Source organism: Ornithorhynchus anatinus, chromosome 20 (genome assembly GCF_004115215.2).
Source record: "Ornithorhynchus anatinus isolate Pmale09 chromosome 20, mOrnAna1.pri.v4, whole genome shotgun sequence".
NCBI classification, from domain to species: domain Eukaryota; kingdom Metazoa; phylum Chordata; class Mammalia; order Monotremata; family Ornithorhynchidae; genus Ornithorhynchus; species Ornithorhynchus anatinus.
Window position 1 is genome coordinate 736,551 of NC_041747.1, and position 70,729 is coordinate 807,279.

The following is a 70,729-nucleotide window of genomic DNA, read 5'->3' on the forward strand; positions in this document are numbered from 1 at the left end:
AAGACGGCGCATGCCTTCCTGAAGGCAGAATCCATAAATTCTGACGTAGCCCGGTGCAGCCTAAAACCCCCCCATAATAACGCCTGGCCGCCGGAGCTGCTATGGTCATTCCGGCCTCGAAGCAAATGGAGAAAGCACGGATTCCTGCCCTCGTTCCGGCCCGGTGGGCTGAAGAGCGACCAGACTGCTGAGCTCCGGGACCTATAGGAATACACACACACACACACACACACACACACACACACACACTCACACACACACACACACACACACAGTGCGTGTTTATAAATATGTCAGGGCGCGAGGCTAAAGTGGTGCTTTCGTAGACTCTCAGTGGTTTGACCTTGAACCCGCGCCAGGGAAAGCAGCCTATTACTTTTATTCGTGCGTTTAATGGATTGAAAGAAGGAGCCTTTTTTTTTTTTTTTTCTGGCGGGGAGGGAGCCAAGTTGGGCCGAGCCCGCCGAGGGAGCGCCCCTGCGGTGACACCGACCGACCCCCCCCCCACCCCCAACCCCCCACCCCCTTCACCATTGTTCGTCCCCGGTCTCGGCGAGCAGGGCCTCCCGATGGCTCCCCTCGGCGAAGTTGGAAACTATTTCGGGGTGCAGGACGCGGCTCCGTTCGGGAACGTGCCCGTCCTGCCGGCGGACAGCCCGGTGCTGCTGAGAGACCACCTGGGCCAGTCGGAGGCGGGGGCGCTGCCTCGGGGACCTGCCGTCACGGACCTGGATCACTTAAAGGGGATTCTCAGGCGGAGGCAGCTCTACTGCAGGACTGGCTTTCACTTAGAAATCTTCCCCAATGGCACAATCCAGGGCACCCGGCAAGACCACAGCCGATTCGGTAGGTGGACCATGCACCCTCCCGGGGCCAAGATGCGGGGAAGGGGGGGGGTGGACCATGCACCCCCTCGAGGCTGGGGGTGGGGGGGATCACCGCCCCCTCACCCCCAGGGTCCTTTTTGGGGGGCGGGTGGGGAGGGAGGGGAGGTTGGGTGGTGGGGTCTTTGGGGCTTCTTTTGCGCTTTTCAGCCGGCTAAGGACCTGCCTCCGGGTCGAACTGCAGGGCTGCGGGCCCGGTCCGAGCCCGAAGCGTTGGGGAGGGTGGGAGAAAAGAGGGCACGGAGTTAAAGCAGGGGCCGGGGTGCCCCCTCTCCTCGGGTCCGCCGGATGGATGGGAAGGTGGTGGTTAGCAAATCGCTGTCGTGAGCGGGCCGATTCCACGAGTTACAAGGTTTTAATCATTAACCGCTAAAAACTTAAAATACATCCCGCTTCCTGCAGGGAGTGGCTATCTTCCCGAACCCAAATTAAGAAACAGTTGTTGTTTTCTGGGGTTGCCCACACAAGTGAACTGGCGGGGTGGTAAACTGAGCGGATTGTCTTTTCCTAGTGTGTGTGTGTGCGGGGGGGGATGCCGAGAGTCGGGTTAGAGACGGGAGGGGCCGGGGGTAACTTCAGCAGGGGGAAAGCGGGCTAGGTAGGGATTTCCTCCCGCAGGTACCAGTCCGGTTAGGATCCGGACTCTTCCATTTCCATAGCAAGGAAGTGGAATACGGATTTCCTGGCGTTCTCTCTCTCTCTCTCTCTCTCTCTGTGTCCGTGTGTCCGTGTGTGTGTGTGTGAGGCTGGGAGCTAATTTTAAAGAGCATTCCGAAGATTTCATTTCCAGAGGACGCTATTTGTGAGTCAGCATCGAAGGCTGCAGACAGTAGGGCTCATGGCTTCAGCCTCCTTTAAGTGCCTGGACACATATACACAAATACACACACACGTGTCACATGGGCCTGGTGGCCGCTGCGGCCTTAAAGATCCAGCAGGACAAATGAAAGGAACCGAGGCCCTTTGGGGCAGGAAGAGGGAGGAGGGAGAGGGGACCATCAGCCTCCCCTCCCCCCCCCCACCCCTTTTTTTTCCCTCAGCGTTCGTTTGGGCCACTAGACTGTTGGAAGGAGTTAACTTCTGAGTGAACCCACCTGACAGCACTTAAACTAGGTCGTAAAAGCGAAGTCCTGTGGTGATTCTCTCCCGCATGCTTTAACGCCAGATGTTGAATAAGATCTAACCGCTGGGCTCTGGGGGTTGTCGATAATGCCGGCCCGGGGGACTGATCTCCCAGTAGGTGCGCGGTGCCCCGGTACACGCCTCTGTCCCTCCCACCCTTCTGCATCCTGGGCATCAGAGCTGACATCTCCCGGAGGGAGCGGGTACCGGGCCCAACCGGCCGAGGTCCGAACCTTCCGGGCAGGCCCCGTATCCCTACCCACAGGAGACACCCACGTCCAGCCCGCTGCACCAGCCTGCGCTTGGGTCGGCACGGGGTCTCCCTGGGAGGGGTGGGGCAGAAGGGGGAAGGGGCTGCTGTTTTATTCTCCTTTCCAGCAACCTTGCCCGGGATTGATGCTGGAAATGCAGGGGGGGGGGGAAGGGGCGCACGCCCTTGCGGGTGGAGGGTCGAAAGGCTGTGTCCGTCCTGCATCGGGGAGCGCTGCGGACCGAGATGGACCGGGCCGGACCGGACCGGACCGGGCCGGACAGCTCCCTTCGCCCTAGCAGGTGTCTTGGCCGCCTAGGGCGGGCGCGCAGCCGCCGTTCTCGGCCGCCCGGGCTCCGCAGGGTCCTAAGTGCCCCCGGCTACGGCGGCTCCTCCCTTCCTCCCTCCCTCCCTCTCCCGCCGGGCCCGCGGCGGCCACACGCTCGGACCGTCTATTTTTACAAGTGGGTTGCCAGCCGCATCCGAGAAAGCCGGCAGTTTTCCTCCTCGCCAAACTATATTCTTCAGCCCCCTCCCTTGATCTGCCTACGCGGGCTGCGCTGTTTTCCCCCCACCCACCTCCTTCCCTGGTTCATGGATGCGCGTGTCGGAGGAGGCAGCCGGCTGGTGCATCCCTGGATTTGAGAGCTCACCTTTTTGACAAGGGATCCACCTCGTAGCGGGACTCTGGAGAGGGAGACTAGATAGCCATATACATACAAACACACACACATATATGAGAGGGAAAGGAAGATGGGAGAGCGGCGGGGAGGGGGACTGTTGCCAAGCCACTTTCCAGGATTAAAACTCGCTTTTTTCTTTCCCAGTCGTCTGGGTGGAAAAGGTGCCCGCCCTCCAAGTCCGCCCGCATCTCCATCCCTCCCCTGGGAGGGAACGGGGCTTCTGGGGTCCGAGTTCGCAGTCTCTCCCCGCAGTCCTCGAGGGCTTTGCGGGTTTCCTTTCCTTTGCCAGTGACCGGAATAAAGCCCGGCGAGCCCCGGGCCGCACCCCGCCCCGCCCGGACACTTAGTTTGAGCCCGGCCATCACCACCCCCCCAGGGAGGACTTACTGGGAATCTTAGAAACTCTGTAACGGGGATGAGGGCGACGGTGTAGACCGGAGGAGGGGAGAGCTGGAAAGGTGGGCGGTGTAGACCGGAGTGGGGAGGGGGTCCGCGCCTTGCAGGGTACAAACCCGGGAAGCCGCAGGCAGCCTCTGCCGAGGAGGTCACCCCCCTTCATTCAATCGCATTTACTGAGCAAGCGCTCAGTACAGTGCTCTGCACAGAGTAGGCGCTCAACAAATATGAATGAATTGAGCCCTCGCGGTGGGCAGAGCCCTGCACTCAGCGCTTGTAAGTACAATTCAGCCGCAAAGAGAGACGATCCCTGCCCACCACGGGCTCACAATCTAGAAGCGGGGGGGGGGGGGGGGGCTGGGGGAAGACGGGCAGCCAAACAAGCAGAGAGGCATCTATAGCCTCGATTTAAATAAATAGAGATATGTGCACACCAGAACGAGTAAAACAGGCATTCAGAAAAATAAATAGAATGATAGATAGGTACACAAGTGCCGTGGGGAGGAGAGCAAAGGGGAGATATGGGGGGGGGGGGTCATTCCCGGTGGTGAGGAAGGGGCTCCCGTGGGAATGGGGTTGATCAGACCGGTCCGGCTGCGCTGGGAGGGGGCAGGTTGGCCGGTGCCGGGCCCGGCTGGCGGCCGTGGAGTGCGGGCGCTAGGACCCGGGGGGCGAGGCCGGGCGAGGGGCGCTTTGCTGCAGCCCGGCGCTCACACCTGGCCCCTCCTGGCACGCCCGTCCTCCCCATCGCCCCCCATCCCCGGGCCCCCCGGCCTCCCCGCCCTCCGAGCCCCCGCGGCCCAACGCGTGCTTGCAAAGAGGGCACCTGCGGGGCCAACACCCGCCCCTTCCTTCCCTCCCTCCCCCCCCCCCCCCCCCCCGCACCGTAGGTGATGCTGCAGGAAGCTGCCGGGGAGCCCGGAGGTGACCCCGCAGCAATGCAGAGAGCCGCAGCGATGCAGGGACCCGCCGGCCGGCTCGGAGACCGCGGCAATGCAGGGATCCGGAGGCCGCAGCCGCCCCGGCTGTCAAGCTCGGAGGTCTAGTCGGGGAGCAGCGGCGCAGGGGCCGGGAGCGAGGCCCCCGGGCCCCGGACCTTTCGGCCCCTGGCCGAAATTTGCTTTTCGAGGCGCTTTCTTTCAGCGCCTGCAGCCTGGAGGGTAGAGAGGAGGGTCTAGGGGGTCGCGGGAAGGGAGGAGGAGGAAGCTTAGTGCAAAGGAGAAGAAAGGGTCCCCATACCTGCAGGTCGCAGCCCGTCCCATCTCTGGCCTGGGGGACAGAGACAGGCCCCTCTAAGTGTCTCGGGGTAGGGGAGACCCAGCCAGGGTTGGGGAGTCTCAGGCCCAGAAAGAGAGGGAGACGTGGCCACGGCAGGAGTTGCCTCGTGCCCCTCTTCCCCCTCCTCCGCCGGCATCCGTGGTACCACCGTGTCACACAAAATAACACCATGTCACAATCAACGTTGTGCAGAAGAGCATTACCCAATGGCCACCCTCCCTCTCCGCCACCACTCCCCAGTGCCCCGGGCAGCTCGGCTCCAAGACTGGTGTCACGGATCACTGCTGCCATCTTCGAAGGGGGCATGACGGTCGCATCCTTAACAGAGTCCCCGTGACTCCCTCCTGCCGTAAAGCCCCCTGAGGTGACAGCTTGCCTCCCCTACTTTCGGAAACTGGCCCCGGTTGATAACGGGCTGGAATCGGTCCTGCTTGCCGGCCCATCTTTTAGCCCTCCTGCCAACCCACTTGCCCGTCTTCCCTCTCCGCTGCCCCCGTGGCTGCCTTCCTTTCCTCCCTCCAATCGGTAATCATCGTTCGGTGGCCCTGGCTCTTTCGCCACTCTCCCGCCCTGGGGGTGCCTGCGGGACTGAGGCCATGCCGAGGTAGCCGCTCCACTCTGGGGGCTCCAGGGGCTTTCCGCTCTAGGTTGGAGGTTCGTTCGATCCATCTTCCACACCCACAGATAGTTCCCAGGTTTCCAGGTGCCCCCCGCCTGGGGTTGGCACTGGGCGTGAGTTTGGGTTTCATCAATCAATCGTATTTGAGCGCTTACTGGGTGCACAGCACCGTCCCCAGCATTTAGGAGAGTACGATATGACCCTATAGTAGAAGTGGTAGACACATTCTCTGCCCGCAACAAGTTTACAGTCTGGAGGGGGAGATGGACATTAATATAAATAAATTCCAGATATGGACATCAAGTGCTGAGGGGTTGTTGGAGGGGTGACTAGAGGGAGCAAATCCGAGTGCAAGGGCAATGCAGAAAGGAGTGGAGAAGATGGGCTCAGTCTGTGTCCTAAAGTTTGCACACTCTGCCTGGACCTTGGAGGCGACAATCCCTGCTAACCATTTGAAGGGATTGTCCCTGCTGCTTCGCTTTCTGGGAGAGGTGGCTCAGTTCCCCCCTGGTCCGCGGGGGCTGGGACCTGCTGTCAGTCTGGCTGGTCAGCTCACGCCTCTGAAAGAGCAGCGGGGTCCAGGCCGGTCTTGGGCCCCCCCAGCTCCTACACCTCCGTGTCCTCTCCCACCTCTTCCGCTCAGTAATGGGGGCAGGGGCCATGGTTGTGAATGCAGCTGATGCGTTCACACCTGCATGGGTGTCTGCAGCTCACCTGCTGTTGCACAGAACCTGGAGTCCCTCATGTGGTTCTCAATCCACAGAACAAGTTCAGCACTACCCCTTGCCCCCCCAAACACTTAGTCCTGTGGGCCAGTGCTCGAAGAGGGGTGGTGCTGTGGATCAGCGCGGACCCCTGAGCGAGGATCAAATGAGAGTGGGTGTTTGGGAAACGGGTATGCGGGCAAATGGTCACTTGCAACATTTTCTGCCGTACCCCGTGCCCCGCCCTTCCTGAGCCCTTGGCAGCAGATGTAGCTTGTGAATCTATCAAAGTTTCCCAAGAGCTCAGCGCAATGTGTGACATCCCATGAACATTCAGTAAATGCCACTGCCATCACTAGGGAAACAGCACGACTTAGGGGAAGGAGCACAGGCTTTGGAGTCACAGGACCTGGGTTCTAATCTCAGATGAAACAGTTGCCTGCTTTTTGACCTTGGGCAAGTCGCTTGACATTCTCTGGGCCTCAGTTCCTTCATCTTCAAAATAGGGATTCCCTACCTGTTCTCTCCCGTATTTAGAATGTGAGCCCCATCTTCATTGATTCAGGTAATATTTACTGAGCGTTTACTATGTGCAGAGCACTGTACTGAACTCTTGGGAGAGTACAATGCAACAGAGCTCCTATACTTTCCCAAGCTTTTAGCACAGGGCTATGCACAGAGTGGGCCCCCAGAACATACTCTTTGTTGGTTGGATCCTTGATGTTTGGGGGCACCTCAACACCTCTGGAATGAGTTTTCATGTTATGTTGAGGCGAGAACCTTGTCGCAGAGGATTGTTGTCTCTGGACCCCCTTGGGCTCAGCTCTGAGACCTTGAATTTTTTTTTTCTACACATTTCTGGGTAAGGACCTTGGTGGACAGGATCCAGAAGTGGATTCTCTAATAATAATGATGGCATTCAAATAAATCAATGAGGTGACTACAAGATAATCAGATGGGAAATAATCCCCGTCCCACATGGGGCTCACCATCTAAGTGGGAGAGAAAATGGGTATTTTATTTCCATTTTGCAACTAAGGAAATTGAAGCCAGAGTGGTTAAACGAGTTGTCCAAGGTCACGCAGCCTTGGACACTGGACACTACACCTCCGTGTCCTCTCCCACCTCTTCCGCTCAGTAATGGGGGCAGGGGCCATGGTTGTGAATGCAGCTGATGCGTTCACACCTGCATGGGTGTCTGCAGCTCACCTGCTGTTGCACAGAACCTGGAGTCCCTCCACCCTTGGTCACGCACCACTGCAATGGGAGCAGTGGTGACTCCCATTCCAGTGCTCTGTCCTAAGGTCAGCAAGGGACAGAGTGGCAACTGAGCAGTGAGTTAGGCCCAAATGTTGGTAAAGGATGTGATGGGCAGAGTGAGGACTGTGTGTTGATGGAGAGCTAGAACATCAGGATTTTAAAAATAGTTATATCAGAAAACTCTAGAAAGCAGAGAAAGCAAGGGAAAAATATATTTAGAGCCACACAGCATCAACAGTGCACCTGCTGAGTGCATGGCACTGGACTGAGAATATGGGAAAGTTAAATGTTAAGTGACGCAATTCCGACTCAGGAGGTTATAATCTAGTAGGATTGGCAAACCCACATAAATCGCCAAATCCATTATAGAAAATAGAATAGGCACAAATGGCAACCTCCCCACCATCACCTCCCCCGCAGCCCTGCCGCCACAAGAAAGCATCTATATAGATGAATAGGTAAGGGCATGAGTTCTGGGTGACTGAGAAATGGTGTGACCATCAGCGAGGGGGATTAAGCAGAGGAAGCCTTTTGGAGGAGGTGGCTTTTTAGGACAGTGGTGAAAGAGAAAGTTGAGGTTTGGCTGAGCTGAGTGGAGGGGAGAGCAGGGGCCTGGGAAACCATGTTTGGGAGGCCCGAGATTGGAGAGTGAGAAAGTGAGCGTGGGAGGACCCAAGAGCGCAAGCGAGAGAGCCATGGGTGAAGAGAGCCGATGAAGAGGGAGGAAAGAGAGTGGTGGACAGCCTTAAAGCCAATCATCTGGAGCTTTGGTTTGATGCAGGGAGAAAAATGGGTCACACTGGACACTTTGAGAAAGGGAGCTGTAGAAGGATGCCACGTGTGGCTGTTGGGGGCAGAGGCCAGGGCCAGGGAGGCCGGTGAGGAGGTGGCTGTAGTAATGGAGCTGGGCTGGGATAAGGGGCTTGGACCAGGGTGGCAATAGTGAAGACAGAGAGGAAGGAGCGAAATCTGAAACACATCACAGTAGAGCCAATTGGAATTAAGGACAAAATGAACTTGGGAAGTAAAGCAGTTGTAGTCATGATATTTACTGAGGGCCACTGGGCACAGTGAACTGTACTAAATGCTTGGGAAAGTACTACAGACACATGACCTGCCCCCCAGCTCACAAGAACTCACACTACCAGGGGAGACAAACATGGAAATAGAATAGATGGAATAACCAGAATTCATGCACTCATTCTATCGTCAGCCGAGCAGTGAGTTGGGATAGGGTGTCCCTTGGTGTCAAGGGAGGTTTCTTTCTGGCACATGGGTGAGACAGAAATCACCATCTTTCAAATGACAAGCTAGAGAGGGAGTAAATATAGATGAAAATTAATTTAGAGGGGACAGAATGTCAGGGCAGTGGGTGTTGAAGGAACGAGTGGTTTAACTTCACACTATGCGTCTGCTGGTTTTTAATGAGTCTTCAAAGTTCCTGGGGCTAATGTCATGCAGTTCAGTTCTTTTTAAAAGCCCTGTTCAGTGAACCCCCACTCGCTAAACTCTTGGTGCTACCTCACCTAGAATTTTAATGTGTTCTATTCCCATAACTTAGATGTTATTTGTAGTCTTAAAGAAGAAAACAGTTGTTTGACATAGCCCCAAAATACTCTGGCTTACATCCAGAGACCTATAAAAGTCCCTCAGTAATAGTAACTGTGGTATTAAGTGCTTACTATACGCCAAGCACTGTATTAAGCCCTGGGATAAATAGAAAATAGAGAAGCAGCATGACCCAGGGCGAAGAGCAGAGGCCTGGGAGTCAGAGGACCTGGGTTTAAACCCCGGCTCCGTCACTTTTCTGCAGGGTGAACTTGGACAAGTCACTTAACGTCTCTGTGTCTCAGTTCTCTCCTCTGTAAAATGGGGATTAAGACTGCGAGCCATATGTGGGATAGGGATTGTGTCCAACCTGATTGTCCTGTACCTACCCCAGGGCTTTGTACAGTGCTTGGCACATTGTATGTGTTTAACAAATACCATTTAAAATAAAATGATTGGACACATTCCCTGTCTAAGGTGGAGGGAGAAGAGGTATTTAATCTCCATTTTACAGGTGAGGAAGCTGAGGCACAGTAACTTGCCCAAGGTCACACAGCAGCCAAGTGGCAGAGCTGGGATTGGAACCCAGGTCCTCTGACTTGCAGGCCTGTGCTCTTTCCACTAGGCCAAGATTCTTCCCAGTCCCCTGTTGCTTTGGCCAAGATGGGCATATTGGGGGGAACTGAGGGAATTGGGACAGGACTCTCTCTGGGCGTTGGGTCTCTCCAACCTCTCCCATCTCACTATCTTCTTGCTCTAGAGCCCTGAGACCCCAAGCCTCATTCCTATGGGAGTTAGAGGAAAGCTGTGGGAATCCCCTAGAGCATTCACATGCGCCACGAGACTTGTGTGGGCGTGAAGTGCTTCTGTGGGTGCTCTCTATGCTGTGATATTGCTGAGTGCTGCAGAATCCACTGCAGGGGTGATGAGGAGCCGGGTACCTCTGCACATAGTAAGTGCTTAACAAATATCAACATTATTATCATTATTATTATCATTACCACCAGCTCAGGGGCACTGTGCTATGGCTCGGAAGCAGGGACAGTTCAGATACCACCACTTCCCCGGGCCCTATGATTCTGTTGACAGGGAGGGGTGATATGGATCTGGATACCATGTCCATGGACACCTTCCAAGGAATGTGCTTGGGATCCCCTCAGGGTTCCTGGGGGTGGGGGCTGTCAGGGAGAGAGCTGGAGCAGTGGAGTCCATTCATTCATTTGTTTGTTCAGTAAGTCGGTCGTACCTGCCGTGCTGGGGACAGCTCGGGGTGACACTACCGTCTAATGATCTCGGCCCTAGAAGCTGACGCGGTCAGTGACTCCACCTCAAAACTTGGGCTTAGAGCTGTCCTTGTTTTTGTCTCTGGGGTTTGGAGGGGTGTGGCTCCCCAACAGCTGCCAGAGGGCCACAGGGCTACCGGAACCCTGGCCTCGTCCTGAGATGGGCGGGCAGAGGCCGTTCCCGGTTGGTTATGCTTCCCGCTGCCCCACCACCTCATGGGAGTGTGCACGTGGTTGAAGGGGACTCCTCGGTGTGCTCTTATCACAAGCTCAGGATGGCTTGTGTGTAGAGACCCCCAGGGGTCAGGATACAGACAGGCGCAGTAGGTCTGGGAGGAACGGGCTGATTTCTCACTCTAGGAGACTGATTTCCCCTGAGACTTCGGGCTTGGGGCATAGGAGATGAGGGGGCAGGCACCCTTTGACTTGACTCTCCCTGTCCCAATTCCTAATATCTGGATGCTTCCTGATACCGCTCGCTTGCCTGCCTGCATACACACACCCACGCTCTCACTCTCTTATTCCCGACTCGTTCCTTGCGGACTCGGATGAGGGAGAGGCCGTGACTGCCGGATGCGCAGTGATTAGGGTGGATTTGGCACTCAGACTTTAGCCAACAAGTCCGCACTTTTTTGGCAGTTCTCTAAGTGCCGTTTCTGAGTACCTGGCCCGTGTCCCAGAGGTGGAGGGAGAGAGGGGCTGGTTACTGACCCGGGGCCACACAGTTCCTCAAACCGCTGCCCCGCTGTGGCCAGCGGATTGGCTGGGCCCCCCCAAACAAGCCTGCCTCATTTTCAGGGGGTCCGGCTGACCCCTCAGCAGCATGATGAACTGCCCCTTTCTCTGGCCCCAGGTGAGAAGGGCCAGCTGTGACACCAAGCAGCTTTCTGTGCCTACCCCGGAGACCCCAGTCGTTAGAAGCTCTCTCAGTTAATCTCTGGGATGGGACATAGACGGGCAGAAAGGGATTGGGGCGGGGGTGGGGGTGGAGGGGGCAAGAGGGAGGGATTAGGCAGGGCAGGTTGAGGATGGGGAATGCTAGTTTTGGAGGGGACCTGCTGAGTTGGGGGAACAGGTGGGGTAGTTGGAGGGTAGGAGGGAAGGATGGGAGGCCCCCGCCTCCTGCGCCTCTAGGTTGATTGCCTAACCGATGGCAGCCCTTAATGGGGGAAGAATGAAATCTCCCCCGCCTCTAGACTGTAAACTTGTTGTGTCTACCAACTCTGTATTGTACTCTCCCAAGCGTTTGGTATAGTGCTCAGCACAGAGTAAGTGCTCAATAAGTGCAATTGATTGATTGGTGGCCTCATCCAGAAAACCAACCATCCCTCTGGGTTCACATTCTGCACTCATGGGTGCTGGCTGACGAGCTGCAAACCTTGGAGGGAAGAGGAGAAGGGGTACCCCGCTTTCTGCGGGGTAGGAGGACCCGTGGAGACACACCATTCATGTGAGAGGGACAATTCACCAGAGCTTTTAATGCACCAAAATCCAAAGCCTTGCTTTAGAAACAGGAACTCCTTGGGCAGAGATATCTCTTCCTTGGATGCATTCTTTTTTATCTTTTAAGTCCAGTTGACTCTATCCGAGCACCTACTGCATGCAGTGAACCATACTAAGCATCTGGGAGAGTACCCAGAAGCAAAAGACCTGGTTTCTCCCCTCAGTCTAACGGGAGAGACAGGCGCACACATTTTTACACATGGTGGAAGCTGGCATAAGACCAAGGTTCCACCTCGTGGTAGGAAGAGCCTGTAAGGATGAGCTCAATGACTGTGTGAAAAAATATGTACTGCAATAACCTAAATTGGTAGAGCACTTTTCTTTTTTTTTTTCCCAAAGCTGTCCAAATATCTGAGTTCTAGTCCCAGTTCTTCCACTGCCCTGCTGTGTGAGCTGGAGTAAGTCACTGGACCTCGCTGGGTTTCCGGTTCCTCGATGGACAATAGGGAGAAGATCCCAGGTCTCCCTCCTTCTTAGGTGGGGAGTCCATGTGGGACTGAGACTGCGTCCGATCTGATGATCGTGCATCTGCTTCAGTGGTTAGCGCCATTCGGGCTGACGTAGCTAACCATGGGGCACTCTGGGTGAGAAGAGCAAAGGTGATTCTCCTCCCCTACCTCTCACCTCCACTCTCACGTCAGGCTGCTGTGACGGGGCCAGCTGGACACCTGGACACTTCCCCCTCCTGCCGAGAGAAGAGGGACAGGGAGAAGAGGGAGGTGGTCTACGGTTGCCAGGCGGGCTCTTCTCCTAAGGACCTGCGCAGATCTCCTTCCAGGAGTTAGGTTTCACCTTTTCATCCCCTTGGGTACAAAGTTTTCTCTTGGGTTTCATCCTTTGCTTTATTAGATTGATGCGGTCCATGTCTGTTATCGATCGCTGAGCTGTCTGTTTTGTGAGAGATGTGAAATGAATTGCTGAAAAGTCCATGAGTGCTTTTTTATTAGTCACTCGGGACCTCCCGCCTGCAGGGCCGGCGTGCTGCTGCGCCGTTCGGGGCGAGTGCGGCCGTCAGCCCCCGCGGCGGCCCTCTCGACGTCTCTGGCCCAGAGCTACCGGTGCTCCGGCCTAGGTGCAACATGCTCTGTGGGCTCCGGGCAGGGGTTAGCTGAGCCAGGAGAGGCCGTGCCCGCTTCTGGTTCACCCGAACGGAAGCTGCCACCTGCTGCAGAGGGGTCTCTTCCACTTAGCGGCCGAGGGCCAAAGTAACGGTTTCTTCTAGGGCCAGCTGGGCCGGCGCCATCCCTACGGCTACTGTGCGGGGGGTGAGATGCCCACTGCCGAGGGCACTGTGAAACCAGCCCCCGATGGCCAAGAGTTGGAATTGTACATTCCAAGCGCTTAGTACAGTGCTCTGCACATAGTAAGCGCTCAATAAATCAATGAAAGAGGCCCGAGCCCCACTGTGGGCTGGTACGGGGATTGGGATCTTCTGTTGCTCAGGTTGGGATGACTCCAGTGGTCCCGGTGTGGTCGGGAGGGGTGGGAGCTATCCCCAGGCCTTTCCGCTGAGCATCCTGAATCCCAGAAGCTGGACTTGAGGAAGAGTTCCCCCTCTGAAGTGTTACTGTTCTCCAGTAAACCCCGTCCACGCAACCTCTGGCTCACAATCTATAGTAGTAATAGTAGTAGTGAAAGGGTCCACTGTGTGCAAAGCCCTGTGCTAAGGGCTCAGGAAAGAAAGTACAGCAGAAGCAAGATGTGCTCTGTCCCCCAAAGGACGTCACTGTCCAAGGGCAGATCTGGGCAATGCAAAGGGCCAAAGAAAATGGCTTTCAGCAGATATTAATTTGAGAATTTGTTCTACTGAAACTTGGACCTTCCTTTAGGATAATAGTAATAGTAGTATTATTAGTGTTTATTAAGCACTTACTGCGTACAGAGCACTGTACTAAGCACTGGAAATTAGACAAGGTCCCTGGGGAGGGGGTCTCACAATCTAAGCCCATAGATACAGCTTTAAAAAGTTTATTAAAAATTCAAGTTTGCTATTATGTTTGTGCCTTTTTTTCGATAAACTGGGTGTGGATGGAAGCAAATGCCTCCACCATTACAACTGGCCATTAAAGCCGATTTCATTAGAAATTTTACAGAAGGGGTAGAATCTCTGCCACAGACATGAAGTTGCTCCACGGGGGTGGAGCTGTATACACACACTTGTTGCTTGGAGGTAGATGTTTTCTCTGGCAGACAGGCAAGCCTGTTAGTTTACTTTTGCTTGACTGATTAGTGCATGCTTTTATGAGTTTATTTGACATGACACATTTCCCAGTACAATTAACATTCATAAAGAAGCCTCTACCTGCATAGTTAGCATTTTTATTCTTGGAATTTATGGTCTGTGGTGCAAATGAGAATAGTGTTAAGTGTTGTGTAACACTGTCAAGCAGCGAAGTTTTGTTTTTTCAAAGAGCTCTGGGGAGTGTTCAGAGCCATCTCCCGGTCGGGACTCCCCAGAGCCAGCTGCCGTGCGGGGCTCTGGGGCCGATCGATCGATTGATTGGCTTCTTCATCTGTGTACTTTATGGTCCTTTGGAAGATGCCTTTTAAAGTGGCAAAGCCCTTTGAAGGCATTGCCGGTGCTAGCCCGAACTGACCCCAAATGTTCACCTCTCTTTGCGAGCCAAGTCTACATTGTTCTGTTCTTTGTGCTGCATTTTGTAGGTATTCTGGAATTTATCAGTATAGCGGTAGGCCTGGTCAGCATACGTGGTGTGGACAGCGGACTCTACCTCGGCATGAATGAGAGAGGGGAGCTGTACGGATCGGTGAGTACCCTGAGACCCCCGGGACGCCCCCTGGGCCCGTAGGACACCTCTTGGACTCTCCCTCTCCTGCAATCTAGGTGAAGTCTCTTTTTCCCCCAAAGAGAGTTGCCGTGACTGCCGGAAAGCAGGGCCTCTTTCTCCAGAGAGGGGCCCAGACAGCCCCCTCCGGTCCGGAAAGCCCCTTGGTGGGTGTAGGCTGGGGAGCAGGGAGGAAGGGCTGAGGTTCCTGGCTATCACCCCCAAGCAGCTGCTTGGGACAAGACTCTTCCATCCACTTGCCTTTATCCAGTCGGGGATCCACTGGACCCCTTAGAGAACCTCTGCAGCTAGTCCTCTGCGGTATGTGTTCCCCCCGAGAGTCCCTGTGCCAAGCCTTGCGTTATGTGATGTGAGAACTCTGTCCCTGCCATGCCCTGGCATTGCCTCTTTGAGGTGGGTTTCCCTTCGGGCCTGGGCTGGACAAATAAAACTTTTTATTTGCAAATAATTAATAGTTTCTGGGCCAACCCGCCTTCTCGATTAAAGTGAGTTTCCTTCACATGTCTGAGGTCCACCATCCAATGTGCCAAGGGAAAGATATTTAGGAAGGCTTTGAAACTCTCTTCCAAAACTCTTAGGCAAAAGCGATGGCAGACCGGGCCGTGCATTTAAAAGTGGCCGTGACGCTTCGGTGCATAGCGGAGCGAGAGGGACTCCCGGGAGCTGAAAGACTCGAACCTTCAAATTTGTCTGGAAATATGTATTTGTCCTTTTTTGTTTTGTTTCTTAATGGTACTTGTTAAGTGCTTTCTATGTGTCAGACGCTGTTCCAAGATCTGGGATAGATATAAGTGAATTAGGTTGGACACAAGCCTTAACCAACCAAATGCTTTTTGTCCCACATATCAGGGGTCCGAATCCATGGTAAAACAGGATTTTCATAAATGGGCACCGATACAAAACTGCACGCTGGGTGGAACCCTGGGACAGTCTCAGAGAGATTAGGGGGGCATCACTAGGAGTCGAACTCTTTCCCTCCATCATGTCACAAGCACTGGCAGAAGTATTTGTTCCATTATGCCCACGTGCCCCCGTCCCCACAGCGTGGCTTCTGCTCCTGGCCGAAGGGAGCGAGAGCAGGACTGCTGTCCTTCCTGACGAGCTTCTTTGGCACAGAGCTGTCTTGTGCCTATCCATGGAGTCATTTAAAAGGTTGTCAGTTGTAGAAGCATCGTGTCCTGGTGCTTTTGCCTGTTATCGCGGTGCTGGTGGGGTGCTGGACTCCACAGTAAATGAGGGGAGTAACTTAGATGGCAAGGTGGAGAGCGGGGACTTTTTTTTAGGAATAAGGGCTTTAGAAAGAGAGGCAGCTTGGCTTAGTGGAAAGAGCCTGGGCCTGGGAGTTTGGGGACCTGGGTTCTAAACCTGACTCTGCCACATGTCTGCTGTGTGACCTTGGGCAAGGTCTCTGTTCCTCAGTTTCCTCCTCTCTAAAATGGAGATTCAGTATCTCTTCTCCCTCCTTCTTAGACTGTGGGTCAGGGACAGGTCGAACACGATCTATACTTTGGGGTGAGGAGATTCAGTGCAGGAGGACACGGTCATGCGGGTGACGGTCGTGGAGCGATGCTGCTTCACTTCCCGGACTCCGCCTCGTCCTGACTGCACAGTATCAAACAGGACTTTGGGTTTCTGTGTCATTCGGCAGCCTAATGCAGTGAAATAGCAATGAGTGCCAGGGGCATAAAGAAGGCGTTCTGTAGTGGTGGACACAAGCATTAATATAGGGATTTATATCAAAGGAGGTCAGTCATGGTGGGATATCGGAACCGTCCACCTCTGAACCCATTCTCTCTGAGTCAGCCGTTACTGGAATTGGATTTTTTTGTAACGTGATGCTCTTCAAGAATGCAGCCCTGATGTGGTTTTTTAAAATGGTATTTGTTTAGCACTTACTATGTGCTAGGCACTGTACTAAGGGCTGGGGTATTTACAAACTAATCAGGTTGGACACAGTCCACGTCCCACATGGGACTCACAGTCTTAATCCCCATTTTACAGATGAGGTAACTGAGGCACAGAGAGGTGAAGTGATTTGCCCAAAGTCCCACAGCAAAGTGGCAGAGCCGGAATTAGAACCCAGGTCCTTCTGACTCCCAGACCCATACTCTATCCATTAGGCCACATTCTAGAAGAACTGACCATTCAGAGACCTTTCCCAAGAAGGACATTGTGATAAAGGGCTGTAGGAAGATGGAGAGTGGCCCTCCCAGGAATCGACCTCAGGCTTCTCATGACCGTCCCCACGGTGCCACAGTCGGTGTGACTCGGGACAGGGAGAGAAGGGAGGCCCGGGACAGATTAGTAGAGGGGAAGTCGAGGGGCCAGAAGAACCTCTTCTCTGGGGATGGGTGTCTTGCCAATTTTCCAGCACCCTTTGGTGCCACTGTAGGAGACCGAATGTTGTCCAGAAGGGTCAGCGTCCTAGTTCTGAATGGCCTGGCCTGTGTTCTCAATTGGTGCTTGCAGCCCTGCTATGGGTGCGGGACAAAGAGGGCTGCTCTGAGAGTCCGGAAACCCGGCCCCAGGCCTAGCTCTGCCTGCTGGGATTGGGACCTCAAGGGCGGAGGTTTCTGACCAGAGAAGCATGATGACATTCCGTGAGGTGGACAGGTCCAGCAGGAAACCGGAAGAAAGCTGGCTAAAGCGGGTGGCAAAGATTGTGGTGACTAGCGTGAGGCAACGTCTCCTGGATCTTGGCACCCTTTGGCGGTTGTTTTGACCATCCGTGGGTCCTGCACATAAAACATCTTCACGTACCCTTCGCCTGTGCTGTGCCCTGCCCACCGACTCGCTCATTTGCACTCAGCCTGCAGAGGGAACATGACGATAGAGAGGAGAGAGGGTGCGAGTTGGTTTGGGCCAGCCTCTGGCACTAGCAGCGGTCCCTCTGGGCAGGCACTCGGCCACGAGCTCTCAGCATCGAGGCTCATCCGCTCTCCGCTCTCGATGGGAGATTCCATTGTCAGTTGTTCCTCCATCCTCCTGAGTTTCCGTCTTTGACCTTGAGTTCCCTGAAAGCGGGTAAGGAGGGACCTTCTCCAGGCTTTGCTCCTAGAGGGAGTCGGAAGTTTGCCTGAGATTGAGAGTGGATTGGAGAGAGATACGTGCCTGCTCTCCAACCTCCTGTGGTTAGTTCACTCTTCTCCACAGGCTAGTGCTCTCTCTTAATTGTAGTTGGGGCTCCTGGACCTCACTCCCTGGTTCATACGTACGCGCGCGCGCACACACACACACACACACACACACACACACACACACACTGCCTGTTGTTTCCCTGGGATGCAGCGATGGCTGGGGGGGCGGGAGGGGCTTGTCCAGAGCATGCTAGAGGGGCAGCTGCCTCAGTGGGGGTTGGGAAGGGGTGACTGCAGCTCTGAACGCGACCACCATGCTGCATTTGAAATTCGTGCGATTTGCTGACAGCTTAGGGCTGTGGCATCTCTGCGGCGCTGCTTTCCTAGCTGGCAAACAGCTGGACCCAGAATTCATTTCTCCTGGACTCTCGCTGGACCCAGCTGGGGGTGTATGTGTCCGGGGGGGGGGGGTTCCTGATTCTCTCTCAGTTCTTCTTCTTGTGAAATCTAATTATTCCCTCTCCCGTTTGGAGCACTGCTGAGCTTACCCTCAGACGACATGCAAGAGCACTGAAGGTGGTGGAAACACAGTCCTTGGGGGAACCGAGGCGAGTCGCCCTGCCCCTTGCACATGCTTAGCAACTTCCAGGCCTTGTCAGGCAGCGGGAATGGATTTTTCAGTTAAAATTCCCCTAGTGAGCTTGAAATTTAAATGGAAAATCAGATTCGGTTTCCTTCGCAGCTTCTGTGGCTTTGCCCTTATGTCCGGATTTTGATCAGAGGAGCTTTCTCGCCTGTTGCTTTCTTTCTTGGTTCTGGTTTCCCAGAGAGTAGTGGCTGGGTTCTATTTACATGCCAGTATCCATGTGGTCTCTCTCCTTGTCCTTGTTTCATTAGGGGCAACTCAGCAATGGTTTCCAGGAGTGACACCTTGTCCTGTTTCACTCTAGTTCCAAATATTTTATGTTCTCATTAAAGCGGAAGCTGCTTGAGGGCTGTGGCTGCGTCTCTTCTTTGCGTTCTACTTTCCCAAGCTGTGGCTGCGCCTCTTCTTCGTGTTCTACTTTCCCAAGCAATTAGAACAATTCTTTGCAACCAGTGGGCCCCGCTCAAGGACACAGAGTGATCCAGTGAGCACAGAACTGGGAGTCAGGAGACCCAAGTTCTAGTCCTAGCTCGGTCTTGGCCTGCTGTGTGACGTGGGCAAGTCACTTAACCTCTCTGTGTCTGTTTCCTCACCTGTAGAATGGAGATAAAATATCATTTGACTATGAGCCCCATGTGCGGATGGACTGGGTACAATATGATTATTTTGTGTCGACTGCAGTACTTAGCACAGGGCTTGGCACAAAATAAGTGCTTAATAAATACCATCATTATCATCCCGGAGAGACCAGCTACCAACTCCAGCTTTCCCTTCTAGAAATCTATTAGTAATCTCTAGGCCCTGAATAGGATGTGAACCCTTTTCAAATGAATGAATTTTTCCCCGTGCGTTCTTTCTGTTCCTTTCTTCCTGAAGACATGATTGAAAAAACAGATCACTGCTTCCCATCTACCAATCTGGGAGGAGGGGAGGTGGGATTTGTATTGCCCCTTGGAGCAAGTAGTCCCCGCCCTCGCCTCGCTCTCTCCCTCGCTCCCTCTTTTCCCCCACCCCTGCTCCACAATTTGGCAAGTGTTAATTTGGGCTGCATCTCTGCTACCTGCATAACTTCTCTGCAGTATCATCTGATGCAGCACAATTTGCTTTGGTGCCTTCCTCTCTCTCCTTCCCATTCCACTGCAGTCTCCTCTATTCTTTCCTTCAGAATCATTTTAAGGGCAGTTTCCTGTTTTTCCTCCATTGCCAAATCAGGTTTCCTTTCACTAAGGTCCTTTTTTTACGGTTTGTTTGTCCTGGTTCCCATTACACTTAAGCCAGTGTTTCAATTTTCACCAATTCCTTTCTTTAAAAATGAGCAGTTCTTGACCAGGCTGAATGCGAGTGGCTCACAATTCTTTGGCTGGATATTTAAATGACCAGTGTATTTGTGGGAATGGGAGGCTTCATTGTTCTTCAAGTGCTTGCTAGCAACGGGTGCCCCGGGGCAGCGGTCCCCTCAGTGGTGTAAGCCGGACTCCCAGGAAGCTCACTCGCCCCAGCTCTCAGACTAGGCCTGGGCGGTTCCAGTCAGGCCTGCAAAGACCCAAGATGGCAGCTAGAAAGCCTGTTGGCCCTTTGAAGCCTATTTCCCCCCAGTCCTCACCTCCATCTTATGTATACTCTGCCCCCACACTCACAATGCAACTTTGGCAGCCATGCCTGCTGGAACCCCAAGTTTACTGGACGATTCCATTGATTTGGATGTGCCAATGTTCTCAGCCTAGCAGGGGGTGGGGAGGGGACCCTCAGAAATCTCCTCTGAAAGTCTGTCCTTTAGCTTCCCAAAATTGAGAGCTAGCCTCTGGGACTGTCACCCGAATGAAAGAGAAAGGACAGAGTTCTGTGGAATGCCATTCTGTCCTGTGCACAGCACTAACTAGCTGGCTTTGAGACAGGGTTTAACCAGGCTAGGAACATCATCTCACCCTAAGCTTTGCCTGGTCTCTGGTATCCTTCCAGTCTGCTCCTCCCCCTCCCCCTGCCTCTCTTCCCCCTCCGCCCCATCACGTAATTAGTTCCTTCACCCGAGTTCTCGGTGACTGGACCCAAGCTCGTCTGATGCTCTCAGTGGGAAACTCTCACCTTCGCCATCTGGGAGGTGCCATCATCTCTTTATTCATATCAATGCCTGTCTCCTCCTCTAGACTGTAAGCTTGTTATGAACAGGGAGCGTGTCTGCTAATTCTGTTGTAATGTACTCTCCCAAGCGCTTAGTACAGTGCTCTGCACATAGTAAGCGCTCAATAGAAATGATTGACTCACTCTCCTCATCCTCTCATCCCTATGAGTCCACTCTGTCCTCAGTGAGGTTCCCCTCTAGGCAGGGGTGCTTAGGCGGTAAAGGGTGAAACCAACCCCTCGCGGGGCCAGGATTGTAATCCTGGGTCCCTGGGGACGTGAGGGAAGACCGAGGTCGAACCGCACACAGACCAGGAGACTCTCTGTTGTATCTGTTCTGCAGAGGAGCCTAGAACTACAAGGCAGATGCCATATTTCAGAGCTGTTTAACCTCCCGCTCATGATGTGAGGAAAAAATGGGTGAAAGCATGTTGGAGAAATGAGAGGGCTTGACAAATTCCAAGGCATTATAATAATAATAATGCCGGTATTTGTTAAGCGCTTACTATGTGCCGAGCACTGTTCTAAGCGCTGGGGTAGGCACAAGGGAAAATTATGAGCCCCATTATGAGCACCAATTTTTAAAAACCAGGAATGCAAATCGACCCCAATATCAAACTCAGAACGGTACCTATGTGAACTTCATATTTCTGAATTTCCTTGCATTTTAAGTTAGTTTCTTCACAGAAAAATGTCTTTTCCAGATAAAATTATCTGGGATGCCATAATCTTATAGTCTCATGTCTATTGTAATCTATTTAGCTCATGCTTGTTATTTTTAATGCATCTGTTGCGTGTTTTGGTATGTTAGTTTTTCTAATTCTAACAACTGCTTGAAGGGCAGAGATAAAATGGGATAAATATGTGTTAGACTGGGCTAAAATGGGTAGTAGTTTCCAAAATAGCTAACTTTCCCTAGGTTTTCTTCCAAAGCTCCCGAATTGAATCCACATTCTCCATCGAGGCATGGTGATATCATCAAATAGTTCAAAGTTAAGTATTCTCTAAACGGCCAGCATTAGGTCATCCAAAAAGGAAGGTGAAACATGGAAACCCAGTAAAATGAGTATCGATCCCTCTATAGTGGAATACTCAAAAAATGGCCTCCTTTGGAAAACCAGCTGTGTTCCAGTCTGTAAATCTGAGCCGTTTCCCCCTCCGTGGGCGTGTCTGAGTACGGCAGTCCCGCTTTTGCTCTTCTTTCACTCCAGGCTATTGTTTTTGCTTTATAAAATCACAGTTACGGATTCAGTGGAACAGGCTGAGACCACCCTGCCTCCCAGCTGAAAACTGGGAGTTGTTAGTAACTGTAGACAGATCGGTCCCTTAATTGGGAAAGGAACTTCCCTGTTGGAGCAGAAGCTTTGTAAAGACAGAGAGACAAGGAGAGAAAAGCAAAAACAGTGCCAGGAACTGCAGATCATTAAACCCAGAAGTACACTGCGGGGGCGGGGCCAGAGGGGGAGTGGAGGGTAAGGGGATGTGTGTGTGTGTGTGTGTGTGTGTGTGTGTGTAGACTGTGAGCTCGATGTGGGCAGGACATGTGTCTACCCACTCTTGTACTTTCTCAAGCGCTTAGTACAGTGCTCTGCACATAGTAAGCACCCAATAGATAGGATTGACTGATTGATACTCTGCTCCCCTAGCCTCAGTGCCCCACTGCTCTTGTGGATTTTATCATCATCTTTGTTTTATATCGTGTCTCCTTATGTGTCTTCTCCATCCCCATCCGCATCCCAACGGATATTCTTAGGCGGTCAGCCCTCTGGGGGTCAGGGACTAGGTCTCCGAATGGCCCAGCACGTCGATCCGCGCTGATCGGAGTAGCCGGTTAGTGGCTCGGCCTTCTCTGTGCACACCTGAGTGTCCCCGACTTTTGTCTTTGGCTGTTATCATCTCCCTTTCCTGCCTTGCCCATTTCCTCTAGCTGACATCTGCCCCCATTCCCAGCCAACGTCCACTCCTGGCCAAAGAGACGGAGCTTGGTTAACAGCCTACTCACTGACTTGCACTCCTTGGCCGTTGCCTAAGGGGTTGCTTAAGGAGTGCTGGGCCCCCTGCAAGGTTCAAGCTAATTCTTTTGCTCACCGTAGCACTGCAGAGAACACAGGGCCAATGGAGCCTCTGGAAAGAAGCGTCGGTCCCCTCCCTTGGCTACTTACAGTACTGATTGATCAGGTGGTTTTTTTTAATGATATTTAAGTGCTTTTTATGTGCCAGGCACTGTACTAAGTGCTAGGGTAGATACAAGCTAATCAGGTTTGGACACCGTCCGCGTCCCAGATGAGGCTCACAGTTTTAATCTCCGTTTTTCAGATAAGGTAACTGAGCCACAGAGAAGTTAAGTGACTCGTCCATGGTCGCAAGCAGATAAGTGGCAGACCGGGTTAGAACCCAGGGCCTTCCACAAGGCCACGGCATTTCTAGAGTATACAGTGGGAGAACAGTCCAGGGGACTCAATGTAGGGTGGGACTTTTGGTGATTTTTGTTTGTTTTTTGATATTTAAGCACTTACTTTGTGCCAGGCACTGTACTAAGCACTGAGGTAGATACAAACTAATCCGTGTCCCACATGGGGCTCCCAGCTTTAATCCCCATATTACAGATGAGGTAACTGAAGCACAGAGAACTTGTGACTTGCCCAAGGTCACACAACAGACAAGTGGCGGAGCCAGGTTTAGAACCCAGGTCCTGACCGCCGGCCCGTGCTTTATCCACTAGGTCACTAGAACTGCATCCCTGAGTTCAGGGTAAGATAATAATAATTAATGTTGGTATTTGTATAGCGCTTACTATGTGCAGAGCACTGTTCTAAGCGCTGGGGTAGATAACAGGGTAATCAGGTTGTCCCACGTGAGGCTCACAGTCTTCATCCCCATTTTACAGATGAGGGAACTGAGGCACAGAGAAGTGACTTGCCCACAGTCACACAGCTGACAAGTGGCAGAGCCGGGATTCAAACCCATGACCTCTGACTCCCAAGCCCGGGCCCTTTCTTGAGCCACGCTGCTTCCCTAAGAGACAACTGAACTTTGTACTCAGCAGTAAACCCATAACTAAGTGAATAAATTGGATTGCCCGCTAAAGAAGATTGTCAATGTCTGACACCCCATTAGGATTTTTACCCTCCTATGTCACAGTTTACTGAAAAACCTTTATAAGTCTGTTTTGATTTTTTTTCCCACTAAATTAACCAACAGTCATGGCATTAAGCACCTCTCAAGTCCTTAATATCAAGCTCAAAAATATGTTCCCTGACCACAAGGAGCTTAAACTCCAACTGCGGATAGAGAAAAGCAACAGCTTTTCATATCCAATATTTGCATACAAAGATGGAATACAAGAATTCAGGATTTCGTGATAGCAGATGAATTTAGATTCTTTCCCTGTATAGTCACTATTCTGGATGCGGGGGTAGAAATGAGAATGATTTGCGAATCACTACCCATTGGCTTTCAAAATGTTCTGACCTGCTTATCTCATTCGAGTAACTGATGGGAGTTGAACTGATTTGGAAGCTTAAAGGAATCATTGGTTTTATCAGCATCACCAGAAGCATTTACTGAGCGCCTACTATGTATAGAGCACTGTACTGAGCGCTTGGGACGTATATTAGATTTAGAAGACACAGGTCCCTGCTGTCACAGAGATGATTTTGGAAGACTATCCTTGGTTTTCCAAAAATAGTTCCCCATCTTTCTTGCATGTCGTGGTTGGCAAAGATAAGAGAGGAGTTGAAGATTTTTCTAGTTGACTTCAAACCTGCACAGAACGGGCGGATTGTTTTTCGGACCCTGCACAAGGCCACACTGGGTCACACCCATCTTTGAGGCTCCCATCTAGTACGTTGGACCCCCTCGGTCCCGAGACTTCAGGACCGAGAACCCAAACAGAGGAATTGATTTTTTTTTTAATGGTATTTGTTATGCGCTTACTATGTGCCAGGCACTGTGCCAGGATTAGAATTTAGGTCCTTCTGACTCCCAGGTCTGTGCTCTATCCATTAGGCCACATTGCTTCTAGTGCATAGAATGGGAGAACAGTCCAAGGGACTTATTGTGTGGTGTGGGGTTTTTTTTTAATGCTATTTGGTTAGCACTTACTATGTACCAGGCACTATACTAAGCCTTGGGGTAGATACAAGTTAATCAGCTTGGACACAGACTGTGTCCCACATGGGGCTCACAGTCATAATCCCCATTTTACAGATGAGGTAACTGAAGCAGAGAGAATTTAAGTGACTTGCTCATGGTCACACAGCAGGTAAGCGGCAAAGCTGGGATTAGAACTCAGGTCCTTCTGACTCCCAGGCCTGTGCTCTATCCATTCATTCAATAGTATTTATTGAGCGCTTACTCTGGGCAGAGCACTATACTAAGCGCTTGGAATGTACAATTCGGCAACAGATAGAGACAATCCCCGCCCAATGACGGGCTTACAGTCTAATCGGGGGAGACAGACGGACAAAAACAAGCCAACATAATCACGATAAATAGAATCAAGGGGATGGACACCTCATTAACAAAATAAATAGGGTAATAAAAATATATACAAATGAACGCAGTGCTGAGGGGAGGGGAAGGAAGAGGGGGACGAGCAGAGGGAAAGGGGGCTTAGCTGAGGGGAGGTGAAGGGGGCAAGGGGGAAGGAGCAGAGGGCGGAGGGGGAGCAGAGGGAGCAGAGGGAAAAGGGGACACTCACACTGCGCCATACTGTTCTGGCACCCTTCTCAACCTGTCGTCTCTGCCCTCCACGTTCCCGCAGTGGCGGCGAGCAAGTAGGTGGGCAGAAGAAGAGTAGTGGTCCATCGGTTCAGTTCTCCGTTGCTGACAGTGGCTGCAAAGTCACGGCGTATTTTCCCAAGTGCTCAGTACAGTGCCCTGCACCCAGTTGGGCACTCAGTAGATTCCATGATCGCTCCTTAAAGATGTGAAAGCCCTCACCCTCGGTCACACCCCTCACCTCCTCTCTGGTGACACTTGATGGTCATCATCATCGTCGTCCAGGGTATACGTCGAGCATTTTCTGTGTGCAGAGCACCGCACCTCTGCCCGCAACAAGTTAACAGTCTGGAGGGGGAAAGAGGCGTTAATATAAACGAATAATTTATAATATTTACAGATTGGTAATTACTGATAGTTATTAATATTGTATTGAGAGACCTGTTATTGATAGACCTGTCGCCCCGGCTCCGTTGGTACTTTCTGTCTTCAGAGAAGAAAGTGGCTCTTTTTTAGTGACAGTTCTTTTCTTTTTTGTCTTCGCAGGAAAAGTTAACCCAGGAATGTGTATTCAGAGAGCAGTTTGAAGAAAACTGGTATAACACTTACTCATCGAATCTCTATAAACACGTGGACACCGGGAGGCGATACTATGTTGCATTAAATAAAGACGGGACTCCAAGAGAAGGGACCAGGACTAAGCGGCATCAAAAATTTACACATTTTTTACCCCGGCCAGTGGACCCGGAGAAAGTACCTGAACTATATAAGGATATTTTAAGCCAAAGTTGACAAAGACAATTCCTTCACTTGAGCCTTTAAAAAGTAACCACTATAAAGGTTTCATGCGGTGGGTTCTTATCGATTAGCTGTGTCATCACATCAGCTCCACTGTTGCCAAACTTTGTCGCATGCATAATGTATGATGGAGGCTTGGATGGAACATGCTGATTTTTGTTCTGCACTTAGAGGTTGGTCCTCCTGGAGGAGGAGAACCTGCGCCCACTTGCTTGATTATTGTGAAAGAGAGGAGAGGGTGGGAGGAGAGGAAAGAGAGAGGGAGATGGGGAGGGAGAGAGAGAGAGAGAGAGAATGACGGCGTGAGTGAACGTGTGCGAGAGGGAGATTTGGAGAAACAGAAGCGAAGAGGAGAAAGGCCTGATGCATGCTGGGAAATAGGCCCGCTTTTCAATTTTTGATCAGTTGTACTTCATCATATATCAGCATAGCTGCCATACTTGGACTCATCAGGATTTTTGGCTGGTGGCATTTACAAAAGCGTGGAGAGTGCAGTCTCGTTAAACAAAAGACTTTTCAGTTAACGCTCGCCGGTGTCACCCCGGTGGGCCTAGAGCAAAGACCTCTTAGTAGAAATAAAAAGTTAAATTTATTTATAGAAATTCCAAAGGCAACATTTTATTTATTTTATATATTTATTTATTATATAGAGTTTATTTTTAATGAAACCTGTACAGGCCAGATAGGCATTTTGGAAGCGCCAGGCTCTGTCGACGTTCCGTGGCTGTCTTCTCCGACAGTGGGGTGAACTCATGCCAGGGAACCGGCCGGGGCGTGGATGGAGGCCAGGCGTTCTCGGGACCCCGGTGTCCTCCCGGCGACAATCTCTCTTGTGCCCACATAATTGTAAAAGTCCGCACATTACTCCTGACACTGAGTATTCACTCTTCTGACTGCTTGTTTCCTAGCTGATCCCCCTCCCTCCCTCCCTCCCACCCCCCCCGCAGAGGATTAAAGATCAAACTGGGTCTTGAACTTCTGTTCTGTGTCTGTAATGTTTCCTCTCTCAAGGGGTGTCCTATCCCCTCGTTGTGACTGCGCAGTCGTGGAAAATAGAAGGGTTGGTAGAGAGTGTCCTCGTTCAAGCTTATGGCAGAGGATACCAAAGCTAAACGAAAACTCTGTCTTATCCTAGCAGGGCTCCAGCCCGTAGGGCTAAAAATCTACCATTGTACTCACCGGAGACGGTGAGAAAGCAATAGAAAAAACCAACGCGAAAACAGCTTCCCTAGCCCTGAATTTGTCTTCGAGGGACAAGGATCAGGTTAACGTGTCCCTCTTCTAAACTTTTTATTTTTGTACCTGGCTGGTAACTAGGAAACGATACCAGTTCTGCGGGGGCTTCTGTAACATCTCTGATGGAAAATTGTTTTCCGTGTGAACTGTCAGAACGCCTGATGGAAGCTCCCTTCTTAGAGTAAAAGTGTGCAAAATGAAACGAATACATCTTTATCCTTACTGACAACGGGGGGTTGAGGGGGTGGCCCCGGGGGAGTATATTATAGCCGATTGGGTTTTGTTTCTCAAAATGGACTCCACAGCACTCTGGCTTTCTGATGAGGAAGGGTCTCTTTTACAAGGTTTTTATCACATTTGATTTATGGTATAAAGCATAGGAACACGTCTTTCTTTCAAGCAATAATTCTGGGCCTTGCCCCAGGCAAGAGAGAACCATTCTGACTCTGCGTGAAGAGCAGTAGAGCCAAATTCTTACAGCAATACTGAACGACGTGGAAAAGGGCACCCTTGGGCCTGCTCCTCACCCTTCCGGCCAGGGACTCGGAAATGCGGGCGTGTGGGGAGGCAGCCGTTGGGTTGGGATGCCCCACTGGCTTTCTGCCTGCGGGGGTGGGATTCCCGTTGGCTTCCTGCCGAGTGGGTGGTCTGGCTGGGTCTGGGGCCGCTCCTGCTCCCCACCGGTGAAAGTCCCGGGGCAGCCGTCGCACCCAGAGACCGTCAGCTGCCAGCCTGGGCACGGGCGGCCTCTCCGGCATTCGGGAAAGCTTCGATTGGTCACGGCGGCAGCGTGCCGATACGCATCGCGAGGAAATGGAAGCTAACCCGGTGGGATCAGGTAGCCACTGGGGCCCAGGGGGGTGGGAGCGGGAGCCAAAAGAACAGAAAGAAATGTCATAACAGGAAAAGTAGAGTCGTCCTCTCGTTGACTGGCCCAGGTTCGTCTGAACAGGCTGTGGAGAGCTGCATTTTAGCAGCGGAGCTCAGAGTGACTGCTTCTGCTACGTATGTGCGATCCCATTTCCGTTTCCCACAAAACTTTTGGGTGGAAAAAGAACCGTATCGGGCCCTACAGGAGAACCAAGCTTCTAGAGTGTCACCAAGTTCAACGTCCTGCTCTGAAGGGGGCAATTTCAAAAAAAAAAAATGCAAAAAGGATCATTAAAGTAGCATCGAACCAGCACTCCATCCAGAAGGGTAGAAAAGTTCATGGAAAAGGCCACGCATTTGGAGTTGGTACAAGAAATCTCCTTTAATGTAGTTTTGAGGGGGGCTTGGCAAGAGGAAGTTAATTTTGTTTTGGTATCTATTTAAAAAAGACGAAAAAGAAAAATAAATGTTATATGCTTTTGGCAACTGATACAATAAAGTGTAATGGATTGATTCCAATACCCTCAGCGGTGTGTAAATAAATACGTACTGACTTATGCGATTGGTGTAATCAGCCATTATTGGGAGACCAGGGGGCTCAGGGTTGCAGCATGGGTACAGCTGGGACATTCCACCGGCCGCCGGTAGGCCCCGGGTTCAAATCCGGCACCGGGCGGAGAGTGACCGGATTTGACTTGATGGTGTCTTCGGAGAGGCCGCACGGACAGTGGGTTCTTTGTGGTCTCGTGTGGATGCATCACCGGGTTGTAGCTGTGGTATGCAATTCACCAGACTAAGCTCTTGGGGAAGTTCATCAGAAGCACGGACATGTTCCTGCTCACAGGGAGATGCCATTCTGGTGGGTGAGGTGGACATCGATATACTTACCGGGAGGAGAATCAGAACAATTTCCCTGTTGGTGTCAGTTTGCTGCCCTGATCTCCCCTCTTTCCCTCAGACCTCCCCTGAAGGGAAGAAGGACTCGGGCGGGGTAGACCGGGAGGCTTGGTCCAGTTCTGTGGAGAGGTGTAAGTCTTCTGTTGTCTGTTGACTCGTCGATACCCAGGATCATCACGAAAATTTGACTTGACATGAATGCTATTTGCTTGATAACTTGCAATTTTATGTAAACACCCACAGAATGATGTAGTTTATGTAAATGCACAATTACAGAACTTTGGAGGTTGCTATTTTCTCCTCGTTGTGCATTTTGGAGCGGCTCCAGACAGTGGTGCCCACGTAACTAAAGGTGTTGGAAGACATGTTCTCCTTGCTCTTTCAGTCATGAGTCGATATGGAGGCACGGCAGGGGAGACAAATCCATCCAGGGGCCTTTTCTGTTCTGGTGGATAAAGGAGAAAGGAATTCCTGAGGATAGGAACCATGTCTTTTAATTCTGTCACACTCTTGCAAGTGCTCCATAGAGTGTTCTTCATTCAGTAGGCACTCAGTACATAGCGTTGAGTGGTTGCTTGGTTTTAGAATCTCTCTGGGACATGGCGTGGATGTGTATGGATGAGCGAATGGGGAATGAAAGACAGAGAGTTCTTTTTCCTGCACTATTCCACTTGGATCTTGTTCCCGAACCAAGGCTTGGTGTCGGTCATTTGGAAGGCCGGGTTAAGTCTGAGGCAGGCCTGGGTCAGGGGAACTCTGCAGACCCCAGGCTTGTATTTGTGACACCATCCTTCCTTCCTCCTTCAGGGAGTCCTGCTCCGGGGTCCTGCTTCCCACCCCCTGACACTCCTGGGCTAATTTAACCCACCAGTCGTGGGAGTGGACGGAGGATGGACAGGTGCTGTTGGGAAGCTGCAGGGCAGCTCATGGCTTGCCACAGAAGGGCCTCCTGAGGATGGTGGGTCTAAAGTCGCTGCTGGTTGGCCCCATGGTTCATGTCCAAAGACATACTGAGACCCCCCCAACCCATGGTGCTGGCAAGGTGAGAGCTATGAGGTCCAAGGAGTCGCTCTCCCAAGAAACTCACTGACCTCCAGATACACCCACACAGCCTGGCAGGGACCACTTGAGACTGCTGAACCCACCTGGGGCCAATGCTGACCAAATCCAGGTCACTTGGTTTGTTTGTTCGTTTTTCGGTATTTGTTAACGGCTAACTACACCTCAAGCACTGTTCTAAGCGCTTGGAGAGGCTGCATGCGGCCATCTCGAGTCAACCCAATCAGTCTTCTGGGTCTGAGGGATTTGCCACCCCTCTGGCACCAAGGGGTGGGACTACGGGAGCCTGAGGCCCAGGACCTAGGAGTTCGAAGAAAACGTTGTGTGACAGGAACAACATGTGAATGGAAAGCCCATTCTCTCTTGGCCCCCCCGAGGGGCTGGCCTGGAACATGAAGCCAATCCCAATCACATGACCCAGGTGCCCAGAACCTGCTTTATCTGGACTTTAGCCTTTGGCTGAGACCTGGCCTGGGGCTCTGTGGGCTCAACCTGCCCTCTTACACCTTTCTGTTTCTGGAGCTCTTCTGGAGCACCGGGAAGAAGCGGCTTTTCCTTCTCTTACCGGTAGTAGTAATGATATTTATTAAGAGCTTGTTCTGTGCAGAACACAGTGCTAAGTGCTGGGAGAGAATGGACAGGTGGAAAGTTAGGCATGGTCCCTGTCCCCTGGAGGGCTCACTCTCAGTTACGTGCACGGTCCATTCTTTTTTCTGGGGGCAGCATCCAGATGAAGCCGGCATTACGGCAAGTTTATGGAGAGCATCCACAATTCGCCCACTGCTCTTTGTTCCCAACCCCGTTGCATATTGTCTGACGATTGTCCCCTATTCTTGAGAGAGAACAACTATGAATCGATCGATGGTACTTACTGAGAGCTTATTGTGTGCAGATCGCTTGGGAAAGAACAATAGAACGGAGGTAGACACAATCTCTGCCCCTAAAGAAGACATACATTCCCTGCCCTCATGAGTTTAAGATCAAGTTGGGGAAGACAGACTAATGATTTGCAAATAGTGGGAGCTGGAGGACAATCGAAGACGTGGCAGGGAATAGCATGAGTAGGTTGGAATGGAACTGCTTAATGCACAGTTGAATGGACCCATAAACACACACCTGGGCGTATGCGCTCAAGTGAGGATATGTAATGTGGACGTGCCACCGAGCACCCTGCGTTCCCTGCAGCTAGCACAAGCATGGTTTCTTGGTCTAGGTGTAATTGGAAAAGCTGAAAGGCAGAAAAATAACAGGTCTGAGTTTCCCCAACTCCGTCTATCGAGCTTAGGGAGAATCCCCTGGCTGCTGTCAGCAACCTCTTGGGTAACCTGCTGTTTATTTCCAGCTCTCCAGATGGTGCTGGGATAAAGCTGTCTCGTTCGGCACTTGTCGCCCAGGGCGTTGGTGTCCTGCCTGTGGATCTCCGGTTTGGAATCTGGTGGCTCGTGGCTGGGGCTGACCGTGCCCGGGTGCGAGGATGAGTCTAAAACGGGCTCTGAGGGCCATCCAGAAAACCCAGGGCAGAAACGTGCAGTGGCGGGGACAGGGAGGCCAAAAGGACGAGGCTCCCTAGCTTCCTTCATGTTGGCCACAAACTCATGGATGTGTGGGAGAGAGGGATGAACACTTTGCCCATAAAGTCGTCAACATCCATGCTTTGGTAACACGCACCCACATGCACACACACACATTCGGTTGCCACAGCGTTTCCCTTCAAAATAGAAAATGAAAAGAAATATGTTTTTGTTTTTGTTTTGTTATGTAACGAGGTCTGGATTGCTAAAGCCTTGCCTGATGTCAAATCCCCAAGGGAAAAACTAAAGAGTGTCCAAGCAAAAGGATGCGAAGTGTCTCGGGATGGGTGGGAATGACCCTCTAGGCCCCCCAATTCCCTCAGATCAGTTTCCTTGCCTTCAGCCTGTGCAGTCTCCTCTCTGATTTCTCTGTCTCCAGTCTGTCCCCTCTTCAGTCTATACTTCTCTCAGCTGCCTGGATCATTTTTCTACCGTCATCCTGCGCACGTCTCCCAACCCATCAGAACCCCCCAATGGTTACCAATTCCTCTTCACATCAAGCAGAAACTCCCGACATCCCACTTAAGGCACACAATCAATTCTCTTCCCTCCTACTTATCCACTCTCTTCTCCCAGTACACCCCAGCTCGCACTCTTTGTTCCTTTCAAACCAACCTACTTACGGAGTTCTCTGTGCCGTCCCTGCCATTCCTGCTTGGGAGAGTGCGGCTCCCTCAGGAAAGTGGCAGATGCCAGTCTCCATGCCTAGCCAGCTGACACTCTATCGAGGCTGGTCTCACAGAGGCCCAGGCTAAACTGGCCGTTTCTATCCTTCTTTGTGATCCCATCTGGGTGGGGTTGATGCTCCTTCCTTGTGGAGCTTCGGTGAGGTGAGGCTCCAGAGAGTCGAGGGTAAGTTGACAACATTGCTTCTGTGTGGCCGCTGGGTCCCCCATGGCATAATCCGACAGGGTGGCCCGTGCCCAGCACAAAGGCCGTGCCGCCATATGGCATGTAATCCTGCATTGGACTTCTGCCCAGCCAAGCTCTCCTGACCACCACCGGGAGAGCAGGCTCCAGAGTAAGCCGTTCATGGGGGCACCTTCTCTGTCCCGCCATAGCCGGTCCAGGAGGAGCTCGGGCAATTCAGCTGGCGGGAGGACTCTGCCCAGCCCAGAGGGCAAGTGGCACATGCCTCGGGGAACTTCTGGGGGAGCTGAAGAAAGAGCCAGGGTTTGAAGGGAGAGAATGACATGGCTTTTCATCCCATGGGGCCTCTAAAGGGGAGTGAGGGGGTCTTCTTGAGCCTGGGGAAGCCCCTGCCACTGTACTGCCCGACCCAGCCAAGCTGCAGTGCATGCTGGGTCTATAGCCATCGATTGTAACGGGATTCCTGATTGACTGATCGACGATGCTCACATTTGGGTCCCGTGGGTAGTCATGATTTCTCCCTAATGAGGGGAGCCTGAAGAGCTGTACCCCATTGGAAGTTTTTTTAATCAAAAATAACTTGTTTTGGTTCTTGGTGGTTGACTCAATACATGAAAAACTCTTGGCTTAATCCCACAGGCTCCTCCAGGGCTCAAAATGTGCTTGAAAATCGCACCAATCAATCGATGGTAATTACTGGGTTCTTACTGTGTGCAGAGCACTGTACTAAGCACTTGGAAGAGTACAACACAACAAAATGGGTAAACACTTTTCCTGCCTACAAAGACTTTACAGTCTAGAGAGAAGTGAGGAAACCTAATGAAGAAACATCCCATTCTCACTCTGAATCATACAGTGGCTCGGCCTTTGGGAGGTCTGATTGCCAACATCCTGTTGACGCCCCCATGCTGGAGTTTGTGCTTTCCTCAGAGAGACAAAGAGAATTATGACCCTCCCAAACCAACCAAAAAAGGCAAATCTCACGGGACATCCATCTCAACTCCCTCTCCCCTCCCATGATGAAGCACGTTCCAGCCTTGGTTCTCGTGTTACTGAGGAGAAATAGAGGTATCAAGTGGGCATGTGGCTTATCCAAGGATGAGTGAGCAGGGGATCCAGGGAGGGGGTTTCTGACAGCTGGACTCCGTACAAGAGTTCCGCCCTGGTGCTACGTAAGTGCGGATAAAACTCTGAAACTAGACTGTAAGCTCCTCCAGGGCAGGGATCATGTCAATTAACCCTTTTGCACTCTCCCAACTGCTTAAGTATGGTGCTCTCCACACAGAGGGCATGATGGATTGACTGGAGCCTACCCTTCAAACGATCTCCCATTTCAATTAATTAGTGGTATTAACTGAGTCCCCTCTGGGGACTGAGCACTGATGCTTGGGTGAGTAGGTTAGGAGGGGAAAAGACCCTGTCCCTGCCCTCACAGCCGTTTACAATCTAATCAGATTTCCCAACCCGCTACTTTCCTTCCAGAATCTACAAGCTCCACTGTGACTGGCCGGACCAATCCCCATCTGAAACACCTTCAGACACTGAAACACTTTCAGACACTGGCAATTGCCCGGCGACAACATGCCCGTTTGAGTTCAGAAGCCGACTCTTGGTGGCAGTGGTAAACTGTGGGTGGAGATCTCATGAAGTTTGGAGTTGCTAAATTACCCCGGGGTCCTGCTGCTCAACCTCCCCCCTTATTTGGCATCTCCTAATTTATGCCGCTCTGCTAGGGGACGGGGCTGGATAGTACATCACTGCTGCTGCTGCTTCAGCCGCTTCCGTTGCTCCTGCTGATGTACTGGCGGCTGCCGGGCTGCTAAATGGAGCCAGAACCACCCAATCGCCAAGTGTCCGAGACTCATTTGCAATCCCTAACCCACTTTGATCCCAATCTGTCGAGCTCCGAGATAGCATTTTAAATCGGCTATTTTTGTCTGGAAAACATGTTCAAAGTTGTCAGAAATGCTTACGGCTGAATTATCCCACGCTCGTGCGAACGGCAGGAGAGGGAGTGAGCGGCGACGAGCCCGCCCAGCTAGGCCTGAGCTTCGTGACCTTGGCGGGCCAGTTTCCCCGTTTGCAACTGAAAACAAGGACAAGGAATTTTAATGAAACTGCAGTGAACAAGCGAGCAGACCGGCTTCTGCGTGGAGAGGTGTTAATCATGCAGCAGAGGGAGGTCACAGCGTTGGAGTGTGTGTGCGCTGTTCGACCGCGCGGAGAACACACCCCAGAGGCCCTCCAGAAGTTACCCACCGATTTCGAGTGACTTTCCCTGGACACTGTAAGGTCCCTGTGGACAGGGATTGTGTCCACCAACTCTACCGTATTGTACTCTGCACACAGTAAGCCCTCGATAAATTCTTTTGATTTCCCTAGTGGGTGAAGCTGAGAGGGTGCTCAGCACAGCCCCCCCACCCCTCAGGAGAGGACTGGGTTGGTGTAAGGGATGTTAAAGAACAGAGAATGAGGACATTGGCAATAGGGGCAGGCTTGCAGCTCATAGCCCCTGCCCAGAGCAGAGGGCATTATTTTATGGGCAAAAATCAAGGAGCGGCTTGTCCGGGCACTTTCTGGTTTCCTGATTCTGGGGTGAGCAGGAAAGTGAGTGAGGGAGTGAGAGAAATGATGCCAAGTGTTCATCAGTGGCTTTCCCCTGTCTTCCTCATCTACTCCTGGCTGCTGGTAGCCTGACAGCTATGTTCTAGTCCCCGAATTTGTCTCCCCTCTGAGGCCCGTTCGTGGCCGCGGGCACGGGTTGGTGCAGGTATGAGCGTGGGTTAGGAAACCGATGCACAACTGAGTGCAAACACGTACCTTGGCTCAGATGCTGCTGCGGTGCTGGGCTCCGGCATCCCACTCCTCTTGGTCAGTGTCACCAGTGGCCCCACCCTAGTCTGGTGAGCCTGAAACTGTGGTATCCACCCACAGGTCCACCCACGGCATCCAGCGGAAAGAGCACGGGCCTGGGAATCAAAGGACCTGGATTCTAATCCCAGCTCTGCCACTCATCTACTGTGTGACCTTGGGTAAGTCATTTCACTTCTTTGTGCTGTGAGCCCCGTATGAGACATGGACTATGTCTAATCTGATGATCTTGTATCTACTCCAGAGTTTAGTACAGTGCCTGGCATATAGTAAGTGATTAACAAATACACCCACTCTTTGCCCAGAGGGAGCTTATGACCTACTGATTTAATATGATCTAATTGAAGCCACATTGAAGGTTAGACATTCCATCACCCAGACAGAGCAATGGCTTAATAATGATGGAAATGACTAGGTGCCAATCACTGTGCTAAGGCTGGAGTAGATACAAAATGATCAGATCAGACTCAATCCCTGTCTTTCATGAGGTTCCAATCTAAGGGGAAAGGAGCAGGCATCTTAGCTCCATTTTATCGGTGAGGAAAATGAGGCCCAAGATCACACAGGAGGCCAGCAGCAGAGGGACTAGAATCTGGGTCTCTCGACTGCCACTAGCCCAGCACGTCCCCTTAATGAATAGAACAAGGGGATTACCACAGCACATTTTGTAAGTAGCACTGGAATTAAATTTGGGTTTCTTCAGCGAGTGGTCAGGCAGTTCTGGGCAGTCTAATTATCACTGACCAGAGGATTGAAGTCAGAATGGGGCAGGATGTGAAGTAGACGTTTTGCACCAGTTTTCTTTCGCCTCTCCCTGAAATGGAAAGCTGGCACACTGACATCAGGTTCAAAGCGAGTTAGAGGCTACCTCTGCTGGAGAGAAACGTGATTGAATGAGGCTATCTCTGCTGGAGAAAGACATGATTGAAAGCCGCAGTGTCACCATGCTGATACCCGAGGCCGTGGCACTGGGCCACCGGCGGCGGCCGGTTGAAAGCGTTACTACGTAAGCAGTTTTGGTCGACCTTGGAGCTTGTAGAAAGTGCCAGGGCTGAGTTGGGGGTGACGAGCCATGCTGCAGCAAGTCAGGAAAAGGGAGACCAGAGCTGCAGTCCCACTGCGTGGTTGGCTCTGAGCTGGGCTGGGCCCCGGAGGAAACTCGTGCAGGGAAACGGTTCTTGTATTACCTAGTCCGTGGGAGAGGTGGACAGGCCAGCGGGATAGGTCCAGAGGGAGGGAAAACCTTTCTGCTGGGAAATGAGATGAAGAGGGAGAGCGGTTTGCTGAGGTTTCTTGACCTGGCTTTCACAGGATCACTGCCCAGGACTCCCCAGCTCTGACTCTGGCACCAGTGTTATCAAGGACTATTTATTACCTCTTTCTCATCCCTCCCCAAAGAGGCAGCCAGGAGTTGAGCCCGTCATTGGGCAGGGATTGTCTCTATCTGTTGCCAAATTGTACATTCCAAGAGCTCAGTACAGTGCTGTGCACATAGTAAGCGCTCAATAAATACCATTGAATGAAAATGAACATCTACAACATTGCTCTTCCTTCCTGCTTCCTTCCGTTCCTCCATTTTCCCTCATTTTCTCACTTCCTTCCCTCCCTCCTTTCCATCAATCCTCTCTCCCTTCTCAGAGCTTACTGCATGCCAAGCACTGTGCTGAGTGCTGGGGTCAATACAGGATAATGAGACTTGACGGACAAGTCCCCGGCCCACACAGGGCTCCCGGTGTAAGAGGGAGGGGGAGCAGGTATCAGTCAGTCGTTCGCAATTATTGAGCACTTACTATGTTCTAAGTGCTTGGGAGAGTAAAAATATAACAAGAGTTGGTAGACACGTTCCGGGTATCAACTCCCCAGTTTTCAGATGAGAAAACTGGGGCTCAGAGAGGTGAAATGATTTGCTCAACTTCACACAGCAGGACGGGGGCAGAGCTGCAACTAGAGCCTCGGTGTCTGGGCATTCAACTCCATGCTCCATCTACTAGGCCATGCTACCATCTGTTCCCTGCAGATTGAATTATGGCAAGAAAATTGAGGACATGGAGCACATTTCCTGTTGCTTTGGATCTGGGCATGTGATGTCCACGCATTCTTCATTAGGTGCAAACAGATATCAACCATTTTGTGGGGGTGACAAATGGTGAAGAAACAATGCTGTTTGTCTATAAGTCAAAAGTATTGACGGAGTGCCATGTGCCGAACACTACACTATGTTTATGAGAGTACGCTAGAAGTAGACACAATTCCTGGCCTCAAGGAGTTTAAAATCTAGTGGGGGATGGACCCTAAAATAAATTACAGATTGGCAGAAGCAATAGAGTAGAAAAATATGGACATATATGCTACAAGAGGATGCGAGTATCCCAGTGTTAACTCTCTAATGAATGCACGGTTGTTGGTTCAAGGTTGCTGTTGGACCAGTGGAAATGGCTCCTGGAAGCAGGAGACCTGGATTCTAAGGCTGGTTCTGCCTGCGGCTGGCCATGTGGGTGAAGACTGCACATTTCCTGAGCAACGCTCTGCCTCAATGCCCGCCCACTCGCTCGTTGGCCCGGCGGGAACACGGCGAGATTGCGAGAGGCGCCATCCAACTCACCGGAACTAGAATCAATTCTTCCCTCAGGCGTCCCTCTTCTGCCTTTTCTCTTTCGGGGTTTTGTGGGTGAAGCATCGAGGGTTTGTGTTAATGTCCTAGCTCAGAGCTCCCAGATTTCTGGTTGAATTCTTGGGTTGAATTCTTCCTCTTTCATCACTTCTCAAGGCGGAAGGTGGTCCCTGAAATGGGATGGCTATCCACTGGAGGTCAAAAGACTTAAATGATAATTGCGGTATTGGTTAAATGCCGAATATGTGGCAGGCTCTGCACTAAGCACTGGGGTAGATAAAAGATGATCAGGTCACACACACCGGCTCACTGTCTGAGTAAGGGAGAAGAGACATCGAATCCCTATTTTACGGAGGAGGAAACCGAGGCTCAGAGGAGTCAAGTGACTTATCCGTGATCACACAGAAGGCAAATGACAGAGCCAGGATTTGACACGGCCTCCTGATTTCCGTACTCTTTCCGCCAGGATATGCTGTAAGTTCACCGTGGGCAGAGAATGTGTGTGTTTATCGTTGCACTGTACCCTTCGAAACGCTCGGTATGTTCTTCACACAGCCGGCGCTCAATAAATGTGAATGAATCTCAGAAAATAGAAGGGGAGTGGGGAATAAGAGCAGTGGGGTGGAGCAGGGGTCGAAGCCGAGATGCCGAAGAGTGGGCACTTGTAGGTGTCTGCCAGCGGGGCCGCTGAGGAGTCCTGCTCTAATAATAATTATAATAAAAAATATAAATTATTATATTAATCATTAACAATACAAATATAATAAAATAATAATAATACATACTAATTAGGGTATTTGTTAAGCAATCACTACGTGCCAAGCACTGGGCTAAGCCTGGCGTAGATGCAAGGTTGTCCCACGTGGGGCTCACAGTCTTAATCCCCACTTTAATAATATTGATAATAATGATGGTCTTTGTTGAACGCTTGCTACGTGCCGAGCGCCGTTCTAAGCGCTGGGGTAATAATAATAATGATGGTATTTGTTAAGCGCTTACTATGTGCAGAGCACTGTTCTAAGCGCTGGGGTAGACACAGGGGAATCAGGTTGTCCCACGTGGGGCTCACAGACTTCATCCCCATTTTACAGATGAGGTAACTGAGGCACAGAGAAGTGAAGCGACTTGCCCACAGTCACCCAGCTGGCAAGCGGCAGAGCCGGGATTTGAACTCATGACCTCTGCCTCCAAAGCCCGGGCTCTTTCCACTGAGCCACGCTGGGTAGATACAAGGTCACCAGGTTGTCCCACGTGGGGCTCCCGGGTTACCTCCCCGTTTTCCAGATGAGGTAACGGAGGCACAGGGAGGTGCGGCGAGTTGCCCAAGGTGACCCAGCGGGCAAGGGGAGGAGGGGGGATTAGAACCCACGTCCCCCGACTCCCAAGGCCGGGCCTCTGTCCCTGCGCCACGCTGCTTCGCGGCCGGGGCCGGCGCCTCGGCCACCGTCAGCGGCCCCCTGGCGGCGCCCACACGCCCTTGCACCCGCCCCCCGCCCCCCCAACCCCCCCGGCCTGAGGGCGCTTACTACCCTTCTCTGCACCTAGGAAGCGCTCAATAAATACTATTGAATGAATGAGGGGAGGCACAGGTCCGTCCTGCCCCGATCTGAGGGGAGGCACAGGTCTGCCCTGCCCCGGTCCCAGGGGAGACGGTGGTCCCTCCTCTCCTGGCCTGAGGGCGCTTACTACAGTGCTCTGCACCTAATAAGCGCTAAATAAATTCTAATGAATGAATGAATGAATGAATGAGGGGAGGCACAGGTCCGCCCTGCCCAGGCCCGAGGGGCGGCACAGGCAGGCCCGAGGGGCGGCACAGCTCCCGTCCTGCCCCGGCCTGAGGGGAGACGGTGGTCCCTCCTGCCCCAGCCTGAGGGGAGCCACAGGTTCGCCCTGCTCTGGGCTGAGGGGAGATGGTCATCCCTCCTGCCCCTTCCTGAGAGGAGGGGCGGTTTCGCCCTGTCCCTTGCTGAGGGGAGGCACAGGTCCTTCCCTGGGCTGGGAGGAGACACAGGTTCGGCCCGAGGGGAGGCACGGGTCTGTCCTGTCCTGGCCTGAGGGGAGGCACTGGTCCGTCCTGCCCTGGGCCGAAGGGAGATGTTGGTCCCCCCTGTCCCGGCCTGAGGGGAGGCACGGTTTCGCCCTGTCCCTTGATGAGGGGAGGCACAGGTCCGCCCTGCCCTGGGCTGAGCGGAGGCACAGGTCTGTTCTGCCCCGGGCTGAGGGGAGTCACAGTTCTGCCCTGCCCTGCCCTGGCCTGAGGGGGGGGTACAGGTCCGTCCTGCCCCGAGTCGAGGGGAGACACTGGTCCCTCCTGCCCTTGCCCGAGGGGAGGCCCTGGCCACCCAGCTGAGGACTGAGGGGAGGCGCTGGTCCACCCTGTCCCGGACCGAGGGGAGGCGCGGGTCCACCCTGCCCCGGGCTGAGGGGAGGCGGAGGTCTGCCCTGGCCCTGGTTGAGGGCCCCGAGGGGCGGCGGAGGGCCGTCCTGCTCCGGCCGAGAGGGCTGAGGGGGCCCAAGGGCGTCAAGTGACGGGCGCCGGGACAAACGGGGCCTCCCCGAGCGGTTCCGTGGTGGGACGTGAATCCCGCGCTCCGCCTCAAGGCAGGTGTGTCGACGGCGGGGCCGGGCCCGCTCTCCGAGGAGGGACTCTCCATCCCTCAGCCTCGGGGTTCAGGTTTTCCGAAAAGGAGGGAATACCGGGGGGATTGTGGGGGATTTGGATCGTATTCGGAAAAGGATCCCGTGTACCGCTCACCACGGCATCAGAGGCCGGGGACTCTTTTAAGGGGTGCGCGGTCTCCCCCGAGGCTCAGCTGTGCCGACTCGCCGCCGGCCCAGCTGCCCTGGATTCCTCACGGCCGTCTACCGTCGTGGTTACCGAGGATCGAGAGGCGGTGTGGGTCGGCTATGAAATTAAATTGTACCGGGTGTGTGTGAGCGAGCGGGTGTATTTTTATCCCATCTTTTCAGTATTGTTACACGAAGTGTCTTTTCTCTCCTGTCAAGTCTCGAAAGGCATTTGAGCAGCTAATTTGAGCCGTTCAAGGCGTTCTTACTGTAATGCAGCTATTCTTTTGAGGAATACTTAGCTATTTTTAGTTATGTTGCTCTCTAAATTGGCTGGAGCTGAATGGAAGTTCCCCGCATCATTTTTAAAACACATTTGTGTGACTATTCGTGGCTCTGTCACCATCCACCCGATTTCGGGGGCAGGATTCGAAACGCAAAACAAGCCGACTTCGTACGTGCCCGTCCGGGCGACGTGCATCACGGCCCCTCCCCGGGCTCCTGCGCTGCAGTTAAATAGGAAAGGGGGGAAAGATTAAATGAACAATAAGAGAAAGCAGAGAAGATGTCAATCTGCTTTTATGGAAGGCTCACAGCAGGAGAATCGGGAAACCCGACGTAACCCATCAGGGGGAAGATCCCGATGGAGGCGCTCATCGGTGTTGCCAGGTTCTAGCGAAGTGCTGGCGGTAACGGCCGCAGCGACAGCATTTAGTGAACACCCCCTGGGTACGGTGCACTGCACTAAACGTTTGGGGCGTACGGAACAAAGATAATGATAATTACGGTATTGGTTAAGCTCTTACTATGTGTCGAGCCCTGTTCTAAGTCCTGGGGTAGATACAAGGTAATCAGGTTGTCCCACGTGAGGCTCACGGTCTTCATCCCCATTTTACAGACGAGGGAAGAGGCACAGTGAAGTGAAGTGACTTGCCCAAGGTCACCCAGCTGACAAGTGGCAGGGCCAGGGTTAGAACCCACGACCTCCGACCCCCAAGCCCATGCTCTTGTCACTAGGCCACGCTGCTTCTCTCATTCCCAAACCACAAGGAGCTTCCACTCCAACAGAGTTCAGAGGTTAAAAGGGAACTTGGACGGAGGCAGGAGGGAGTTTGGCCAGACCCCGGGCAGCCGGCAGTCCAGCGACCCCCGACCCCTCCCCTGGCCCACCCCTATCCCATACAGAAGCCCCTCCAGTGATTTACTTCCCTGGGGGCAGTCGGATCATTTTCATTAGATGTACTGGAGACCTTTGGAGGAATCTAACGTACTAAAGCAGGCTGTGAAGGGAGTTCGCAGAGGGGAGCAGGCAGTCCTCTGTTCGGCGGTGCGCTTACTGGCTCCCGCAGGGAAAGGGGCTGGGCCCGATCACTTCCAAGTCCCCCACAGGATTATTCTTTCCCTTCGGTTGTCTGAGCCTAAGCAGTTCTTTCATCTTTCACACCCTCAGTATCCACCCTTATCATTAACTCTTTGGAATTCGGAATAATAATATACAATAATTAAAAAGGGAGACATTGAGGAGGTGTCTGCACTTAAAAATTCTATCGTAGTGCTTTCTAGTGCCCCTGCACTCTGCTAGGGAAGTACAAGATAGGTCATACGTGGTCCCTGTCCCACATGAGGTTTAGCGTCTAAGAGGAAGGGAGGCAGGTATTTTCATCCCCGTTTTTCAGATAAGGAAACTGGGGCCCAGAGAAATCAAGTGACTTTCCCAACATCACACAGCAGACCGGTGGCAGAAATTTTTGTGGCATTTAATATTTGTTACAGTATATTTTATGGAATGTGTCTGTTGTTATACTGTACTCTCCCAAGCGTTTAGTACAGTGCTTTGCACACAGTGAGTGCTCAATAAATCCGACTGAATGAGTTTAAACTCGTACCATATGCCAGGCATGTAGTAAGATGCAGGATAATCAGGTTGTCCCACGTGGGGCTCACAGACTTAATCCCCATTGTACAGATGTGGCAGCGGAGGCACAGAGAAGTGAAGTGACTTGCCCAAGGTCACACAGCAGACAAGTGGTGGAGCCAGAATTAGAACCCAGATCCACCTGACTCCCGCCCGTGCTCTATCCACTAGGCCACACTGTTTCCCTGGGAAAGGGCAGGGACTGCCTCTATCTGTTACTGACTTGTGCATTCCAAGCGCTTAGTACAGCGCTCTGCACATAGTAAGCGCTCAATAAATGCTATTGAATGAATGAATGAACTAGAAGAACTGGGACTAGAACCTAGTTCTCCTGACTCTCAGTGTTGTCGTCCTTTTTACTAGGCCATGGCTGGCTGCTTCTGTAGTTGTATCTTGCGTGGGCTCCCTCTGCATTTATTTCTCTTTCAACTCCTCCTCTCAATTTGCTTCCAGCTCTCTTCTCTGGCTGTTCCATCTTTGATTATTCCTTTGTTATAAGAAGAGGAGGTCAGGAATCTCAGATAAATACACATTTTCCTGATCATGTGTGTGTATGTGTGCGTATGAGGTGGGGAAAGAGTTCCACAACTGAGATTCCTCCAAAGGCCTCCAGTACATCCAAAGAAAATGATCCAACTGCCCCCAGAGAAGTAAATCACTGGAGGGGCTTCTGTATGGGATAGGGGTGGGCCAGGGGATGCGTCGGGGGTCGCTGGACGTGAGAATGAAGACTTCTGTCCGGACGTGCTGAGGAGGTTGAAACTAGATCTTAGTCTGAAGTCCTTGAGAACGAGCTTATTTCTACATCGGGAAAGGATCTGTTCTTCTCCCTTTTTCTGTCAGTTCTCAAAGGGAGGACAAAAGAAATAGTTAAATCTGGGCTGCTTCCTACTAGCTTGGGACTCTATCGGAGGAGAAGGATCCTTTGAAATTTCAAATAAAATTAAATTTGAGGGCCTATATCACTTGCAAGTGTCACCATGGAGACAGCATGCTTGGTCACCATGGAGACCCTCGCCCACCCTCTCTATCTGAAATTATTACCATATATAAATCAGATATGGCTTTGGTTATGGGAGGAAAGAATATATACATGCATGTACGCATCTATTCTTTGACCATAATGAGATGCCGGAGTGGGGCGATGAAACAGATTTGGCAGCGGGATTGAAAGAAGGATTGACACCCTCAGACATTTCTCTGATTAAGCCTCCGACTCCACCCTCTCACTTCTTACGTCTGGGAAGATCTGATTGGTAGATCGGAGCCGGCTGATGTGGAGGATGGACGGGGATGCGAGGGAGGTTTCTCTTCACTCCTGCGCTCTGGAGGCCCCAACTGAGTGAGTTTGAACAGCTCCGGCTGGTCCGAACTGTGCCGGCGTGGTGGACGTTGGCAGGGAATGTGGCCTGGTGGAAAGGGCACGAGCCTGGGAGTCAGGAGAAGGGGTTCTAATCCTGGCCCTATCGCTGACTTGCTGGGCGACCTTGGGCAAATCACTTAACCGCCCTTGGCCTCAGTTTCCTCAGTGGTAAAATAGGACTACAGTACCATTCTCCCCCTCCCTCCTAGACTGTGAGTCCTGTGTGTGGTCTGATTATCTTGGCTCTTTACCCTGGTGCTTGGGACGTAGTAAGAGCCATACAATCCATGTTTCTCCACTCCTTCAGTGGTTGCCCAACCATCTCCCCATCAAACAGAACCTCTTTACCTTTGGCTTTAAAGCACTCAATCAATCTTCTTGCTCCCGCCTATCTTACCATGCTGATTTTCTGCTACAATCCAGCTTGCACACTTTGCTCTTCTAATGCCAACCTATACCCTGTACCATGATCTTGTCTACCTCGCCACCGACCCCTTGCCCACGTCCCGCCCCCGGTCCTGAACCCCCTCCCCCTTCAAAACCGACAGACCGCAACTCTCCCCACCCGCGGCCGCCCGGGATTACCTGGAGGGGGGAGAGCTGCGGTGCCAGGCCTGCTCCGCCTGCGGGGACCTGGAGTGCTCAGCCCAAACCTGGATCTTTTGGTGTTGGGCTCATTTCCCTGAGCAGAACCAGGTCTCTGTTTCCAAGAAAAAGGACTTTGAAAGCTGGTCGGTGGTGGAAACAGTTCTTACAAGATGGCGTTTTGGGGCTTCAGAGTCCGATGATCAGAAACACATTTGCTTGGGCTTCCAGAACGTTTCAAGGGTTATTCCTAGGAAAAGAAATTCCCGGTGAAGCTCCTCAGGATAAGGACAATGATAATAATAATAACAGTGGCATTTGTTAAGCGCTTGCTCTGTGCCAAGCACTGTACTAAGTGCTGTAAGTGCTGGGCGGATACAAGTTAATCAGGTCCCATCTGGAGCTGACGGTCTAAGCGTGAGGGAGAACAGGTAGTGAATTCCCATTTTGCATGAGGGAACTGCAGCATGGAGAAGTTGAGACCTTCCTGAAGTCACACAGCAGGCCCGTGGAAGAGCTGGGATTAGAACCCAGGTCCTCGGGCTCCCGAGCCTGTGCTCTTTTCACTAGGCCATGTAGCTTCCCGATCTAGGGAGGAAGAGGGAAGGTGGAATGGCTCTGAAAGTAGCATTATTTCACTACTGCTGCTGCTGCCATTGGGGAAGACAGGAAGGTGTTCCCCACATCTATGAATCTTTGATGTTGCTTCTACAGGGCTCGGCACACTGTGGGCAACGTTATTGATTGATCGATGGATCGACTGTCTAGAGAGCCCTCGTGCCTCCCCTCCAAGATGCCTGGAAGGAACTTCGCGAAGGAAGCTGGGTTGCGGCCAAAATTGCCGTCTTGACGTTCGGCAGAAGAGGGAGGTGGCGTGGGTTCAGGTGGTGGAATGGACGGGAACGCACTAGCTGACACTCATCTCCTGTTGACTTTGTTTGCTCTAATTACAACGAAACCTCATGAAGCCGGTATCAGTTTATTCAAAAAGGTGATAACGTGAAGAAACCACTTTTCCCCGATGACTGGCCACCCTATTGTTCCGGAAGAAAACGATCATCGGACGTTCCGTCCTTGCCCACCCCTTGCATTCCCAACAAAGGACACTGACCGCGTTTGCCGTCTCTGAGCCGAGCCCCAGCTCATTAGCAGAGGGCAGCCTTGCCTCTCCAGGCTGGCTTTGACAAGGTTCCATGAATAGCTCCCCCCTCTTACTTCCTGGGATGCCGCACTCATCTCCAGCGGGCTGCGGCAGGCCAAAAATAGTCGAGCAGGATCCCCGGGGCAGGGCAGGCTATTTTTACCTAGCCCAGTGGGTTTCTAGAGAGACTACTCTAGAAAATGGGAAAATCCTCTTTCCAAGCCCCTCTAGCTTCCTCTCTTGTGGTCTGCTGACCTGGTTTCTGGGCCCAGCAATGTGGCTTTTGTTACTTAAAGGCAACCGGGGTAGTGCAGATCCAAAGCGAAGGCCCCCAGGGTGAGAGGTGCTGGAGCCCCATCGGAGAAGCATCAGCGGAGTCCGGATGCAGTGAGAAAATCCCAAGGTTCCCCCTGGTCAGCCCTTTCCTGGCCGAGCTGAGCTGGTCCCCCGGATTTTTGGCAAAGGCTCAGTTTGGGGAAGACAGGAAGATGTTCCCCACATCCACAAATCTTCGACGTTGCTATTACATAGAAGTTGCGACTTCATCACCCTCTCTTCACCAATAGGGTCGTTTGTTCACCCTCAGAGGCTGTCTGGGGCAGACTTCTTCCAGGCCAAAGTTCTGCTTTTTCACCAGCAACTCTCAGCTTTCCAAGAAGTTGGGGGCTGGCTGGATTTGGAGGGAACCCAGGAAGGGGAAGGCAAGTCCCACTCTTGGTCTGGAGGGGGGTCCCTGGATAGGACTCCTGGCTCAGAGCCAGGCTCCAGGCATCCCCTCCTTCGCCTGCAGTCTTGATTCTGTTGGGAGCTTTCCAGAAGCAGGAAAAAACCATAAGCAGGAGGAGAGCTACTTCCCGGGCTGGAGCGGGCTGGCCACGAGACCTCCGCCCGGTTCCGCTCACATTGCCTTTCGGAGAGGCCCAGGTAGCCCCAGGTGGGCGTGAGAGCCACCGCCTCTTTCCCTTCAGTCGTGACCTCACTCCACCTTCTCAGTCACAAAAACCGTAGCTTGATTCGGTGGATGTCCGGAAAGGTGACCCTGGAATCAATGTTTGGAACTGTTTTCTAGAGCCGTGTCCTTGACTGCTTCTGGAGTTGCTTTAGTTGTCCAGGGCTGTGCACCCAATCTGGTCCCCGGAATCCTGATCCGAGAATCTGGTCCCTGGAATCCATACCACAGAATCAGGGCCCTGGAATCTGGGCCACGGAATGTGTTAAAAGGGATGATGGAGAACTTGGGAGGAATTTGCTGTGAGCCAGATTGCCTATCAGCTGAGCTCCAATTCGCTCTCTATTTGCCTCACCTCCTTCTTTCTCAGGCCTGCGTCGATTCTCTGGGGCCAGTTTGGGGTTCGAGATGACCTTGAAGCTACTTCAACACTCGGCACCTAGTAGGCCCTTAATATGTACCATCATCAACCCCGTTATTACTGCTATTATCTTGGGGATGCTAGCAATTGAGAGTGAAAAATAGAGGCATTTATTTAGTAAACTGCCATTTGGTGACATCTGGGCGAGAGGTAGGCCGGGGAAAGGGATGGAGGGACAAAACTGGCAGGAATATCGGGGTCGACTTCACCTCAGTACTTGTGCTCAGTTCTTGAGGACTCAACTCTTGAGACAGTGACTCTTGGAACTCTTAGACTCTGAACAGCCACTTACTATGTGCAGAGGACTGTACTGAACGCTTGGAATGTACAATTTGGCATCAGATAGAGACAATCCCTGCCCTGCAGTTCCTGTATTTATTCTTATTTTTGTCTTTTTATGTTTCGTTGTTTCACTTTTCCTTCTGCGTCTGTCACCAGCACCCCCTTTCTGCCTGTCCTTATTTTTAGACTGTTAGTCCCTTGAGGGCCAGGGATCTATTTTAATTTTCAAACGTGCACTTTTCCTCAGTGCTTAGTACATTGTTTTGCAAGTAATAGGTGCTTAATAAATACTACTGTGTCTCCTCCTCCTCCTCCTCCTCCTGTCGGCTGGGAGAGTTCCAGAGTCTTGACCCGATCAAAGAGACTTGTCAGAGACTGAACTGCTTCTTTGGGAAGGCAGGCTCGCCTAGAAGCTGATGGAGGGTGTGAATGAAAGGACGTGGGCTTCTAAATGGTCTCTCCTGAAAACTGCAATGTTTCCCTCTTCCATTTCAGTGTTTATTAAATGCTTACTGTGTGCCTCGCACTGTTTGAGGCACCGGGGTTATAAGATAATGAAGTTGGATGGACACAGCCACATGGGGGTCAGAGTCTAAAAGGGAGAGCGGCATCATATCCCTCTGGACTGTAAGCTCCTTTGTGGGTAGAGGTCGTTTCTACCAACTCTCCCAAGCACACAGTACAGTGCTCGGCACATAGGGTGAGTGCTCAATAGATACCATGGATTGATTGACTGTTTCCAATATTGCAAGTGAAGAAATTTGAGATCCAGAGATGCATGGGACTTGACCAAGGTCATACAGCAGAGCTGGAACTCAAATCTGATCTCCAGACTCCTGGCTCTGTGTTCCCTTCCACTCGGTCACTTGACCGTCTGGCTTTGACCAAATTCTCTCAGAGAACGGCTCCCGTAGCAGCTTGTGTGGAAAGTCATCCATTTCCTTACGTGCTCAGAGCTACCAGCGGGCCAGAATCGGTCCAGACCCCAGACCCGGTTCCGTTCGGACAGCCCTGGGGACCTGAGCCTGGATGGGCTCCGGGGGACAGCGATGAGGAAGTAAGGAAGTTTGTATTATGTATTTATTTATTTTTTTCTCTCTAGCATTGAAATGTCTCACCATCTTTGGGAAAATTAAGAAAAAACGAGGTGGAGCTGCAAACATTTTATTTTTTCAAAGAAGAAAATTCTCGGTAAGATCTGGGTCATTGTGATGAAGTCGAGATTTGACGGACTCGGTAGTATTTCCTGAGCGCCTACTGTGTGTAAAGTACTGTACTAAATGGATGCTATTTAGAGCAGAGATGTTCGAGACGAGCACAGATTCTCTGTGAAATTGGATCTGAAAGACATGTTCTGCCCAACATGCCTCTCTCTCTCTCTCTCTCTCTCTCTCTCTCTTTCCCGCGCTCTCTCTCCCCCTCCTCTTCCCCTGTGTCTTTTGTTCTCTCTCCCCACCACCTCCCTTTCTCTCTCCTTTTCTATCTATCCTCCTCCCTCCCAGTTTCCCTCCATTCTTCTTTTCCTCCCTCCCTTCCGTCCCCCCAACCCCCCGCCTCCTCGAGATATTTATTTTCACAATAAGAATCGACTCAGTGGGACAGAACCCGCGCTCTCTGCCTAAAACCAAGAAGACGTGGCATTCCGCTCGACCACCCATGGGAGATGTTAATCTCTCTGAACTTGCGGAAAGGGGAGATGGACTTGACAGTTTGAGGCCTTCCTTTTCTCAGTCATAATAACAAAAATCCCCCAAAACAAAGTTCAAGAAGCGATGAACGTGTTTAGACAGAAAACCTCGGTTTTTCCTTTTTCCTCCGGCATTCTTCCCCGGGCTTAGCGTGCCGTCGGAAGGGGTGGGAGGAGAATGGGCTTTATGGAAATCCTATCTCGGGCCCCGTAATGCCCGAGCCGGACGTGGGAGATGACTCTGCTGCTGAACCGGTCACCAGATTGTTCCTTCGCTCGCCCGCTGGCCGCTTTGTTAAGGTGATGGCGGGGATGGAGCTGGTTAGGAGCTGGGGAGCGGTTGGGCTAGGCTGGCCTTCAACAGGCCTTTATGCCACCGTGGCCTGGTGCGGTGGGGTCCATAGGCTTGGGCCAGTGAGATTGGAATAGGCCCAGCGACATCTACTCCCCAGTGCCCTCTCCTGCTATTTCTTTCCTTGGTCACCGGAAGGGTACCGCTCCAGAAGAGAGACTCTGTCATCGCCACCCCTGCCACCATTGACCCCACCCATCACCCCCACCGTTACCGGGGCTGCCCGTCGTGGCCGCCACCCCCTCCGCCCCCTGCGCCCCCGCCCGTCGCTGCCAGCGTCGCTACGACCGCCGTCCCCTGGGCCGCTGCCCGTCACTACCACTGCCCCCGCCGCCGCGGCGTGCCAGGCGCTCGTAAACCAGGGCGAGGAGTTGCGATTAGAAATCTCCCCCTTCCTCAGGCCGGGTTGCATGCCTGGGCCCTCCCCACCTGGCTGGCTGGGAGGGAGAGGAGGAGGAGCATTTCTTCCACAGAGAGGCCAAGCTCCCCAACGCGACACGAGTCAGCAGGCCGGCACAAAACCCCGGGGCTGGCGGAAAACCGCGGTCTTCATTGGGGAGCGCCACTGGGCCCGGGGTTTCTGGAGAAGAACCCGGGTGAGACCGGTGGAGGGGCAAGGCTAACTCGCACCCTCTCCTCCTGCCACTTACATGGAACCCTACACCGCTCTCTAAACACAGATAATTGCCATGGCAACCACGGTGTTTCTCCCCTCGCCCACTACACTTGCACCTTTCTTAAAGAAACACAGAGCAGTGGAGAATTCAGACAGTAAATCATGTGCGTGTTTTTATTTGTGGCCACAGGGCTGCCTGAATTCAGAGCAGAGCTGGACACTGTCACCCCTCTCAAGAGTGGTCAAAGGACAGAGGGTTTTTACACCTCGATCAAAACACAGAGTCTTGTTTGGAATGGGGTGTGAGGGAGGAATTTCAGATTTCAGGCCCGGGAGATTCCCGAGGAGAGGAGCCTTTCCCCCATTATAAGCTCACCGAGCAGGGAACACAACAGCGAGGGCCAAATGGACGGACCCAGAGTGACATTTTTACTCTGAGCATTACAGGGCATTAATTCGACTCCGGACATATTTGCGCTGTTTTTTCAGAATGGAGGAAGCTCGTAGATTTGGGCAGTTTCTGGGGGCCAGTGGGGTTGTTTGCAGATGAGTTGTTTTTCTGTTGACTGTTTTCTTCTAGGCCATTCATTCATTCACTCATTCAGCAATAATTATTGAGCACTTACAGTGTGCAGAACACTGTACCAGGAATGTCCGTACACAGTACTGTCCTAGAGGCTTGGGAGAATGCAGAAGCGGAAGCCCGATGCAGGTTCCCTGCCTTCAAGAAGCTGGTAATCTAATGAAGTCCAGATCTTTTACAGATAGCGGGAGGTGGAGGAAGAACAACGACACTCCGGGTAGCAGTGAGAGTCTGGAAAGATGAATTCATAACTAAATAGGTGGAGTCTGTGTCCAGAAATGTACCCGAGTGTTAGCAGGGACTGTAGAGCTGACGTGATTTGGAGGTGTCTGGAATTAATTGGGAGAGATTCTGTGGAGGAGGTGGGATTTCAAGAGAGATTTGAAGAAGGGGAGACCTGTGGCCAGGGAGCTCTGGAGAAGTGGAGAGTTCCAGGTCGGGGGGCAAGGGGGGACTGTGAGCGAGGGGTCGGGGGCGAGAGATCTGAGAGTGGAGTGGCATCAGAAGGTGAGATTCAGGGAAGTGAATAGAGCAACCCTGGGCACAGCAGGTGAAGGAGGCTGGAATGGAAGAGGAGCTCCGTATCTGATCCGGCTATCCCGTGTCTGCCCTGACGCTTAGCACGGTGCCTGGTGCCAGCCAAGCATTTGTAAATAACCTGGCCATTTGGTCTCGCCACTTTCAGTCCTCGCACCCCAGAGCTTCTCGCAGTTCCCGAGGCCTCTGGACGGTTCCTGCTCCTTTCTGCTTCCCAGCAAGCCATCCCCCTCCCCCCTCCTCCCCCCCGTCCCCCACTCCTCCCTCACTTCTTCTCTGCCCCACTTAGTTTCTGCAGATTGACTTGATATGGCAGCTGATCTGAACCCAAGACGCTGGGCTGGGAGTCCCGAGGTGGGAGCTCTTCTGGCTGGAGGCCGGCAAAGAGCCCAGCCATCTCCCGGAGGAAAGCAGTGTGTTTTTCCCCTTTCCTCTGACCAGGGAATGGTGTCCTCTGGGCAAGACAAGTCCTTTGAACACTCCAATGTGCAGATCCCTGGCTCTACCCGCTCCCTGGACCCCAGGGACAAGATGGCATGACCCCGGCTTGCTGCTCCCCTTCGTATTGCATCGAGACTGACTCGTGAGAGCCCGGACTCCGTCGGTGGCATTTTCTGAGCACTTCCTGTGGGCAGGGTGCTGTGCTAAGCACTTGGGAGAGCATAGCAGAGATAGAAGACGTAGTCCCTGCCCTTAAGGAGCTCCCAGCCTAACGACTGTACGGGGCAGAATGGAGTCCCGGCCTCTGGGATGCTTTAGGTTTGGGAAGCTGAGAGTTGGGAACGTTGGGTTCCCGGTCACTGAACGGGACAGGGAAAGACCTGCCCTCCTCGTCCGACACCTTCAAATTTCAGCTTTCCAGCGTTGCTGGCGTTGAGACCTGCTCTTTCCCCGGGCTTCCCGACTTCAATCTAAACTTCCCGAGACCCACCTCCAACTCAGAAATAAAACACCCCTCGTGCTTCACACAATAAGGCCTGTGGTGGGGCTGGTCCAGTTCAAAGTGCTTTGCAAACATTAACTCCAGACCCATCCTGCCTCTCCTTGACCCGGGACCTTACACCCTTGTTTAAACATTACGGTTATCCTAGAGACTTGAGCGCAAAGCGGTAGCAGAGGAAATGGGAGGAAGCTGGGAGACTGTAAATGGATTTCTCTAGGGCGTGTTCTCACCGATGTTTTCTCTCCAGTTTACAAATCCTAAACACTCGTTGTTTTGCAGAGAAAATCGTCAGTGAAAAATGCGTGAATGAGAAGGGGCTCGGGGTCTTTTCATGGGTGGGGAGCGTCTGCGATGATGACGGACAGGCTCGAGCATTTCCAAGTCAGAGTAACTGAGAAAGGTTTTATTACCAAGAGGACTTCGGTACAATATTTCTGAAAACTCTCTTCATCACAGTCTGATCGACGTCCCTGGCTTTGTTTGTGAAGCAAAGGCTCTCATTTGTCGGGCCGCCGGTTTGAACGTTGCTTTACTATCTGGGGAGTGCTTCCTGCCATCGCTTCCCCGTTCTCCTTTGGAATTTGTTTCCCAGGTCTATTCCTATCCCACTCCGGAGAAAGGAATTTGAATTGTTTCCCCTCTGTTTCAGTCACTGAGATGCTTTACAAACAGTGCCTCAATGCTCAGTACAGTGCCTGGCACATCGTAAGCGCTTAATAAATACATTAATTATTTACAAATGCATCAGTCGAGGTGGTCAAGCTCCTCCCGGACTCAATAGGAGGACAGTGACAAGAACTAGATGGATTCCCTGAGGGAAGATGGCCCAACTTCAAGGGGATCAATGGGGGTTCTCCATTCTAACTGGGCACAGGGCCACCGCTCAACCTGGGCAATCGGGGCCATCCACAGTGACACGGGCGGCGGGAGGATACGGCAGACGTGCCCCAGTCGTGCGGTGGCTGGAGCCGTCAGGGGCCCTGAATGGAAAACACCTCTGCACCCCGCTGCGTGCCGCAGCACTGCCCATCTGCTCGCTCATCACCTGACCGGCCCCATTGGGAAGATGACGGGCGGGGGTGTGAATGAGATTGGGCTGCCCAAGCCACCCACACCAGGAATCGATTCCTCCACTCAGGTGCTCAGCCCTGAAGTCTCCGGTCTGAAGGCCGGCCCCTCATGCTTGGCAGCATGACGTGGACAAAATCTTTCCCCGTTCTCCCCCGGATCTCGTCCGATACGACGGAGAGTGCGGTCGTGTTCTCTGTCTCTGCATCTCTCTCTCATTCCTTTAGCTTCCCCCCATCTCTCTCTGCCTCTCTTTCATCCTCTCTTTCCATAAATGAACAGTGAAGCTGCTAGACACTGGGAAGAAAAATGGAAACATTGATTTCCTAAGTTTTTCTCTTTCTCACACTCCAGGCTCTAGCTCCCACCAGTCCATTAGTTTCTCCCTATTGGATCAACTTCCCAAAAATCAAACACTTGGTGCTGCCCAGAGGACTTTGATTTCTAATTTTTCTGACAGACTGAAGGTTTGTCTCTGATATTTTTATGGTATTCATTTATATTTGGCTTCCCCTGGACCTTCTCTGCAAAGCAGGCTGTCAGCCGCTCAAGGCAAATCCAAAATCGTAGGCCCCCGTGGAAGGAGCGAACCCACTGGTATCTACGTCAAACAGTCCAGAACCTTATAAATCTGTGGAGGGAGGTGCCCAACTTGACCAGCTACGGTCTGGGAAACCGGCCCTCCCGGGACTTTGCCCTCTTGAGCAAAGGAGCAGCCGAGGGAATTATCTGTGTCTTCCGGGCAAATACATAGTCTTGCTTTGGAGGCGGGAATGGGTATCAGGAACCCTAGATGGGAATGCGTAACCTAGTGGATAGAGCACGGGCCTACAAGCCAGAATGACCTGGGTTCTAATGCCGGCTCTGCTGCGGGTCTGTTGCGTAAGCCCGTCAAAGGGCAGGGACTGTCTCTATCTGTTACCGATTTGTACATTCCAAGCACTGAGTACAGTGCTCTGCACATAGTAAGCGCTCAATAAATACTATTGAATGAATGAAGTCACTTACCTTCTCTGTGCCTCAGTTACCTCATCTGTAAAATAAGAATTAAGATTGTGACCTCCATTTGGGACAGGGACTGTGTCCAACCCGATTTGCTTGTATCCACCCCTGTGCTTAGAACAGTGCTTGGCACATAATAAGCACTTAACAAACACCACAATTATTTTTATTATTATTGACCCCCATGATCACCTAAAAATAGTGACAAGAATCGGATGGATTCTGCATACCTAGGTCTGGTTCCCCAGGGTTTTGCCGGATTTAATCTGATTTCTCCCCCCTGAATTACTGCCGCTGGTTTAATTAGCCCAGATCCTTCCCAAATCAATCAATCAGTGGTATCTATTGATTGTTTACTGCTCGGCCCTTTACCAGGCTCTTGGGAGAGAACAATCCAGTTCGGTTGGTCTGCATGTTTTCTGCCACATAAGGAGCTAACAGACTAGAGGGGGAGGCCGACCTTAAAATAATTTACAGATGGGGAGAATGGGAGAGTAGCGCGCCCCCCGTCCCTCTACATTTATTTCTATTACATTTTACTGTGTTTTTCACAGCACTTTCCTGGTTATATCTTTGTTCTTCCTCCTGCTCCCTCTATTGGCAAATTATTTTAGTGTGACCGGGATACCGGGCTGATAAAACAGGCCAGGCCAGGATGGAGCAGATCCGCTCCTCCTGACACCTCTCAGACACCCAGGAACTGGGGGGGGGGGGGGTCTGTGCCCCGGCTGTCTGCCGGTCCATCCGCCCGTCCGTCCGTCTCTGGGTCTGCGAAGTGGGATGCCTAATTCCAGACATCAATGGGACAGGATCACCTCCGGCATAGATTCCTTGTCTGAAGCCCAGGTAGAATAGGGAAGCCTGCGAGTGAGCAAGGAGCAGAAGGTTCCGGACTGGATCTTGGCAGCTGCCGGTATTGGAAGAGGTTAAGGGGCCATGTTTGTACCTGGTGCCCAAGTAGACACAGGGGTCCTTATGTTCCCAATCACCAGCTCCATGGGCACAGAACCAGAAGTTGCTTCTTCCTCAGAAAGCTGGAGGTAATCGAAGATTTGGGTGGGAATCTAGAAAGTTTCCAGTGCATTTCTTCATTCACTTCAAGCTCCACAAAAGCGCCAAGGCCCTGAAAATGAGCCCGTACAGTCTCGGCCCTGATTTTCCATATAAAAAAGGACAACGACGGTGAGTGAGTGAGTGCTGAGACTCGAGTTGTCAGGGAGAGAATGAGAGGGGAAATTTTCCTCCGAGAAATATGATCCAAGGGCATTGAACTGGCTGTCTTGACCTTGTGCTCCCAGCACCTGCTCTCCTGGCTGTCCCCCCTCCCCCACCAGCAGCCTCTCTCTACAGGTGTTGGAACAGCACAGAGTCGGCCTCAGCCTCTCCTCAGTTCTGCTGTTGCCGTGACTAGCATCAGCCCATCAGTAGGATCGCTCGTGCCTGTGTCCTACTATCCGGAGTCCGAGGTAGAGTCCAAGGGAGTGAATGTGCCCACCTGAGACGGAGCTGCCTTCCCTCATTCCTATGAAGAGATCGTTCTTCTGGAAAAGAGGCCGGATGGGCCACCCCTCTGAAAGTGGACGGCGAAAGAAAGCCGAAGCACGGTACTTCAGACAGCGGATGGTGCGTGGCAGCGAGGTTAAAACGTTCATAAAAAGCCTTCCGGGCTCATCGTGGTTATGAACAAGTTCTCCAGCGGTCCCCATCCTAGGCAAGAGCCTAATCCCCGGAGCTTAGCTGTGGGTGTCGGGCCTCAGCCTGAAAATGCAGGGCTGTGAATTCAAATTCCATCCTGTCAGACAGGTGATTTAAAAAAAATGGTATCTGTTAAGCACTTACTATCTGCTTACTGTTCTAAGCACTGGGCTTGATACAAAGTGATCGGGTTGGACGCAGTCCTTGTTCAACCCGGAAGTCGTAGTCTTAAACCCCGTTGAACAGATGTGGTAACTGAGGCACAGAGAAATGAAGTGACTTGTTTAAGGTCACACAGCAGACAAGTGCCGGACTGGAGATGAGGACACAGATCCTTCTGACTCTCGGGCCCTTGCTCTATCCACTAGGCCACGCTGCTTCTCTATTTCTGGGCCTCGGCTTTGGGTTGTTGACAGTGAGAAAAGGAAGAATTCCCCGATGGCCGAGCTACACACGGCCTTGAACTGCAACGTAGCGTGAAGATGAGCGAGGTCGCTCAGACCAGTCTGGAGGGAGTTAAGCAGTCCCTCCCGAGTGCACTTTGGTCCAGCCTGCCCAGAGATCTTCACGTCTGGCTCTATGGAGCTCCGGCCTCCATTCTCTCATAACCCGTGTTTGGAGATACCGTGTGCGGTGACATCCTCCTGCCTGCTGCCTGGTACGTGCAGGTTTGGTGCCGGGCCCAGATGGATGTTTTCAGACGTTCCCCGGTGGCATCCTGGCCTCCCTGCAGAGCCGAAGCCCTGGCTGGCCCAGCTGAGTGAACGTGTCACTCAGACCTGGGCTGTGCTGGGGGAACCAATCAAATCCGGGCTTTGCGTGTCGCTCCGAAGGTTCGTGAGGTGCCTCCCGTTCCACGTCTGCCACATCATTCCCGTCGTGTGACAACTTTTCACACAAATGCGACCTAAGACCGAGCAAACTGGAGCTGCACTGGCAACGGCTGTGAGTTCGGGGGAGAGAGCCCGGCTCTGGGAATCGGGAGACCTGGCTTCTACTTCCGGTTCTACCTGTCACTGGCTCCCATGGGGGAAGACGGCACACTCACCTGGCACCGTGCCCTACCCCTGCCTGCCTAGTCCTCTGTTGTACCGTACCAGTGGGAGCACAACTCGGGGGACAAGAGAGAGCGAGCGGCACCAAACAACCCGCTAGCACTCGCGTCAGTTCCTCCGTACAGGTTCTCGCTTTGGAAATTTTCAGACTGAATCTCATCCAGTGTTTCTAATGGGAGAACCCCTCATCGGCACCGGCTTGATGTCTCTGGAGGGAGGAGGACGAGAACAACGTTGCTTTGGAATGAGGGTTTCTAGTTTAGCTCTAGTGCTGCCATTCGCCAGGGCCGAGGGTCCACCATAGCACTGTATCTGGATTCCCAGCCTTGCTCGTGCTGGACCTCGGAACAACCCCGAGAGTTTCCAGGCAGGGCTGGGCAGACCCCAGATGGCAACTTTCTGGCCTTCCGGCCTGTCGGCTCTGTAAATCCTGCCCCCTCCCTACCTCTTCTAAAATCTATCTCTCCCTTCTCCCCCTCCACCCACCACACACACGCATAGCGGAGGCTCAGCAGACGTACCCGACAACCCGGTCTGAGTACTAACAGTAGAGGAAGTTCAGAGACTCCCCAGCCAATGAAACATCATCCAGAACACGTTTTGTTCTCCAGGCCCATCAAGTGAGTCTAGGCAGCTGTTGAAAGTACCGACAGCTTCCAAACAGTAAGGAGGACTGGAAGCTTGAGATTTGCCTCCCCGGAGTCCCTGGGGATCTTCCCGCTTTCTACAGTAAAATACAAAGAGGCTTCGGGAGATTTTACATGTGTCCAATTAGCTTTTCCACTTGGCTTCAACCTTCTCTGGCTCCTGACTCGCACCACGGTCCATTAATCGATGGTGCTGATTGACTGCCTTTTGGGTGTGGAGCCCTTGGGAGAGGACAGTATTATAGAATTTGTAAAAAAAAGATTCCTGCCCTCAAGGGAACTTACTTTCCTAAGCATTTCAGGTTTGTGTTTGTCCTTGGGATTAAGCCCTGTATTTCAGACAGTCAGCAATTAAAAAAAAAACCAAACACAATTGAATTAATCCTAAATGCAGAATGCCCTCGATCACTTGAGATTTACCGCTTTGGGGTAATTTGGTGGAGGGAATCTCCCTTACACACACGTCCATTATGGTTTAGCTCGGCCCCGAGGTGTGTAACAAAGGACGTTTTCTTCGTCTTCTAAGAAAGGGTTTCTAAACTTTCTTGTTCCTTGATAGCCGAGAGACGCAGAAGCGGGGGAGTACTACTCTGTGGTTTTACTTGTGAAAAAAGTCACGCCAAGCAGTTAAGGGAACCTGCACGCCGGAGTTCTATTCAAATCCGACACTCCTGTTTGCCAAGTCTTTTATCATAAGTCTAGCAAAACAAGGTCATTATAGCTGAAAATTATGTAGCACTCAAATTGTTAGAGTGTTGGGAAATTTGAAGAAGAAAGCAAATACCTATGAAAACCTGGCTGATAAGACTTCAAAACTATGGAAAGATTTTCTGCCTGAGTTAAGAAAAATAATAATAATATTGATTCCAGAGATTTTGTAACTGGAGGGACCGAGGTAACTTGTTTAAAATGAGATTTGACTGGCAGTGTTATCATTACTGTTTCCTGAGAGACAGTTTCTGGAAGGTGGTTTTATGATACATTCCTGAAACACCTCCAGACTTCAAATATGCAATATAAACCACCTTATGAAAAGTGCATAACTTCCCCTTGATTTATAAATAACACCACACCTACCGGGCCTCAGAGTCCTGGTTTGGTCAGTCAGTCTAGGAAGAGCCCAGATGGACCCAGGGAAGAGTCGGATGACGGCGGAAAGGGAAGTGCCCGGTGGGGTGCGATCTTGTGAGCCTTTAATCCGTCAAACTCCCCAGGAGGAGGGGCCCGACATGATCGTCGGGTCCCGGCCTCTGGGAGCTTGCTCTGGGAAAGACAAGACGCGGGCAGGTGAGGTGGGCTTTACTCTGGTGGGAGATGGAAGGTGAGCGTTCAGTACAGTGTTCTGCACTCCGCCAGTGTGCAGGTGATACCACTGACCGATTCTGACTTATTGACGGTGTCCGCCTTCCAGTCCGTGCAGCGGAAAGAAATGGGGGTGGAATCTCCTCTTGTGCCTTTCCGTCGGCTCGTGGTGCCTCGTTTGCCTTTAAGAGTTTGGATCTGAAATGATCAGTTCTGGGGACATCCCGCAGTTCAAATGCTTTGGTTCCGGGAATCTGGATCTCCTAGCCCAGAGAGTTTTTCTGGCTCAGCCGAATGTTAAGATGAAACGGTTCTCCCCTGTGCCACCCACTCTGGTATGCTGAGTTGAGGGTTCGTGAGTTTAGTCGGGGCTGGGTAGCCCCCCTCCCTCACCGCTGATCCTGACAAGACCCTTATATCCCAATTTTGACAGCGCGCACCTCTCCCCTGCCCTCCCCCTCCAAGCAGTGTGCACAAGCCCGAGTTGGGTCTGTGACTGAGGCTTCCGGAGAAGGGCGGATGTGTGGTGTCAGAGGCCTGTTGGGCCCACTCCCTGCCCCCGAGACTGGGGGGGTCTAGCCTCAGCTGTCCCACAACCCCTCCCAGCCCCTCCAATTCCACGACAGTTCTCCGCCTCTAGCCTGGGAGTGGGGAAGGAGGAGTTTCCTGTTCCCTCTCCTTTTTCTCCTGGCAAAATGGAGCAGGCCCGGTGAAAGCGAAGGGAGAGAGGCCTTAAAGGGGGCTGGAAGATAATGACATGATCCGGGAAAAGACAGAGAGATCCTTCCGTCCTTTTTGAAGGGAGGCTGACTGGCTTACAACAGTGCTCTGCACACAGTGAGGGCTTAAGAAGTATGACTGAATGAATGGCAGAGAACAGGCGGAAGGGGAGGCCGACTGAATGGCAGGGAGGCTTTGATCCGCGGAGGAAACCTCGTTCTGACCAGGAGAACAGAGCTTCAGGGAACAGTGGGACGGCGGGGAAGCTTGTGGAGCCTCCTCCACGGAGAAGGCAGTGGGGAGAGCAGAAAGCAATGTGGGCATTTGCTAGGTTTGTTTCTTTTGGTCAGGAAAGACGAGGGGAGGGCAGGAGAACCATCTCACCGGACTCACAGAGCCCCTCCGCTCCCCAACGAAACAAAGCCTCAGTCGTGTGAAAGGTCGGGCTATATTTTGGTTGAGGGATTGTTCATCTGGAATTTTAGCCTCCCGGGAAAAGGAGAGGAAGGCAGAATGGACTAGTGGAGCAAGCATGGGGTTGGGAACGGGCCACCTGGGTTTAAGGCCCAGCTCTGCTTCTGGCCTGCTGCGTGACAAGGGTCAGTCACTTTAGCTCTCCGGGCTTCCGTTTTCCCATCTGTACAATGGGGATAAATCCCCGCTCTCTTTTGTGGCACAAAAACTGTGTTTGATGGGTTTGTTGCCTATTGATCACAGCACTTAGCATTAAGCCCTCATTTCCTCGATTTCCACTCCCTCTCCGTCCCTTTATTCATTCATTCAATCAATTGCATTTATTGAGCACTTACTGTGTGCAGAGCACTGTACTAAGCATTTGGAAAGTAGAATTCAGCAACAAATAGAGATCCCTGCCCAACAAGGGGCTCACAGTCTGCTCACCTCTCACTCAGTCCCACAACACTTATGAACATATTCGCAATTTATTTATATCTCTGACTCCCCTCTAGACTGTGAGGTGGTCGTGGGTAGGGAGTGTGTCTTCCAACTCTCTTCTACTGGCCTCTCCCAAGCACTTAGAACAGCGCTCTGCACACAGTAAGCGTTCAGTAAATATGACTGATCGATTATCATAATGCTTGGCCCGAGCTAACTTCTTTATTAATAATAATCAGTATTATTGGGAGATTTATTAAGGCAATTCCTCTCTAGCAGGGCTTGGAGAAGTCGTGACTCCTTGCGAGAAGGGAGGGGAAGAGCTGTCTCTGTGCTCAGGCATAAGCGACCTTGGTGGTCAACGATTTTGAGCAGATGGGCTGCCGGCACTTTGTGATGCAGAAGGCAGAAATGCATGTGCATTTAGTACAGTGCTCTGCACATAGTAAGTGTTTAATAAATACGATTGAATGAATGTGCAGCCTGCCCCCTACCCTGCCCCAAGAGCTTTTCTGAACCTCACACTGGTCTGTGGGAGCAGGCTCTGTCCCTGGCAGCTGGAACCACTGGCTGTCCTAGGGAAGAACCGTGAGGAGGGGTCTTCTCCGTTGCCCAACTGAGTGCCCTTCCGAAAGCTCCATCTGGTTCCCCCCACCCCCCAGGAGTTTTCTGCCACAGCCCAGGCAGGCAGGTGGGAGAGGGGGAGGTTTCTAGCCCAGCAGGCAACAACTTTATTGCAGTTGGGAGGATAAAGGGAGCTGTGACAATATACTTCCCCTGTTTTAGTGATAATACTAATGACTGTGGTGTTTATGCGCTTACTAAATGCCAAACGCTATACTAAGTGCTGGGATAGAGACAAGATTATAAGATTGGCCTCGGTGTTCCGCTTCACCCGATTCTGCCACTTGTCTGCTGTGTGACCCTGGGCGAATCACTTCACTTCTCTATGCCTCACTTCCCTCATCTGTTAAATGGGGATTAAGACTGTAGGCCCCGTGTGGGACAGGGGACTGTGTCCAATCCGATTAACTCGTATCTACCCCAACTCTTAGAACAATGCCCGGCACATAGTAAGCGCTTAACAAATGCTATTATTATTATTTATTCACTGTTGGAGTGTGTGCCTTTCTTGTATCAAAGGGCTCAACTGCCCACAATCCACTTGTCCCTAAACAGTGTTCGGGGAGAGGTTGTGAGCGGCCACCGTGCCCCATTCTTCACTCCCACTGACTCACGGAGACTGGGTCAGTGGCAGATTTGGCTCCCAGAACTTCGTACGCTGCCAGGCTAATGAAGGCACACACCGATTCTGCCTATTCTCCTCTGCTGGCGCTCTGCGAAAATGATTGAAATGCCCAGGATTGGTAGGTCTTCGAATAAGATCGCGGCGATACTCCCCACCAGAGTGCAGCCAGTGCTCCTTTATAGCCTGGGAGGGGGTCCCTGCGCCCACATATATTAAAGCGTGCACCTGCCTTCAATCAATCTGCATCAGGGTATGCAAGGGAACCGCAGGCCAAATTTGCCTTGTAAATCGAGGGTAAAAGGCGCAGACTTGTTTCTGGAGAAAAGAAACCTGTCCGGGAAAAATCTCAATTGAAGGCGGTGAACTGCGAATCAGGTGCTAGAAATTTATGAAGAGAGTCGATGAAACACCGCAAAATATTGCCCATGACAGCCCCTGCCTCTTCTCCTGCAGACCGGCGTCACCACCCTCAGCTCCCGCCTGGTCCCCTGGGAAAAGTGACACTATTGCCACCGCCCCCGACCATGCTCGGTCCCGGCAGGTTCACTAGGCTTCATGGACAGTGAATACGGCTGAGGCCAGTGTGCAGCTTGCTGAACGGACTGCCCGCCCTGTGCACACGCATGACTTCATGCCTGTGCATGTGTCATGGATGCCACCTTCTGCCTCCCTTAGAAGGAGGGGGAGATTGTCTAGGACAAGTCAGGGAAACCATGCCCCTCAGAAGATTTCTCTACAGGGATGCTGAGGTGGTAGGCAGGGACGAATCTCCCACCTCCACTTCTCCCCAACCCCCCGTGGGACTTGTGCACCATGCACACCCTGTGTACTCTCAACTGCTCAGAGCACTCTTGCCCACGCTTACGTACCTTATGACTTAAGCCCTATTTCCCATACAGATCTCCTTGTCCTCCTTCCTCCAGCCTGTAAATTATTCTGGTGCCCGCCTCCCCACTAGATAGGAAGCTCTTTGAGGGCAGGGGTCGTTTCTACTAACTCTGCTGTACTCTCCCAAGAGCTCAGTACAAGGCTCTGCACACTGTAGGTGTTCAGTAAATGCTACCGGTAGTTGGTAGTTGGCTTGGGGCGCCTTTTTCTACTGATAAATCAATTGCATTTTTTGAGTGCTTACTGGGGGGCCAATCTGTGTACTAAGTACTTGCATGAGTACAGAACAATAGAGTTGGGAAATCTCTGCCCTGACAGTAGTGGAGGAGACAGGCATTAAATTACAGATAGGGGAAGCAACAGAATATAAAGATGTGGGTATATAAATGCCTTGAGGCTGGGGTGAATATCAAAGTGCTTAAGGGATTCAGACCCAAATGCATAAGTGATGCAGAAGGGAGGGTGGGTAGGGTGGGACAAGGAGAGGTTAGTCAGGGAAGACGTCTTGGAGGAGATACGATTTTTGTCGGGCTTTGAAGATAGGGAAAGTAGTGGTCTGTTGGATGTGAAAAGGGAAGGTTGTTCCAGACCAGAGGGAGGAGGTGAGCCTGAAGTCACTGGGAGAGAAAGAATTGGAGAGAGACTGGCCCATGATGGGTTTGGGGACCACCACCACCCTTCATGGCCTCTTTCAGACTTCAGGAGTCCTCTAACCCAGGGAAGGGGAGGCTCCATCGGTGAGGTGGGTTGTTCCCCAAATTAATGCACAGATCTGAGCGCCGGAGGCCCAACTAACCAGACCGTTGACCTCCCCTGGGCTGTTTTGTTTGCCTGGGGTCCAGCCTGTCCAGGAGGAGCACTAGACGAAAGGAGGACATTCCCGACAAGCAGATGCTAAGTTGCATCGGTCGCTATAGGTAAATGGGCCTCTGTCTCCCGTGCTTTCCCTCTCTCTTTCTCTCAGGCTCTCTCCCCTAATCACCCACCTTCACCAGTGCATAATATGGACTAACTAAGCAGGCTGTGGAAGATATAAAAGCCTTTTAATTCAATCCATCAATGAAAGGTATTTATTGCGCACCTACAGTGTGCAGAGCACTGTAACTAAGTTCTGTTGTACAACAGCGTTGATAGGCCTGTTCCCCACCCACAAGAAGCTTACAGGCCAGAGTACCGAAAGCTTAATGCTATCACTGTTATTAATATTATTAGTAATATTTTAAAGTTTGTAGCAACTATTGTTCTTACCTCATTTCTTAAAAGCTAGCCCTACGTGGGGAACTAGTTTAATAGAAAATCAGTTTCTAGTAAAGGATGAATTTTACATAGTTGCAAATGGTTCCTTTAATAATGCCAGTGACCTACCGATTACAGGGTTGCCCTCCGATCCTGTCGTTTTTCTTGAAACCGCACTCCTGGCACGGCCCCACTGCGGTAAAAACAGTTGGCATCAGGATTATGGAAACGGGGTTTGCCCTATCAATCAGTTGTACTTATTGAGCGCTTCCTGAGAGCACAGCACTGTACTAAGCACTTGGAAAGGGTGTTTTCCCTGTCAGTCGTATTTACCGAGCGCTTCCTGTTTGCGGAGCACTGGACTAAGCACTTGGGAAAGTACAATAGAACAGTTGGTGGACACGTTCCCAGCCCTCAGGGAGGTTACAGTTTAGATGGACTTTCTCCCCCCCCGTGATCGATCCAAGCTGCACGTGGCAGGAATGACTTATGGGTGCTTAACAATGCCGCGTGTCACCGTTGCTAGAAATTAGCCGCAATTCAGGGCTCACACTCATACTCAGCTCCCAGTGGCGGCCGGATCGGCCGGATCCCAAATCCTGCTGGGGAGACCTCGATGCCACTGGGGCCTTAGGCGTCAATGGGACTTTGGATCTCAAGCGGTGATGTCATTCATTCATTGAATAGTATTTATTGAGCGCTTACCATGTGCAGAGCACTGTACTAAGCGCTTGGAATGTAGAAATCGGCAACAGATAGACACAATCCCTGCCCAGTGTAAACGGGGGAGACAGCGAAGCGAAACAGAGCAAAACCAAACCAACACCATCGAGATAAATAGAATCAAGGGGATGTCACCCCCAAGTTAGCTTTGGAGCTGACGCAGAAACCCCCAGGACTTGAAGGGGGAGACACATGACCTCAGGCTGGCTGAGGCTCGTGAGAGCAGCTGCATGGAAGGGCGCTTGGCATCTGAGGTTGGCTCAGTAGTGACGCCGGGGACGGGCCCGACCCTCTCTGGAGCCGATGGCAACGTCCAGACAGTAGCTCGCCTTTGGCCTGCCGCCTTTGGACAGTAGCCCCGCCGTAACTGGAGGGAACGTGAGGAGCTCCTGTGGCCCCCCCCACCCCAGATTTCTGCATTGGGCTTCTCAGCTGGAGCCCGGTTGCGAGAGTTCGTGGCAGGGCAGAGCAGGGGGCAGGCGAACGCGCCATCTGAGGGACGCTGTTTTGTTTGCAGGGACGCTCTGCTCCTGGTATATCTCTTTCGACGGATAATATGGAAACAGTGAGTAAGCCAGGCAGAGGAATTCGACAAGTGTAGTGGAAAGTATTGGATTTGTAGGAAAGAAACCTCATAAGATTTTCCTATTTGCCTTGAAAGAAAGAATTTGTCCATAAACGAAGAAAGGTACAGCTCTCCAGATGTTTGGTAACCATCGGTCATGTATTAAAAATCTAAGCTACTGTTTTGGTCTTTGAAATGGGAAATAAAATCACTTTTGCTTGTTTCTGCCCCCCGTCCCCATCGGTTGGCATCTGTTTCCAATGATGGTGTGGGAGGGTGGGGGGGGCGTGACCAGAGCCAGGCTTCAGGGGAAAGTGATCGGTCGCGCGTTGGAAAGGGGACGGTCGTTCCGAGGGCATGAGTGGGTGCTTCCCGGCCATTTTCACGGGCAGGTCGGCACCGGGTTTCTCTCTCACCCACAGGGTCTGGCTGGTTCGGAGAAACCACTCACGATTGCTTCTGGGCCCTCGCCTCCGGGGAATAGCCGTTCCGCTTCCGGGTCCTCGACCTCGACCCGGGCCCTCTGGGGCCTAACCCTCATGATCCCTGCTCTCCGGAAGAATGGAACTGTAGACTAAGTTGAGCAGCAGCTCCTCCAGAGCTGTTGAGTTGGAAGAATTCAAGAGGGGGTATAATGAAATCAGCAGTAGTTTCCTGCTGACAGCCAGTTGTATTTCCCGTCACTAGGCTGAGGTGACCGACGTAACCGTCTTGTAGGCCCTTCTCTTGTCTGGAATTTATTTTAGTGCCTGCCTCTCTCTCTCCTTCCCCCCACTCCCACTAGTCTACAAGCTTCTCGAGGGCAGGGGTCAGAGAACTAGAACAGAGGACTAGAAGTCAGGAGGCCTGGGTTCTAATCCTTCACCCCTTGCCACCTCTGCGAACTTGGGCAACTCACAGAGTTTCTCTGTGCCTGAGTATCCCCATCTGGAAAATGGGGATACAATACCTGTTCTCCCTCCATTTTAGTCTGTGGGACAGGGATTGGGTCTGATCCGATCTGATTAGATTTTATCCACCCTCGCACTTATCGCAGGAATAAGCTCTTGACAAATACCGCAATTACGATGATTATTATTAACATTATTATTATTACTGTTAGGGCTGCTCCTCCTCTTTGACTGCTTTGGTTTCCTGCCAATTAATCACTGTGGCTGGAAACCTCTCCCTGGGGCTGGTCCCTCCCTGAATGACTTCTTTTCTACCCCTCGGGCAGACCCAGGCTGTTAAAGTACTTACAAAAAATTAGCCACAAATTTCCTCCACCGCTGTTGACAAGTTTCATTTACTCTTGATTTAAACACGTAAGCGTCGCCGGAGGCCACCCAGAAAGATGGCGAGAACTGTCCGGTTCCAGGTTTGGCCCCGGGCTCTCCCTCGAAACCGAAGGTCTGAGTCAAGGAGAAAATCAGACTGTAAACCAAAAATAAGTATTCGATTTCCCAAACTAGATTGATGTGGCGTTCTTGGAGCAAGGAAGCAAAACACACAGGCAGATCCATGAGGCCTCTGTTGCAGCTTAGTGTTCAGGTGTGGGTCACCCTCACTGTGGATCAGAAATAATCTTCTCCCCTCTCGGGAATGGGAACATTCAGGATGCAGAGGCCGCGTAGCCTCGGCCTCTGTTCTTCCCCCGTTTCACACATCTTTTGTAACTAATCGAACACAGATCTTCATTCATGCACTCTGGTGGGTAATCAGTCAATCACGATGGTATCTACTGAGCACCTAGTGGGTGCAGAGCACTGTAATAAGGGCTAGGGAAAGGGTAGTGGAAGAAAAAGACGCAGCTCCTCCCTCAAGGAGCTTACAGGGAGACAGATTCAGGGTTTTTGTGCGGACAGGAGGAACAAGAGAACGTGAAGGTGGACTGATGGATAGAGGAATTCAATCGATAAGTACCCTAGTGCTTAATACAACGCTTGGCATACTTACCGAATGCTATCATCATCATGATGTCTGTTTGCTAAACACTCTATCTGCTCTTCGCAGGCCCCGGCCCACTTTCGAACCTCAATCACGTGGCGGTGCGAGGGTTTCTTTATGCGTCCAGGCCTTTTCTTTTATTCTACGCCTTCTCATTGCCTGTGAAACCGTCTGTGTTTTTCCTTCCACACGGAATACTTTCACAGGTTCGCAGGCGACACCGTCGATGGTGAGCTCTTTGTCCTTGGGCCCGGCTGATCGATGCCTGTCTGTCCCTCCCACAGCTGGGCCGTGCGGACTGCCCCCTGCGAAACCGTTGCATTTTTGTCTCACGGTGCCTCTCGCTGTCTTCGTTTCTCCCTCTCGGTGCCACGATCTCTCAGTAAAAGTAACCCCGAGAAACCTGGCCGTGTTCTCGCGTGAAGGCTGAGGGCTCCACGGCCCTTTCCTTGGTCCAGAGCTGGTGAACCACCACGGGGCTCTGCTCCTTGCCTGACCCTCTCATAGGGTTCCTCGCGGCACCACCCGGAGAAAGGGATCTGTAGGCTCAGGAAGCGCCTGTTCTCTGTCTTCTGGGCCGTCTCTGCTGTGTCCAGTTGCTACGGGCAGGATCGAGGTGCCACACACAGAGGCTCACGATGCCAGATAGGGAGAGGGTGAAGGCTAGGGGGAGGAGCACAGAGCCAGCTGGGTGCCCTCGGGCAAGTCATTTAGCCTCTCTCCGCCTCAGTTTCCTCATCTATGAAATGGGGATGAATTAGCCCGGGAGCCCCAGGGGGAACGGGGTCAGTGGCAGATCTGACTCTCTTGAAATTACCCCCACTCTTGCCGTAATGCTTTAGCGCGTAGTAAACGCCTAAAAGAGACCATGATAATTACGCACGATTATTTCCGATGTGGACTCAGCAGTAGGCAGACGACCTCTCAAATCGCAAGAGTCGGGTGTTTTCAAAAAGTCTTGGGAGAGATGCAGACGAGAACCCGGCGGCGTTTTGCCCTCGCGTGGTTTAGCACAGAGTGGCCAGGAAATTAGAATCGTATCTTTTTCAACATTCATTCTGGTCTACTGACCAACTTTTCACAGTTCTTACAACAGCTGTTGATGTGACATCAATCAACAATACTTATTGAGCATCTACGGCGTGCAGAACACCGTATTCGGCACTTACGAGGGTTCGGTGAGTGTGCAAAACATGATCCCTGCCCCCGGGGATCTCCCAGTTTAGCGAGGGAGGCGGATGCTCAGTCATATACAGATCCAGGAGAAGTTGGTGAGCCTGGCGTATCTGCGGGAACAGCGTTGCATCGGGTGCCCAGGATGCAGTCACTGTTTCTGACTGACGGAGAGCGACGTTTTGCAGGAGCTGACTGGGCTTGCACGGGGAAGTCACAGAGCCTCCTCCTGTGGGTTTTCGGGGAGCGGAGCGCCACCCTCCACCTGGCCCGGCTTAAGGTCAGGCTCGCCTCGATGCCGGGGGTCTCCAGTCCGCAGACGCAGCCGCCCGTCTCCCTCTGCGGCCTCTCGGGGCTTCGTCCAGGGTGACGCATCCTGCCTGCAGCTACCAACCAGGGATCCCCCCGAGGCCCCACCTGAAAGCGTCCGGGCCGACCCGGGCCCCGGACACCGGCCGTCCCCGTCCGCTGCCCCGGCACGGGAAGTGCCTGCGGGCGGCAGGAAGTCATCCAGGAGGAAGCAGGTGAGAGGCGGTTGGATGGGGCTTAATCCTATAAGTCAATAAGCAATTCGTTGCTTCGTACAACACGCAGCCACTGGTCTGATTATCGGCAAAGACGCTGCGCTGCGTAGACCGGGCCCCCGGGAAAGCCCGCAGCCCCACGAGGTTACGTCACCTCCCTGAACAAACTCCGGCAAAGCCTCCATTTCCAGTCCCTCCCTCCCTGGGGGGTCAGATTCTGCCCCCGGCCTTCCCCCCATTCCCCGACCCCGGCCAGCTGGGAGGATAATCAGATCCACCATCTTTCGGAGATTTGACATCAAAGCCAATTGCATCTATAAAACGTGAAAAAAATCTCTTTTTGCACAATGTAGCATTCATTCCTCATTTGACTCTTATCTTTTTCTCACTGCCGGTCAGGGTGACGTTAATTATTACAGAAATCTTTCAATGCCATCTGGCTGGACTCCCCGGCTGCTTGTGTTGCCTCTTTCTGCGTCCGGGGGTGAAAATCCAGTGTTCTCTCCCCTGGACTCACGATGCCCTTTCTTTCCCGCATCTGGCAGTTTGCGTCGTCACAGCTCTCGGCGATGCCCTTCTGGGGGGGGATCCATGTCAGTCCCCTGGCATCGTGCCCCGCACCTTAGCGGCTCCACAAGAGCTTCTCCGGCTGCATTAGCCCTGGTGTTTCTCTCTGGCCAGCTCGCCTGGCTCCGTCTCCCTGGAGACGTGGTTATCTTAGCAGCTGCCGGGTCGCACGTGGTTTCAGCCATTTTTCCGTACTAGTAGCCATAGCTCGTTGTGGGTAGGGAACCTGTCTACCGACTCTGTTATATTCTTATATTGTACTCTCCCGAGCGCTCAGTACTATTATTATTATTATGTTGGTATTTGTTAAGCGCTTACTATGTGCAGAGCACTGTTCTAAGCGCTGGGGTAGACACAGGGGAATCAGCTTGTCCCACGTGGGGCTCACAGTCTTCTTCCCCGTTTTACAGATGAGGGAACTGAGGCCCAGAGAAGTGAAGTGACTTGCCCACAGTCACACAGCTGACAAGTGGCAGAGCTGGGATTTGAACTCATGACCTCTGACTCCAAAGCCCAGGCTCTTTCCACTGAGCCACGCTGCTTAGTACGGTGTTCTGCACCCAGTTAATGCTCAATGAATATGATTGATTGATAACGGAGGAAGCAGCGTGGCTCACTGGAAAAAGCGTGGGCTTAGGAGTCAGAGGTCATGGGTTCTAATCCTGGCTCCGCCACTTGTCAGCTGCGTGACTTTGGGCAAGTCACTTCACTTCTCGGTGCCTCAGTTCCCTCATCTGTAAAATGGGGATTGAGACTGTGAGCCTCACGAGGGACAATCTAATTACCTTGTATCTACCCCAGCGCTTAGAACAGTGCTTGGCACATAGTAAGCGCTTAACACACGCCAACATTTTATTATTATTATAACAGTAGCGCTAATGCAGTGGTAATGGTAACCGTAGTAATAATGACGCTAGGAATAATAATAATAATGATGGTATCTGTTAAGCGCTTACTAAGTGCCGAGCACTGTTCTAAGCCCTGGGGTAGATACAGGGTAATGGGGTCGTCCCACGTGAGGCTCACAGTCTTAATCCCTATTTTACCGATGAGGTAACTGAGGCACCGAGAAGATAAGTGACTTGCCCCAAGTCACCCAGCTGACAGGTGGCGGAGCCGGGATTAGAAGCGATGCCCTCTGATTCCTAAGCCCGGGCTCTTTCCACTGAGCCACGTATACTGCAGTAAGCTCTTGGAAGAATACGGTAGCTTTAGTAGACACCATCCTCGTCCCCGGGCTTCAAGGAAATGTCTAGTGGTAGCTTGCTCCCAATTTCGGTAAATCATTTTTGTCTGTCTCCCCTATTAGATTCTAAGATCCTTCAGGGCAGGGAACATCAGTCGATAGGATTTGTTGAGCAACTGCGAAAGCACTGTATTAGCACTTGGGAGAGTAGAGTGGAAGCAAGCAGTCACTTGTCTGCTGTGTGACCTTGGGCAAGTCCCTTAACCTCTCTGTGCCTCAGCTTCCTCATCTATAAAGTGGAGATTAAGACCGGTCCAAACTGATTAGCTTGTATCTACCCCAGTGTCTAGTACAGTGCCGGGCATACGGTAAGTGCTTAACAAATACCACTAAAAATAGTAAAAACAAATACCAGAGTTGGATGCAATCCCTTCCCTCGGTGAGTTTTTAGTCGAGTGGAGTTAC

The 70,729-nt window shown here is 52.1% G+C and overlaps 1 protein-coding gene across 1 annotated transcript; it reads left to right on the forward strand.

Moving 5' to 3' along the window:
- The first annotated feature begins 514 nt into the window (after positions 1–514).
- On the forward strand, positions 515–28,363 carry FGF9 (fibroblast growth factor 9). The gene is made up of 3 exons (XM_001516494.3): positions 515–846; positions 14,195–14,298; positions 25,447–28,363. Exons 1-3 carry the CDS (start codon positions 570–572, stop codon positions 25,690–25,692), a joined length of 627 nt encoding a protein of 208 aa, XP_001516544.2. The 5' UTR covers positions 515–569; the 3' UTR covers positions 25,693–28,363.
- Positions 28,364–70,729: the final 42,366 nt, after the last annotated feature.

Excerpts from the sequence above, each read along its gene's own strand:
- FGF9 (XM_001516494.3), top strand. The coding sequence starts at position 570 with ATGGCTCCCCTCGGCGAAGTTGGAAACTATTTCGGGGTGCAGGACGCG. Across the intron at positions 847-14,194 it reads GCAAGACCACAGCCGATTCG|GTATTCTGGAATTTATCAGT; the intron begins GTAGGTGGACCA and ends TGCATTTTGTAG. Across the intron at positions 14,299-25,446 it reads GAGGGGAGCTGTACGGATCG|GAAAAGTTAACCCAGGAATG; the intron begins GTGAGTACCCTG and ends TTGTCTTCGCAG.